The sequence below is a fragment of the Anopheles marshallii genome, chromosome 2, assembly GCF_943734725.1.
Source record: "Anopheles marshallii chromosome 2, idAnoMarsDA_429_01, whole genome shotgun sequence".
NCBI classification, from domain to species: domain Eukaryota; kingdom Metazoa; phylum Arthropoda; class Insecta; order Diptera; family Culicidae; genus Anopheles; species Anopheles marshallii.
Genome location: NC_071326.1, coordinates 46,519,084 through 46,591,172, shown reverse-complemented (window position 1 = coordinate 46,591,172; position 72,089 = coordinate 46,519,084). Strand labels below are relative to the sequence as shown.

At 42.0% G+C, this 72,089-nt stretch overlaps 2 protein-coding genes across 2 annotated transcripts; one reads left to right on the top strand and one right to left on the bottom strand.

The window, feature by feature from the left end:
- Positions 1 to 42,640: 42,640 nt before the first annotated feature.
- On the top strand, positions 42,641 to 53,609 carry LOC128709876 (D(2) dopamine receptor). Its single transcript, XM_053804912.1, has 7 exons — positions 42,641 to 43,742; positions 48,050 to 48,274; positions 48,394 to 48,592; positions 48,692 to 48,925; positions 50,512 to 50,800; positions 53,129 to 53,352; positions 53,423 to 53,609. The coding sequence occupies exons 1-7, from the start codon at positions 42,641 to 42,643 to the stop codon at positions 53,607 to 53,609; spliced, it is 2,460 nt and encodes an 819-aa protein (XP_053660887.1).
- A 15,184-nt stretch (positions 53,610 to 68,793) lies between these two features.
- Positions 68,794 to 71,589, bottom strand: LOC128706950 (histone acetyltransferase KAT6B-like). Its single transcript, XM_053801894.1, has one exon. The coding sequence runs from the start codon at positions 71,587 to 71,589 to the stop codon at positions 68,794 to 68,796; it is 2,796 nt and encodes a 931-aa protein (XP_053657869.1).
- Between the last annotated feature and the right edge of the window lie 500 nt (positions 71,590 to 72,089).

The following is a 72,089-nucleotide window of genomic DNA, read 5'->3' as shown; positions in this document are numbered from 1 at the left end:
TGGACAACAGCACCATCGGAACTAACAATTACATAAACTTTGGCAGTACCCATTGCCCCATTCCAAGACCATCTAATTTAATGGCTCGTTGCACGCTTCGCTTTCCAATTGGTCGCTGCTAATGTTCTCGCGTTCATGGTTTTGCCAAACGGATGGATTTAAAGATCAACCGTTGAAAGCCGTCCCGTGGCGCCTCGGACATGCGGCGGTTAGGGTCAACGGGCGCGCGGCAGGTGGAAACAACATCTCAACATTTATGAGTCCATAAAATTTATCAATGCTGACTGGAAAAGTTCAAACATTGACCGGCAGCAGCACACGATCGTGACCTGGGCACATCGCACCACTCGCCACGCCGTACCGTAGCATCAGTTCACTCGGTTTTGACCTATCGGATGCTGGGTGGGGAAGAAAAAACAACAAAAAATACTCCCACACACATACACACATCTGACCTCGGAGGTGGGTTGCTTAAAAATAGCGCCAGACATGTTTTCCTAACCGAGATTGCTCGCTACACATACGGGGTGGTTGTTTCTGTTTATGTAGCCCTCGCATCACGCTTCTTCCGTTTTGGTAGTTTGAATTTTTAGAGCTTAGCTCTACAATAAATAGGCAAAAAGGCACCACATAATCCACAAAAAAGCAAGATACTGTGGAATCGAAACGACTGCAACGAATAAGAACACCGAGCAAGGGGTTACTTGTGATGGGTCTTGTGATGTAAACAATAAACCGCTCTACCATCCAGCGATACCGGTGTGCCCCAAAGCGCGAAGCCCTTGCACTTTTGCGGACGCAAACGGTAGCTAGAATTTGTGTATATCTGACCGGGGCGCTCCAGAGGGGTTGCATGCTCCGTTGTAGTACATTATTTTCCTTTGTTTTGACAGCTTGAAAATTTATAATGCTTTCGCTCCGGGGGCAGTAGACTGAAGGTCTGTGCAAATGCTCGAACGCAACAGGTGAGAAAATGGATGCCCTGACCCCATGACGGATTGTGGGTTCGGGCGAGAACCTTTGCATTTCGCTCTGATCAGTTTTATTTCAATGATAAAGCTGATCAGGCAAGAAAAGCAAAACAGCAAAAATTAGATAAGAAAGAAAACCATCAAACACCGCATAAGCAAACACACACGCAAGAGAAAAAAAAAATGTGATGATGTGAACTCAATATGCAGGTCCAGTTGAAAATGAAAATGTACGGCCGAAAGTGATGCTCTTCCGACGGTGTGCTGATTGACAGGCGGCGATAGGTTGTGCTGAAATGTGAGACAGTTTAATGTTCCGCTTAAATTTGTTATACAAACACTGACCCATGATTTATCAACCAGGGAGGATAGAAAGAGCGAATATTTTTTAGCTTGTGTTCGCATGTGAAGAGATCGTTTCGAAGTGATTTGAAAAAAAAAATGGCATGTTGGAGCATAGTTTTATTGAAAGGTTATGAGTGATATATTTCATCTTGTCAAGAGCAGACATGTTAAAACAAAACAACAAACAAAATTCTCACCTATAGGCTAGTACCGTTGTCAAGAGAATGTATGAACAAATCATTTACTAACATTCCATTACAAGCCATTCAGTTCCAGTGCTAACCATTCTCTACTATTGAACTGGTTCTACACGTGTGTGGGATTTGTGGAGTGATTTTGATCAAATGAAATCACCCTTAAGCCCCTTAAAACAGCCCTCTACATCACCGCAACTCACTGAAGTGCGTGTGGTTAAACACTGTGTGAAGTTGATTTCGCCTGCAACAGCTATCCACAGACCACAAAACCAATTTCCTCTATCGATAACAGTATAATGTGTGGCACTTGTCACCTTGCTTGGGCCATAAGCGCCCGCTGATATCCTGCAATGCTTTGCAATTGTCAGGGTATTTCAAATTGTCAATAATGTCACTAACCAAACTGGTTAACTTGAAAATCAATTGATTCAAATAACGCCATGCTGTGTCATTAGAGAAAAAATCCATTTCAAGTAGTTATAAATACAACACATTAGGAATTCTTTACAATAATGAAAATTTATTCATTTTATATAAAATGCTAACCATTCCCTGGATAAAACAAAAGGCTAGGAAGAAATACCTCGACAAATTAGTGTTCTCAGCCATTAAACGGCTGAAAATACCGCTAGGAGCAGTTGAAATTGTAATAAAATGAAAAAAATAAATAAACAATACATATTGGTTATAAAGTGTTTGTTGAAACATTCCTTCAAAACAAATTCATATTTAAATAAATCTTTGAGCAGTAAATTTTTGGCAGCAGTGTTTGCTGTGATGCCAGATAAAAATATAACATTCGCATCACAAAGTAATAAATGAAAAGAAACAAACAAACTATACTTCAACTACACTATAAATTTCAGAATGAAAAAAATTGAAAGCTTCTATAACTGAGCCCAACATATTGTAAAAACAAGTTAATATTCGATTTATGTTTCTTTAATTTTTAAATTTGATATGAAACTTATGATTCTTTAATCATTTGATGTTTCAAATGATTAAAGAATCATAACAAACCATACTTTAACTACACTATAAATTTCAGAATGAAAAAAAAAGCTTCTATAACTGAGGTCAACAATTTGTCAAAACAAGATATTATTCGATTTATATTTCTTTAATTTTTAAATTTGATATGAAACTTATGATTCTTTAATCATACGATGTTTCAATACAATGGGACACATGCTACACAAAACGAATAATAAAAATCGTCAACAATACCATTTGCGAGAAAAGAAAACACCAGGCGGCTCCATCAATCACGCCTACGGTCCTTTCTATGGTCGCTTTATTGCGCTTGGAACAAATTCATCCAGCAGTCAAAATGTCAACCAGCACGTGTCATATCGGTTATTACCGTCACCATGTTCTATGGCATGCTTTCACTTCCCTCTTCTTTCCACACTCGAGTGCGAAGTATCACATCTTATATCAACCTCTAATGAATATCATCATTTGCCAGTTAATTACCGTCTAGTTAAGTCATCCCGATCGTTTCAGCAGGCCACCGGGTGCCGTGACACATGTGAGCGATGCCCTGACCGGCACCAACGTCACTGACCTACCCACACGCCAGAAAATCATCGATGAAAATCATGACCATAAATCATGGCCGCGAAAATCGAAAGCCAAAGCACCCGGCCCGGTTGGCTAGTTTGAGCTGAAAAATAAGCACGATCGGATAGAAAAAAAGCGAAAAGAAATAACCTAAAACACCACAGTTGTCGACTAGATAAATTGCTCCCATTTCATCGGACCTGCGCCATCGATCATCTTTCCGTTTCCTCGTAGCGTCGGTAAACGGATCGGTGGGGAAATATCGCTTGCGGGTGGCCTCGGGTCGCGCAATGCGAGACAAGGCCACACGCGAACGTCCCATACACGGCCGATGGGCTAGAGAAGCTGACAGAGATGGTTGTGTCAATGATGACATCGCGCCGGCAATGGTCGGAATGCAAACGAACGTGAAGGCCGTGGGTAGGGTAGTACAGCGGCCCCTACAGTCCGCGTACAATGGCGAAGGAAATCCGCGAAACGATTACCCACGAAATCTCAATTTCGCTTTGGCATCGGGCCGTGGCGTAGCTTGACAGCGTATAAAATTCCCTGCCTCTCCGGCCAACACCCCGTTTAGCAAACAGCCCCCGGATCTGGCTGAGTTTTCCGAAGACAGGGACGGAGTCACTATGGGAAAAGGCTTGGCTAGTGGTAGAGCCGGAATAACACCATCCTTTCGAAACGGCAGCAGTTAGACAGCTTCACAGTTCGCCGTGCTGTGAGGAGTGGTTGCGAGCAGGCCGCATTTAATTATTTCTCATAACAACGGCTCGGGGCGTGCTCGCTTCGTATCGTCGTCAGCCGGATGTCTTGCGGTGTGTGTCGCTTTTATTATGCTGTCATGTATTCGGCGGCCGACAAACACTCACTCACGTACACAAACACACAAAAGCACTGAGCAGTTTGGAAGGGGGGGGAAGCAGGTGGGGTTTATGATGAGCGATCGGTTTGTTTAAATTGCGAGAATCAATTCAAAAATAAATACCATTTCCGATTTCAGTTTCATTCGGTAGACGATTGATGAAGAAGACGACCAAAAGAGTATCAGTGAATGGAAAAAAGTGTTAGTTAAATGGATGTCCATTAAAATTAGAACGCTTGGTAAAATGAAATGGGCAGCATGTTGTGAGCATGTGATAGTTAGATCCTCCAAAAAAAAGTATTAATACAATACGAAAACTCATTGAAATGTTATTTACAATAATAAATCTCTTTAATAATTTAAAATTTCCATACAGTATTTAGTAATATCTTAACCGAGCATACCCGGTATAAGGCAATAGACAAGGAGGAAATGCGTTGAGAAATTTGTACTCTATGCAGCCATATAATACAAATATAGTATAGTCGGTATAATTATATTAAATAAATAAATAAATTTAAAAAAATTGTAAAATCTTCCGTACAAAAGGTGTATAAATTTTCGTTATTAAGGTTCTAATTATTCGGCAGTATATTGGCCGCGTATATCCTGTATAAGCTGTCCTTTCACAGCTTGGGAGAAGGAAATATTTCCAAAATAACGTTAATTGTACCTTACATTTAGAATTCAATGGCTATAGGTAGTACGATCTGGCTGTGCTTCGTTAATAAAATAAAATCTGCATTTAATGGAGTGAACTTGTTCCTCCTTTTAAATCTGTTTGGAGTTCTTTTAAGTCATACATTGTAGGCGTGATAGGCCAAATTGAGATTGAGTGATGGCGTTGAAGCGATCACCAAAAAAGCGTGGGTACTGGCAGGAGACGGTACTCGACCGTGAGCGGTTTAGAGGACTAGTGCAGCACGCCTAGAAGTGAAGTGACTTGTGTTGTAACGCCGGATAAGTCCAATTTCTACAACCGAGCAGTCACTAGTCTTGCGTATAACACCCGAATGGAATTTAATACCAGTCCGATTGTTTTAAAATCATCGCAACTATCAACATGCCATTAGTATACACCATTGGGTTCTGCTTAGATAACAGCAAATTGTTATAGGATCTTCGTCTAAATTACAGGCTGGTTGCAATAGGAACAGATTTGAAATAGTTGCATTGCAAACAATTTATATTTTAATCGATTCAAGTATCGTCATTAAACTGCGCGACGTAGAATTGTAAATAATGTAACAATTCTTAATGTCTTGTCGGAATCATGCTCAGTTTATAATTGTTAGCCTCATCCTACCATGATGAAACTCTATCACAGTTCTGGTAAGGTGACGGGAAGAAGTTTAGGATTACATTTTCGCCCTTCGCCAACCATAAAAGCCATTTCGTGTACCCTTTTTGAAAACTCCTCCGACTGAAAATGTGTCATCCGATCGAAGCGGAGAGCATATCATGGATGGTCGACAACACGAAATTAACGATATTCCTTTCTTGGAAGTTTGAAACGTATTCTCGCTTCATAATGTCCCAGCACGCTTACCGAAAGGTTAGTTACCTTCCCCACGGCTCAACTTGCTGTCCTTTACCTAACGCTGGTGGGGATCCAAAATCTTGAGATCTCGCAAACTGTTGCTTATGCTGTGAGGTTTCCTGGAAGGGTTTTTCTCGCCCAGCTGCGCCGACTCGCTCGAAAACGGGTGAGCGCGTTTTCGAGGTGATCCGATTTGTCACCAGCGCCCAAAGGCAGATGAGATCCCGGAATCTCGGACGCTTTACACGGTTCGTACGTTTCCACTTCATTGGACGACTGTATGCGAAACGAGGAGACGACGGAAGCTGGTCGGACATATCCGGTTGATACCACCTCTTTCACCCACAACCGGGGAGATCCATTTTGTTTTGGTTCGTTTCGTGTGAGCTTATTTGCCGCTGTTTCTTGTGTCACCCCTAGACGAGCACGAATATAACGGTCGTGCGGTCCAGCTTTTTCTCTGCTCACATACTAGGCTCCAGTCGACAGCAGGCAGCAGCTGTTCAGCAAAGTCCAACCCGACGTCGTCGATATTTTCCATTCCATCAAACACGAGACGATCAACAACCGGTCCTGTAGTTGGCCGTAGCATCACTACCGGGTGAGTCGGTCCCACCTCTTCCTTATTGACCGACCGTTTGCCGACACTTGGAACGAAATACAAAGTTTTCCTACCCCAAAGTCTGCAATCCATTCCGCTCCTTCCACGCTCGGTTTCCGATTGAAGGGATACGTGTTGGCGTTGGCGGGATTGCTCCATGGAAATTGTGTCACTTTAAGTGTTTTTGCTTTCCTGCTTGCTTTACACTTACACCACTAAACAACGACCCAGCTTCACCACAAACACAAACACACACACACGCACATTTACACAGCTTTCTTATCTATCGTTACAACGCTTTTTCATCGCAGTAGTCGCACACTATGTGGAATAGTGTTTCTAGCCGAGGGAACCATCGCTGCTGAATGTGTGGGAGAGCGATGGAGCGAAGAATTCTTCACAGACACGGATGAAACGTTGTTGCTCCAGAAGGATGCTGATATTGTTGCTGTGTCTGAGCGATGAAACGAATTGGAAGCAGACGGAGGACCGTTTTTCTGCGCTGGAACAACCACTTAAGAGGCACCCAGGGCCACGATTGCCATTGGGACACGGTGCACAGGGCAGGTCGGTAACACACCGAACACAGCAGCACTAGCATTTTCCTATTCGGAAATGGACTATGTTTATTCGGTGCTGGTGATTCTCGAACGGGGTACATCGGTAGGCGAATCAGCATCGGAGGAGGAAGGGGGGGGGGGGGGGGGGGGGGGAAGGGTTGAAGGCATGGGAACAGAGCCACACGGTTAGAAGAGCCACTGTCAAGCGATGGCGATGGGGTGTAGCCTTTCGACCGCTTTACCCGATTGACCCTTTTAACTTTAGTTGCCATCGGTGTAGGACGCAAGACGCACATCGATCGCCATTGGAATGAAACATACGAAACGGTGTGTTTGTGTGAAACCTTTCCCTTTCTGACCTCCCGCGACTCGGTGCCCCAGCTTCCCGGGGGCAATATACGCTCGTACGTCGTTCGTTAAGCTAAGTGAACATAATAAACGGAACGTAACATAAACATACACCACCCGGGCGTGCTGTACGTGCGGACACAAGGCAAAGGGTTTTGCATCATTGCGGGTGAAACTGGTAAGCATGTAAGCCAACACCCTCGCGCTAAACGCCCGGCACGCTCGCATAATGGCGCACTGGGAGGCGTGAAACAATAACGCACTGGTAAATAATACAAGACTTCGTGCGGCTTCGGAAGCAAAGAAATGAATCAAGTCGATTACCACCGCCAATCTACGGACGTTTCCCGATGCCTGTGTGCATGTGTCGGTGTGTGTGGGTGTCACCCCGTAGCAACATGTGCTGCAGAGTTCTGTGGCCCCGGTAGCAAACGACCTACCTGGAGGATGTTACAATCTCTGGCCGAATCCTGCGCTGTGCCGATAAAGCTCCGGTGAATGATTTGGTATGGCTGGCGTTGACACTAATGGTTCACCTTTCCCGCTGTGATGGCACGTGTGACACTCGGTAATATTTTTTTCCTTCTGCTTGTTAAAACCTCACCTCGGTACACTGGCACACGTGAATGGCGCACGGTAAATTGAACTAATAGAATTAAATTGAAAAACGCTTTTGTACACACGTTTCAAATTTGCTGAAACTAGCACAACACATCGCACTAACAAACCCCGTACACATACATCCAATCTCGTGCCGTGCTGGGAGTAGCCGCCAAGCTTTCCGCGGTCCATGCACTGGAACCAACTGTTGGTAACTGGGAAGCGACTAAACCCCAAGCGACTGGGTACCTTCTGATAGGGAAATTCAATTAAACATCACTCTGCTCAAAATCCACACCTCATCTGGCCTCGCAAGTGTGTGGCCTGTGCAAGTGAGTTTGGACGTAATCCCGACGCTCCGGAAACGACCCGCCAGATGAATATCTCTTTCCACCACTCGCGTATGCAAACGCAGTTTATACTAAAAACACACTACTCCAGCCACCAGCGGTAATGGTGATGCTGAGCTGAGGTACTTACAGCACTAGCAGCAGCAACAGCAATCAGGACACTCGCAGGACGCGCACGACGTTGGACGAAATTCCGGTCTGTCCGTATCGCACGAGCTGCTCACCGAAACTGAAGCTGAATCGCGGATGCTCCGGCCTGTTGAAAGATCGAACCGTACAGCCACCGCTTTGATGGGTCAGGATAACGAAGCACAGCACTGCCACGTTCTCGGATGTTCTCCCGTGTGCGGAGATACTCTCGCATTCGCTCTCTCGCAGGACATCCGCTTATCTGGAGCCTTTTAAACAGTTAAATTACTCGCGAACTAACTGTTCAATTGGCAATGCGTCTAGCTCCTGCTCGCAAGCATGTTGTTTTGTGTTTCACTTCGTATGAAGCGCTCACTCCTTCGGTCGAGAATTCTATTATCCTTCCGGAACTCTCTGTTTGGGGGGGTTTTTTGTACCGTTACTCTCGCCATGCGTTCGGCAGAAGGCTCGTCAAATCTGCTTTTCTCCGAACCGGGCACGGAGTCGTTTAAGTGCCGTTGCATCCGCTCATGTTTATCCTGATAAGATGTTTCTTTGATCATAGAGCGATAAGGAAGTTTCCTAGGAGCTGGACAGTGTGGTGTTAAAGTTTACTCAATGTTGAATTTGTGTCGTAACATAACTATGAAATCGGACTTTTACATTATGATTTTTTAAATCTGAATTCATAATAGCCTCTAGTCTATCGTCAACAGGCTTTATTATTGATAATTTAGCTGTATGCTAAAGCTGTAAGAAATATAGGGCAGTTTGAAAATTATATGATTGTTGAAATTGAAGTGAAAGTTTCGACTATACAAATAAACTAAATTTCGATACTGACTCAAGAAATTAAACCACGTAAGTTCGAACCACGGAGAAGGAAATGTCATCAACCTAATGCGGATTGTGCCTCATATTAAGTTTCCAATAGATTTAAGCAATACGACCTGGCCGGTGGTACAAGAATAAACAAATTGAAAGTTTTATTTATAATAAAAAAAGCTAGTCAAAACCCTGACTATACGGTAATGCAAAACTGAGCTACGGAAAAATATCCCTTGTTTGGTCCATAATTGGTAATGCTTTATCGCACCGCAAAGGAAAGAAAGTTTACAAATTTATAGCAATGTCCTTAGCTTTTCAACGCAATAAGCTTCCTTGAGCTTTCATTGGTTGACCGCGGAGCTTTTAGGCAAAAGCTTGAAAGTTTTTCCAACAAATTTTCTCACAAACCGTATGTTTTCAAAATTGGATACATACATTTAGCAAAACTTTTCCCACTCAACGTTGTGAGTGTTCTGGAATTATGCTGCAACAGTTTGCAGTTTGCTTTGCTTGAAATGTATATAATGTTATTATTCTTTTTACTATTTTGGCATCAGATTTCGCGCAATATCCTTACTAGACTAAGTAACGTAATTGGATAAACAAAAGGGGAAAAAACACCACTAAATAACCTTTTGTGTAAAATGTTAGCAAGATGCAAGGCTTTTTTTTTCTGGACAGTTTCGTTTTTCCTGCACAACAGCGTTTTTTGTTCATTTTCGGCACCATCTAGAAGGAGAACGTTTACGACACAATGCGGCATGGGTACATGTAATGCGTTGGATTTTTTTCACTTGTTTTTCTTGCAGTAGAAAAACTCATTGATCCCGATGTGGCAGATGGTACACTACGTGAACACACGAGTAAACGATTTGTTTAAGAGATGCCGTAGTTAGCAAACCTGACTTACATCGCTCGGTAGCGATGTTGTAACACCTTCCGGTCAAGGTGCCACAATACTGGAAAAAAGAAGACGATTGGAAAAACACCAAGTGAAAGTTGTTGAACAATGTTTTACCTTGAGTTGTTTCCTTTTTTTTTGTTATGCTTGATTCGAATGCTCTAACGGATGCTCACACAACACCCTGTACGGGTTCCAAACCAAACAAGCGTGTGACTTTCGCCCCAAAAACATATGCTTCTCGGGTGGGGGAGTGAAAAACAACGAGGCTGAAAAGCAGACGACTCCACTAAAAGTCTTGCTCTTGAGGGGATATTTTAGGGCCTCCGATTTCTAACCGCTCTCCCCGAAAGGGGGATTGGTGAGGGAAAACTTTACTTGTTCAATGGGCCAATTTACCAAACGATGAATGGTCAGCGAAGGCGGTTACCATTAGTCCCTTTCCTTGCTTTTGCCATTGCTCTTATCGAGACCGTGAAAAGAAAACATGTGACAGTATATGGTAGGGGAAGAAGAATGCTTGCGTTCGACCCATTTTCCCGGTGCGGCTTCATTGTTTGGTAGCAACGCACAGAGGATAGACGTCAGTTGGTGGGAAAATCCAATAGTACGGTTGTTTATTTACTTGTTTACTGATCAAAGAAAAACGAAATCTTATCGCCTCCGAACGACTGGCACCTAAAGCCATACAGAACAGCAACAAAAACCAAATCTTTGAACCTACGGCTGTTACGTTCCGGTACGCTCCATTTCATTTTTGTTTTTTTTTTTGGTTTAAACTTCAGCTCGAAATAAATTCTTTTCGCAATATGTTTGCTCATGCGATACATGCTCCATCGCCTGTGAGCTGCAGCAACAGCGTCAGCTGCCAAGCGGAAAGACACAGAAGAAATATTTCCATCCATCAACAGAAAACAATAACTTAAGTACTATTATAAAACGGTGATTTGTAAGGGCGGCTGTGATATCCATGTGGTGATTTATTATTTATTATGAACTTATTTTTGCCACATACACCAACAGGCAATTATTTCATTGCCACCACCCTAAATACAAAAAATAGTTAACCAATAATGTGGGAATATGTTGCGAAAGAAAAAAATTCCATGTAATAGTATTATTTCCAGGCTTCTAAAGTTAAAGTCTATTGATCATGCAATTGTTTAACTACCTTTTGAAAACACACCTCTTATGAGAAAAATATGTGTTGCTAGTTTGGCTAATTTAGCTGGTACTGTGGTATACTAGCAACAGAAATGTTTTTTTAATGTACTAAAGTATTTAAACAATAAATCATTGAACATGTGACGAATGTGATGAGATGTAATAATTCTAATGACTTTAATGAAAACATTAACAGTGTTAAGTAGCAATGAAAATTCGATTTTGAAAATCAAATCATTTTAATTAATTTGGGCAAATTTGATTTTAGAATAAATAGATGACATTGAGGAAAACGTACTTCGTACAGGAATAAACTCTGGTTCCTTTTCACATTATAGCAAAAAAAAAAGCAGTAAGTCTTCCGTACCACTGCAATTGCCAGTGAGAAGTTGAAATCCTTTCCCCTGGTGTCGTTATTGTAATGCACCGGAGTGCGTTTGTTTTTTTTTTATTTGCTGAGGGTACAGAAATAAAATCTTTTAAAACCACTCGTTCTCTCAAAACTAGAGACCGCTCAGAACAAATTGAAGTAAAGGTAATGCTTTTACGGTGCAATCAAATGAAATCAAGACAAAAACGCGCATCAAGCAAAAAGGGTAGATGGTGTATTTACTTTTTTATTGGTCTTCAAACAACGTCGTGAAGTTACATCCCCGGAACAGAGATATGCAATCATTTTACGAGGAAAATCTTACAGCATCGGTAGGGAAGGTTGTGCCATGGCCGCAAGCGATCTTTGAAGAAAGTGAATTTAACTATACTTTTGATTACATTCACCATATCATAAGATTCATTGTTTCGTAACTCGGATATCGGGCAAGTGAAGCGAGTGGAGCACAAAATGCATAAACATCACGAGAAGTAGATAAATAAAGTGACGGTAACGCTAACAGCAGCCGGACAAGGAGGAAAGGGACGACGCAGCTTACTGCGAACGGAGTAGCAGTCTGGCGAAACGGATGGTGTCAAGTACCGTACAGGTACGAGAAAGTTGATAAATTATTCATCATGTACTCGCACGAGCTGCTCCAGTTCTGATCGTGTACGCCTTGGGTGCTTTGCAAGTGCGTTATTGACAAGGTGTGTGCCGATTTAATGCCTTCCCTCACCCTTCGGTCTGCTTCCAGAGCGTGGAAGATTATTCAAACTTTCACGAACCATGCAGCATCCAGCCGTCCACATTATCGACAAACGGTCGGAACTATATGTCAAACGCATGTTAGTCAAATAGCTAACGACAGACCGGGGTCGATGGTGTTTGCAAGTTTGTCATGGCGCAGAATAGTACTACCATATTTTTGCCTGGTAAATATTTCTCATTTTCAACGCGCACTCGGCTAAAGTTCAGGTCGACAAAAGGTTATCGTAGGGAACTGTAACACTTGTTTACCTTGGGTTGATTCGTCTTGCCGATATGAGGGAGCCTTGGGTGTAATTTGAAAAAAAAAAAGTTCACTTTCAACTAAAACGTAATAGTTAAAGCATCAAAATGTGTCAACCCAAAATGACGGCACGATCAAAACCATTCCACCGATTTGCTTTCGTTTGCGATCGAATAACTAAACGACCATGCTCATGCTTAGTAAGTACGGGCGTTTGGGTGCATGCTATAGCACCAGTGACCTTCACTAAAGTGCATGCTCATTTGCACCATACACAACATCAGCTAACGATGAAGGCAGCTTCCAAGGGACAGATCAACGAAGGCAGCAAGCAGCATCACGTACCACCGTACGGTACCCGTAATGATTCGTGCGAAAGCGGCCTGAGTTTGGTTAATGCCGAAGAATTCCTATTTTTTCCGCAAAACCATCGGCTGAGAACGTGGTGTACGAGAACGGATAAATGGTTATGCAGCTACAGCATCCCACATCCCACGGTTCATCACCCACAGTGCACTGCCCAGTGTGGTTTTTGTGATTTGTGTAAGTATGTGTGTGTGTAGGTGTGTGTGTATACTGGATGGTGGGTGGGCTTGTCCCGTTTGCAACTACTGTAAAAATGGGAATTTAATGAGTTTCATGAATTTATTATCTGCTCCACTTTCGATTTAGTGACAAACCATCGATGCTGAACCACGAGCGTTTCTGTCACCTTTCTTGTGGTGCTTATGTACCGTAAGGGTTCGGGGGGGTGTTTGGCGAGAGTCGTGCATGCATAAAAATTGGAAGCGGCGAATGTGCAACAGTACGTGGGTTTTGTGGGAAAACACGAAACTGCGGGTATTTTGCTTGCTATTCAGTTGCCCAGCAACCTTTACTGCCTTTGGATTGCCATTTTGTGTGTGTGTGTAAGTTTCGTTAAACATTTCATTGATATTTAAGTCTTTTGAAATGTCCGAACTCACTGAAAGAATAAAATAAAAAACGAACTTTAACTGATCTTATTTGACGTAAGTTACAGTTCTTTTGCATACAAACACTCTTTCCACCGAACGATACTCACAACAAGCTGGGTGCTCTGTACACTCCGAGACTGGTAACTCACAATCACTCAGCCAATCCCGAACGGTCGCAATTCGTTTTTATTTTGCAAAAGTAGCTAAAGAGCCATTTTTCTAGATATTAATTATTTTCTAACTTGGTTACGTATATATATACGTAGCTTCATAAAAAATATTAATTAAAGATCTACTTGTTGGTTTGCTAGCGCATTAAATTAATTTATTAAAAAAACCTTGTTTTCCTCTTAGAAAAAATAAAGCACACTGTTGATTTATTATTCTAAAAAACTTTTGTATCTTTCTTGCTACTTTTATCTACAACTTTTATAAGTGGTCTATCTTGTATTTTCTGTAACTAGAATTTATCTCCTCCAATTATGCAGTTCTAAGTATGAGAGTTATGCGTTATTTGAATTTCTGAGACATGTTATCGAGTCGTCTTTAGCTAACTTGAAACTTGAAAGACATATGATTAGCAGAAATACATATAGGTACAATCTTTAGTGGCCAGCATTTCGTAATTTCAACCAAATGCAAATAATGTAATAACTTAAAGAAGGTATAACCACCCTAGCCACTTTACTACGCCGTCCCAAGAGCATACTGCAAAAAGATGTATCATATTCAAAACATTTATATGCTCCCGGTTTTATGTGTTCCATGAACCGCCCTGTGTACGAAACGTTACAATCATGTCTAGATAGTCCTCCAGTTCTCGCTGAATGTCCTTCCATATGTAACGGGGTTTTGTTTTTATTTGCATAGCAATCATAGCGTCAGCAAAAGATCAATTTCGCACCAATGCCTAACAACTGCTGACGGTTATAATTATTTATGGCCCACTCCGATCGTAACGGCTACGTAACGGTACGGTACCAGTGGGTATTTAAGGGTGCCATGTTCGGCACTTCATTAAAAGCAAACTCGTCTCATCCATTCCTGCACGTCCTGTGGGACGGAGGAAAACGCATCCGACCCGAATATGGACTACATCAAACATTACGACAGACAATTTATACGCAGAGTGTGTTTTGTTGCGTTTATTTTTCTTCCACCAAAAAGCATCGAAATGGTTCAGAAATTGATGAGCGTTCATCAGCTCGATTTTCGCAGCATTGCACGGTGTTTATGTGTGTGTGTAGCGACAGTGCAAATGGAAGTTTTATGCTCTTATGGGCACAGCCTCTGCATGTGTGAACGAAGCAAAACTATCGCTTCGACGGAAGATTCGCAATCGGTCACCTAATAGGTGGTCGTTTCCGGGCTAAAGCTATTTAGATTACCATCATTACGAATTACGATCCAAAGTTCGATCGGATTCACTGTCCAGCGGGAGTTCGAACGTCGAAATCGTTCTGGCAATCAACACTTGCTAAGGGCTGGTAGCTTAAGTGCATATGGTAAAAACAGTTTAACGTTCGTTAAAATGCTCCATGGACAGAACGTTCGCTAGTCAATTTTCAGGTCTGAATTACAACACGTTTCTAACGTATTTTGTTGATCGCGGAAACCTGTACCATACCATTCGCAGCGGTACCGCACAGGATAACCGTTTGCATAACGCAAACGATGGTATCCCAACACCAGTGGTAGCAAAAAGCAAAACTCATTAAAAGTCATATCGAGTTCAGATTCCTTGTTACATGTTCAAATATCTGTATATTGCAAAGGTTCGGATCGTAAACATGTGTAACACATGCAAAGCAGGATGTGAAGCACAGTGACTCTAATAAATCGGTACAGTGTGTAGTGGAAAATATTGATTCACGATACATGTCAATATTTTAATGATTAATGTTCAAAAGTATATTAAATCAACTCACTCAAATCCACAGTCATTTTTATGTTTTTTCATACATGTTGTGTAATCTGATTTGACACCATGCATTTAGTATTTGATTTTAAATATAAAATTTGGTACAGTTTTATAGAATGTCCGAACTATTTGATGAAAGATTGCTATTTGCTGAAAGATCACATGTCTGAGAGAGTTAGTTAAACACTCCGTCCAGATGGTGGTGGTAACATGATGACATGTGTAACAAGTCATATCTTCATCAACAAGTTAACAAAATCGCTGGAAGTAATAATATGATAAACTGCAATGACTGAAGATACATCTATTTAATTGACACTGAACATTAACTGAATATTAAACTGAACATGACAAGTTGTTACTTGTGTAACTAAATATTTAGCAAAGTGGACATGTTAGTGCCCTAAATCACAAATTCAAAACCAAATAATACAAACTAAATCATTCGACGATAATAAAAAATCAGCGGAAAACAATACGAAAGCTATTCTTCATGAATGAAGGCGTTCTTCAGGAATAAAAATAAATAACACAGTAATAATTATTTCGTAAGCTCCCCAATTTTAATTTCTCTTCAAATACGATACAGTATTCGTGTCTTGTGTTACGATTCTACGTGAGCTCTCTTTTGTCGCGTAATAACGCAACCAATGCAATCTTGAATTTTGTGGCTTGTTTTAAGATGTTAGTAATTGAATGCATTGTTTAACAAGTAGTATTAGTAGCATAATATGTAGTACTGCAAGTAGTAGTAGCAGTAAAAATAACAGCAATGATAGAAGTACTTTTGGAAATGAATTATTATGTTGTCTGCAAGAGCATATCAGTGCTGAAGTGAAGCTGAAATGTATCAAAACAAGCATTGAACCCTTTTGGGATTTATTTATTTATTACATACATAACGGCTCTTAGCCGTATTATCAGCCATACATTGACAGAGGAAAGTACACATTCCTCAAGGTATTTTATTCTTGTCTTTTGCCTTATCCCGGGTCTTTTGGGATTTGTTTTGATTGAATTACATTAGACCTGTAGTTATCTATTTATTATTGATATTAAACTGATCTATAACTTTTAAGTTAAATTAAAGAAAATTCCAATATCTTCCGAGTACCTTTTATTTTGATACTATCATTCAAAAGTGGCTAGCATCCGATAAAGATAAATTATTCGTGCCAAAAGATTGATCTGACAGCGAAATTAAAATATATGAGCATTAAAACATTAAAAAGTCTACCCAATTTACCAGACTGCCCAAAAAATATATTGTGTAAAAAAAGATAAAATGTAAGTTTTGCAGAGATTATTGTAAATTGATAAATCCGCCACGTCCGTGCACGAATCCATAGTTCTACGTCATACTCATCACGCACATTCACGGTCACGGACACTGTTAAATGCTTAATCCTGAGAGGACAAACCTTGCCCTCTAGAGAAATGTACAGAAAAAATACCGACCGTACCCATCACGAATGGATGCTTACTAATGGACTAGTCGGAGGGTTACTCGTAACTCGATAATACCCTGCTTGCCCTGTCCCAGTCCCTGTTGCCCTTTTGCACAGATATCGATAGTGATAAGCGCCGGGTAGTACCGAGCGAGACCGATCATTTCACCACCGAAATGCTTCCGACGGACACAGGGTCCGATTTCCGGACCCGCACGTGATGCAAGATATAACAAAGTTACATCGACGCCATCTGGTTAAAGTACGTTAACTAAAACTTTTAGTCTCCATTTAGTAGTGCGTAATGGATCACATAAAGACGTCAGTCTAGCCTTGTCGGTCACTACAACGGAATTTATTCGTTGCAAGTTGGCGAGGCTTAATAGACTGCTGCAGCAATGGTAACATAATTGGTAACATCGTCCGCAAACGAATACCGCTCGGCGTATCCCAAGCTGAGTCAGGGTTGAATGTGAAAAGGGGAGACCCCGATACAACCGGCGCCCAACCCAAGCCATTACTTATATTTGTCTCCTTTCCGCTAACCTTGCTGCTTCAGGCCACAAACAACGATTTGCTTCAACACGATTGCAATCGATTTATCTGATTGAATCGACCGTTGCGAATAGTGGTGAAATGTGCTGAAGCAGCAGCTTTTTCGGCTCACCGAATGGAACCACCATTTCAGTTTTACCCAGCAACGATTCGTTCGTTGCCACATCGTTCTGGTTTCAGCGTTATCGCAGTTGAAGTTATTAAAAATCCGTTAAATCGCCTCAGAGCAAGTCGGGGCATTCATACAGTGTCCGAAGCAGTACGGTAGAATACCCGTAGAGAGACAGGCCAGAAACTGTCCACTTCTATTTATGCCCCCCGGGAAAGATGGTCCGACCCGATGTACTTCGCTGATGATCGTCCTATCAAATTAAACTGTCCGCAAACGGGCACAGCATAATTTTCTATTTTTCGAATCATTTTATTGTTTCACGGCACCCACGTTGCGTCCGGTGTGCGGATATTTTGGGTCACGCTTGTAGAATTTCTACATTTTCACTGCCCCATGGACGGGCACGTTCCATCAAAGCAGACAGGACGTTGTCCGGCGATACACTAAGGCGACAGTCTAAACGTGACACAAAACACAATCACACATACCCGAAACACTCCCTCGCGTTGCGTCTGTGTTGGTAAGAACAGCAAAGCACCATGAAAAGGTTGCTACAAGGAGTGCTTCAGTGGCAAATGAAGTTAGGAAACGAACGAAACACAAATGCGAAAGGTAAACAAGTGGCTAAAAGAAGCAGCGACACTTTCGGTGTCCAAACCACATCGATTATTACCGTTCGAGGGAGGCAGAAAACTGGGTGCCTGTAAAACACCAGGGAAGGTGTGAAGGCGAAAAAAAAAAACCGGAAGGAAAAGCTGTGCGAGGACCATTTTGTATCCGTTTTTAATGCTTCCCCATTTGCCGGGTCCCTGTTACAGAAATATTTCTTTTTTTGGTTTCCCACCAGCATTTCCATTCATATACCTCAGCAAGAGCAAACACACGCTTAAGGAGGCTTTTTTGCTCGCCCCCCCCCCAAAAAAAAAAAAAGTGTTTTTGGCTCAAGCGTTGATATCCGTTGCGGATGACGAAAATTGAGTTATATCTTCATTTTCTATCTATTAGAAAACGGTGGCTACTGTGGGTTGTTTCAACTTCCATGGCATAGCGCTGGTATCGTTTCAAACCAACGAGAACGATCACATAGAGAACGACCATCATGCTGATGATGATGATGGCGATAATGATGATGATGGTATTCGTAGTAAAAGCTGTTAGTTTAGCGTTTGGGAAATTGTGTATGGCTCGTGAAGGTTAGTCCCTTCTGGGCTGACTGAATTATTCGAAGATGGCTATTTTTTCACCACTGGTATCGGCATTCCATTCGTAGAGATGGGCCATAAAAGAAGAAACATGTGGCAAGAATGTTACCGCTTAAAAAAAGTTGATAATGAAATAAACCATACAAAGCAAATCAGTATGCTTCGTTGTTCAACCTTTCAACCAGTCAGGACGTCCTTTATGAAATAAAAAAAAAAAGTTAACCAATCTTTCCGCAACTCACGTTTTGCTGGCTTCTCATATTGAAGCAATACACCGAATTCCCTGCTACGGAATGTACACTAACACAATATGAAAGGCTATGGTTAGCTGTTGTTCAAAAAGTAGAAGAACCCGTTCTGTAACATTTTTCGGACATAGCTCTAATAACTGTATTCCATGATCCTTCAAGAAGCACACATTCCTGCTTTGTGATCAACATCATGATCAAACAACCCTGCTGCGGTATGGTAAACTGTGCCTTGTTCATACGATATCATACCCTGGTATTTTTTGACCAGGTATCATGGTTATCAGATGACAGCCAAGCATAATGAAAGTTAAATTACTTTTTTCTTCTCAATTACGGCAGTCGTTCTGTAGCCAGCGAAACAAAAAATATATATACCGGGCGATCGGACCCAGCCAAAATGCTGGGATAGGTTTTGCACTTCTTAAAAGCACAACTAACACAGCTTGCCTTCAAAACTTCCTTGTATTTTGGCTTTTCGTCGCTGAGCGCCTTTTCGGGCACCTGTAAAAATGAGAGTATATGTCTCGTTTATAAAAATACTTCAACATACTGATGTAGAGCATGAACGTGAATTGAATTTACTGGGACTGGCTATAAGGCTCGATCCAGTTATTTGCCAGCTCCACTTCAAATCCTTTCGATTCAAAATGGGCCTTCCCTAAAAATCATACACGCTTACAATGCAATCTTATCACACTTGAATGACCATACCTAAATTAATCACCTTGTGGTACGGCTGGAGGGTGGGCGATTAGGTGCCCTTTGAACATAAACTTTAATGGATTGAAATTCTCTTCCGCTTCCCCTTAAGGTTGGCAGCCCATGAGCATACGAGTCGTCCAGGTCAATAATATCAATCTCAGGCTGCCCCATGCAGCCATCCAGCTCGGAGGCTTTTCAATATCCATTTCACCGAAGCAACCACTACGCCTCTAGCCCCCAGTGGGCTATTTAACCATCGCTCAGCATGAACGAGGGTTGAGTGAAAACTGATGCATATGATTTATAGGATTATGTGTCAAGCAGACTGTTGACTCCCATCACGCATATATTTGCTAACAAAACATCCAGCCAGGATGACCGGCCCGGGGAACCGACATCCCGGCCGATAGTTGCAGGTCTAGCAGACCTTTGTACGCTTACTGCCACCGACACTTCGGTGAAGTGGAATGGTATAATAAAAATAAATAAACAAAATGCAGGAAGCTCACCGACCGATTTTCCAACTCGTGTAAGAATAGCTGGACAGGACATGTCTATGATGGTTGCCCAAAGGTTCCTCGGCCCAGCACAGCAGGCCCGTACCATCGCTAGCAAGCTGTAGGCGTATCAACAGCAATACTGCGCCGTCCCGGAAAGCTTATTACCACCGCTCGTCCTAGTACACTCAGCTGGCCATGTTTCTGTTTCCTTCATCAATCATCGTCTAGTAAAGTCGGACCAAAAGCGCACCGAATCCATCTTGTCCCGGTGGGTGAGAACATCTCGAAGCGTTCACGAACGACAGTCTCTTGTAAAACTCCAACAACCACTAGCGGTGAATCGATCTTTCGGCCCGGTTATGGTTATGACAGGCTCGACAGGTTCCATTCTTGCTCGGGACATCATCGTTCCAGCTCGAAGCGACTGGTGGACGAACATGTCGGCCAGAAGGCTTAGAGTGTGGGCCGTGTGTTGGGAGACACGATCTGAGCCAGGAAAAAAACGGGAGCTGGCTTTTCATCAACACAATCCGCAAAGATTATGGCAATCGTTTAATGGAACGTTATTACGACACCTTGCCGAGTGGATCGTGCCGGTGAAAGGTTATCCCGACGGTACAACGGTGGCCACACACCCAGCGATAAGATTTTGCCGAGGCAGCCTTGTGGTAGAATGACTTATTTACAGAAACGAAGAAAAATATTGCAGAATATAATCGTTTTCAATACTGAGAATGATGTTGAAATTGATTGTGTTTGTTCAAATGATGTGACAAAATTATTCACTGTCCTACAGCGATTTAGACCAGCCAGCCTCTGGTCATGTAATGAGAATGATACCGCATGAGCAACTCCGTAGAGTCCTTCTAGGTTGACCTCATGGACTGAGGTAGGCCCATTTAAAAATGGAGTGATAGCATTGAAGCGCCCGCCATAAACGTAGGGATAATGGATTAGCAAATGACAGCTCTCGCCCGTGGATGGCTTAAAGGAGCTTTGCAGCAGGTCAGGTCCGTGATAAGCAAGACCGCGTCAGATAAGAAAATAAGTAGGTATGTGACCATAATAAAAAACTGAAATAACTTGATTAAAATAACTGTTAAGAAAAAATATGTTAATTTAAAATTGGATTTTTGATAAAATAAGAAAATAATAGTTAAAAGTACAGATATATAAAACAAAGCATACAGACATACATAAATAACTACCTAACCAAATAAATTAATTTACACGTGCATACAATGTATACCAAACTTAAACCTTATATTGGGGGTAGAGCGATGAAGTTATATTTATTAAACTAACAAAAATGCTTTTTCTCCTTTCCTGCCGCTGTGCATATAAATCATCGCAATGAACCACTATGAGAACGGAAATCACATTTCCGTAGCTTTTGTCCCCAACGGCAGCACTTGCAACCTATCGTGCGAAAATGTTGCGAAATAGATTTCACACTGCTGAAACCCCTTGAAATGTGTTTCTCGCCCTTTCCACCCGGAAGGTTGCATGATTGGACGTGGTTCTTTACATCGTCGACAGCATCAAGAGCTTTCTCGTGTAAAACATCTCGAAATGTTTCGTTTGCACCTGGTTTCACCAGGGCGCACTATAAATGCTGTAGGTAACGTATCGCCTATCGTTAGTGGCACGAGCATTGCAAGCAGGACGAAATCCAATTAAAGCCGTTTCTCATGCAACGGCTAACCACATGGAGCGGTTTTCAGCCGGACCGGAACCTCACCCATCCGGGGTGGAAACCAAATAAAGCAGCTATTTATAAGTTCACTGGCTGCTTTGATCCTGACGTTAGTTATACATATATAAATGAACGCAGGTTAGAAAGCTCTCCACACCTGCGGTTTATGGCAGCAAATGGTTAAAAAATATCTGTAGGTTAAATGTAAACCGAGTACTTTAATGTGCGGTTTGTGGAAACTGATTCTACAAATTATGTTTAAAATCCTTACTTGTAGATTGACTTGTGTGATTGCAGGTACCTCTATCGTACCCAGCCGTTTTTTTTTTGTAATGCAGAAGTTTCCTGTTGAACACTTCTTTCTTCTTTATTGGCACAACAACCTCAAGAGATCTTGGCCTGTCATTTCTGGCTTTCTGAGATTTTATTTACCCATAGCTGGATGGGCAGTCCTGCCTACGGGGGATTGGTCCGGATGGGATTTTGGTCCGGTCCGTTCGCGTGAACACCGGCGCCACTACCATCATGCCACCGGGTCACCCTTCCTGCTGAACACAGCTACAGCAAAAAATCGATTAAGTTACAATATTTAATCAACGAAATTAATTCACTATTTCTCCGCATCAAAATTAAAAGCTGCCATGCGGCAGTACCACAAAACGCCCCGCCACCGAGTTCAATGAGTTTTGTTTGCCAAATCATTTTGGTTGGTTTACAGCGAACAGCACTGCAAATTCGATTCAAATCTAATGAGCTGTAATTACCAACCGCAAATTACCATTTGCACGACAGCCTATTGACAGACTGGATAATTGTTTGGACACAAAATTAATGAGGAGGGAATGATTAACCCTTTTGTCGGCCGGTTTGATATCGGTTTGAGTTAGATGAAAATACGTAAAATATGTTTCTTTTTATGCCACACGAACACAACCACCTGGCCGAGTACGAGAAGGGAGAAAAAAAAAGCTTGTTCCAACTGATTCGTAGCCTGCTCGACGGGTTTCATTTCAGTTTTTTTTGTATAAGACAAAAAAGCACCTCTTTTCTGATGAACATCTCACACACACACAAAAGCATATGGCTTCTGTATAGTACAAAAAAAAATCTTCCATCTGGGTTGTTCAAGCACTGGGCAAAAAAGGGATATTACCATTACATTATACGGTTACTGCTCGCGCGTAACCATAGAGATGACCACCGTGCATTACAATCGCGCACATGCGTTAACAGATGATGGCTAGCCATTGCACAGTGTCGGTGTTGATTTCATTTGTTGAAACAAACGACACCAAACTGATGATTCAAATTTAGATTTGTTTACTGGATGAGTGCAGAATTCGTCGACGAAACAATCCGCAGTACACCTGTCGCTGAAATAGCTGATTGCGGATCCATTTGTTTTTGTTTCTATCTCAATGCGTGCAACGCAACATTATAAGGCGGAAGATGATAGTCATCATCCGGGGGCTACACTTGTCGAACGAACGATCGCTTGAAGCACGTTAAATGGTCTCCGGAACGAATCACATAATTTGCTCCAATCGTTTGCTTGCGCTCGTGTTGGTGCGTATGATGTCTACAAAACTTCAAACCTCTACTCCTCTACTTCGGCTCATAGGAAACAAGTGGCTGGTAATTTCATGCATGCGTACCATTTGTTATGGTGTCTAGCGTATGTGTGCTATTTTTTTTAATCCAACTGAAAAGCAGCCGCTTGTACTGGTTTGCGTAAACAGACACACACGCAGCATCTTTCGAGAGTGAGATTTTTTTTTATATTACTTACTGGTGTTGGGTTTTCACCCCTTCCTACAGTGATGACTTCCAACTATAAAAAACGTTGCAGAATTCTTAGGACTGGGGCCCTTTGCAGAAAAACGTTTTTGTAAAACGCTCCACTCATCTTCCACCGCTCAACACCAACCGTCGGATTTGCTGAACAGATTGATTGGTTCAGCAGTTATTTTGAGTGGCTTTTTTTCTCTACGTTTCGCTCCACTCTCGATCATTTTTTTTTTGCGTTCGTCCAAGTGCTCTTCACCTTCACCTTCATCAGCTTCACCGCGAGCTGTGGGGGGGGGGGGGTGCGTTTTTGTTGCGAAAGAAGTGTGCTTGAAACAAAACAAGAAACATAGGAAATTGATCGTCTCGCCGTCGCGCGATTGCCCTTCGATTTTGATTCGGATGTTGCTCTTCCCGTGAAAGGTTTGTGCACACCTAAAGCAACATTGCTCACCGCACGGCACGCATACGGGGTTTTGCATAGTGGTAACGAACGGATAAAATCTTCCTTCTCGTAGTAATCAGACGGGGGAATAGCATTTTTGCAACAAGCTTACACTTTGTTGTCACAACGCACGCTTTCCATGTGGTGAATAGAAAATCAAAGAAACATAAAAAGTGTTTTCATTGCTTCCGTGCTGGCACTGGTACCGTACCGAATGTAGCGTCTCGTTGCGTCTCGAGTCACTACAGCTTGGAAGCTGCCATCCGCAAGCGTACTTTCCGCATGGTTGCCAACGCGAGGAAGACGATCGCCTAGACGTTAGCTAGAAGACGCTTTAGGCGACGGATGCTTAGGTCATGCTTGTGCCATTCAGCAGCGTAGGAAACTCTTTTGAACGCAACATCACAGAACAACGATAAGCCCGAGGGCCTACACTGGTAGCACTCGTTAACTAACGAAGTTCATATAGGTGCTTATCAACCGACTCCTTAAGGATGTGTGAATTTCTTTCCCACTGGTGGCTGAGGCAATCCCATTAGTAGAGTGGCGGTGGAACCGCAGTACGTAAAGACACCTGCAGCAAGGCGTACAAAAATTAATCACAAGACGACGGCGACGCCGCTCACTGCCACCACAATCCAGGTGACATTTAATTCGACACTCGATTTGGAAGATAGAAAAAAAGACAAAAACATTTTTTTTTTCTTGGTAAACGATTTAATGCGGGCTGTGGTTCCGTTTCATTTGATGGCTCTTGATTGCGGGGCGAGAGTGCTTATAATGTTATAGATTCTTTCTGTTTACGACAACACACTCATTCATAGTTCTTGTTTTAATTCCACGTAGAAATCTTATGTGGTTATCGCTTATTTGATTTACTGAAACATGAAAAGTAGGATTAAGAGTTTAACAAAGAGAACTTTGAATAGTTTTGAGTAGGAGCTGATTTTTATCACTTTTTTATCAGCTGACCATAGATTTATTGAAACAATTCTTCTCAAAAGACTTGAAAACAATTCTTCTAAAAAAACAAACAATTATTCTAAAATATCAACAATTTTTCTTGAAAACAATTGTTCTATAAAAAGACAACACATTTAACAGATTTTTAAACTGTTTGTTAAAACTAAGGGAAGGAGTTGAAAATGAAACATTTACTAACAGGTCGCAACGGATTTAACGTAGAAAGGAGATGATGTGGTGTGAAGCAACATATTTCGGTTGTACTGACAATTAGTGAATTGGAAATTAATTAAACTATTGTATCTTTTAACAAAAACTAGTAATCACTAGTGAATTTTAATTGGGAATATATTCAATACCTAATTAAATATGAAAATTTCTGTAAGACTAGAGAGGTCAATGCAGAAAATCCTACTAATGAAATAACAAACAACAACATTTAACAGAATACTATTGATTCGCATATTCTCCCAATCCGAACTTTACATAATAGCTTCTTACTATTGGGCCCAAGCTAGCATGTCACAGCTTCCACTTTAACTTTTATCAACCACCTGCTGCATTCTGCGCGAAATTATTTAGATATTTACAAGTGGCACTTACATTTTCCGCAGAGGTATTTTCCAGTCTAACTACAGTTATTTAGGACCTCTCTTATTATTGATGTGCACTAATGTTGTGCCGTCTGCTGATTTTATTTAATGCATACTATAAAAAAGGATTTTCCACATTTCTCGAGCAGCATTTGAATGCTGCATGGACAATTGTTAACTGATCCCTGTGTTTAGTTTTTTTTATTACAAACTCTTAATGTGTAACTCTAATAATTGATGATTGACTGACTCCTCCTCACTTGGTGTTGAATGTTGAAAATACGAATCTATAAATTTAGATGCATGATTGATCAAGATACCTTGACTATACTGTAGTCGAAGATTCTTTCCCGGCTATGATTAACAATGGCCTTGAACTGCATTGAAAGACGAATAGTTTGGAGAGAAGTTCAAATTTAACTATTTATTTCACATTCTACATTTCAGTCGAAATGTCTTCCTTAATCCGCACTGACGCTTATTCGTAAGCATTTTTTTCGAATAGATGCGATTTGTTTCCTTTCAAACCAAACCCATGAGCCTTATCACTTTTACACCCAAAGTTGAGTTGTGCAGGTGGATTTGCGTTCCGATATTGTTGACGAACCATGAGATGCTCCTATTCCATGCCATGCAAAAGAAAACCTCTTCACCTTTAGCTTCGGCTTACACTCAATCATACGCGTGTGATTTGTAACGATTTCCAGCGGAAGTTGCTAGCACACGGTGAGGGCGGTCCCGGGGTGGTGGTAAATTCTATCACAGCGGAATCGGCCTTCGAACTTTAAGCCAACTTCCATTATCCTTATTCTTGTCCGCGCGCTGTTCCTGCTTTTAGAATGTATTCTTCTTCCTTTGCGCTTTGGTGCCCCGTTTCCTGCCAATAAGCTGCGTGCTAAGAGTAATGCGATTTTCTCACAGTCCCAGGGAAAACTTGCTCCGCAATGTCTGCGCCGTATGCACAGAAACGGAGGGTGGCACTGCGCTGTGCTACAGCAAAAGCACGTTTGAGAGATTTGCGCCCGGGGGTGAACACATAAATCAAATGCCAACAATGGCCAGTCAGCCAGTGCCGCGGTACAGCGACCATTTTGTGGATTTGGATAAACGGTTCCAGTTCCACTGTCGTGCTCGAGTTGATGCGATTTTAGCCAACACAGTCGTTCGGGTTAGGCCGGCAAACGCATTAAGCATTGGTTTAATTGAATTTCCGGCACGGATCAGACCCAAAACTGGGGAAGCTGTGCTAGGGAAGCGTGGATTCCGGTCGCCACCCAACTTTGGCATGTTAGAACAAAACAATCGGCAAACTGCCAAAACCATCGATCGCTTCCAAATTTCTCATCAACTTTAGCTCGCTCGCTACAGTGTGGAATTTGTTATGGTAGCCATTTACGGTACATAATGCTGTCTCTCTTCCCCCGTCCGCCACCACCCCCGCGGCATCCAGTCAGCAGCATAATGGTAGTATTTGCCAGTTTGCGACGTTGCAAACGTGGCCCCCTGGTTATAACTGGGCGGATTGTGGGGAAAACAGCAAGACTTTGTAAAACTGTAATGATTTGCTCGTTTGCTCTTACATTTCGCTACAGCAGCTCCGGTACTTTCATTATGCGGCGTTGCGACCATTTGCAATAAGATATGGACGGATGGACAAATAGCAGGCTCGGTTTGCAAAACTTAACGAGCCATTATCGATTGATAATCTCGATAACGGTTGAACGCGGATGGACAGACGGTAGGAAAATGAGCTCTGCCTAAACTAGAGCCGAAGTGAAGCGTAGAAAATTCCTCATTAACTCCACTGACGGCAAAATACTCGTGTGAGCCCAGGTGGGCCGTTAGTCCTTAACACTAGCGTTTACATTTACAACTACCACTGGCATAATGGTTGTGTTACACTACCTTTCCCAAAACCCAAATTGCAGATATAGTTGAAACTGATATCAACGGCCGTTTAATTAAATAGCCATAAAGATGTATCATGGGTGGAAAATTGAATTGGTGATAAAACAGCTGATTCATCAACCGATTACCACTTCATATATTATGCCTGGGAAGTCAGCAGGACATGCAAATTGAATGCAAATAATCATATCGCTGTTGCGGTTTTAGATCGAAGCGATACAATTTTCCACGAGGATTCAGATCAAATGGTCAAATACGCGAGTGAAAAGCTTTTAAAAAGCTACCCCATTGTGATAGACACTCATCAATCATGCACGAGAGCACAATAAAACGTTTCATATCGATTCCAAAAATGTACTACCGAACATGGGACGAAACTAGCGCACGGAGTATGCAGCGCAATGTGCACGGATCTTCATTAAGCTGGTATGAAATAATGGGTATTTGAATCGGTGTAATGAATTATTTCGTTTTGCGCCAAACCATTCCGTCCCATTCGCGACCCCATGCCGAAGCAGGCTGATCGATAGTGCAAAACCCCTCCATACCGAAGGGTTTCGGTGTCGGCGAGGGGAATACTTTGTACTAAATGATCCGACACCAGCGAAGCGGCAGCGTAAGCTGGATACATTTTAAAGCAATTAATCAACTCCGCGCAAACCTTCGGTGTAGCGTGAATGTCGGGAACGGCATCCAGTACGGTGCCAAACTATCGACCTAGCGTTAAGGGAAGTGTAATTTTCTTTCTCTCCGATATGCGCCGATAATGTCCACCCTGTATCCCGGTTTCCGACCATTCCTTCCTGCACGGAATATGCAGCAGCGATCGGAATGAATAATCACATATGTCATTGCAAATTACAACGAACGTCCTCCAATCGGAGGAATCTCCTACTGCCCTGGGGTTATGAAAGCGGGCGAATAAATAAAAAGACAACACACTCACACATGCATATAAACACACACGTTTGGAAGCATCTTCCCATTTGCAATGGTTGCACTCGGTGGATTTTTCTTTGAATTCCAGAGCCGGTAGAAGTTGCGTGGAATTTGATCATCTTTTTACCGAAGTGCTTTCCGTGCATACATACAACGCGTGAGCACGTTCGCTCTTCTCGGCGATGTGGTCTTAATCGATCGTTCTACCGCACGATCAGTAGAAGGCAAGACAACGAACGTATTTCCTGCACAGTAAATGCATTGGTGCACAGTGGAAAAGGTAAGCTTGCGTGTCGTGTCGAACGGGAAACGAACAACCGACCAGCATCGATGGAACTAACTAAACGAGGAAATGAAGACCACTGGCAAGATCGATAAGAATGTATTATATTCATTTTACCCAAAAAGCCTCCTTCGGCACATTTATCTTTGTCAAACGGCGAAACGCGCGCGTTTTTCGCCCGTTCTCTTACCGTTGCCGTTTCACAGTGTTCTGGTCAAATGGATCAGTACCATCATCGTTGGGAAACTTACGGCCGGTTAGAAAATGTTATCCCATGCTCCATTGACCGGTCGCTTCGAGAAAAGCTACAAATCAAACGGTTAAGGCTTTACCGGCACATAGCTCTCGCAGCGATGAAGAAATGGCACAATGAGAATGAGGACAGACGAGCAAACGCAAACTCACATATGTTCCTCCACACGGCAGCGTGGGGAGGGGGTTATAAGCAGCCAAAATTGATCTTGATTTAGGCACTGACCTAGACACAGCCTCCAACATATTGTAAGAGTTTCTCTTGAACTCGCATGCAGGATACACGGATACGCTCGGTAGGTTTCATATTGGCAATACGAGGCATCGCCACAAAAACTTGGTAAATCCACAAGGAAAAAACAAAACAAACGACAAGATACCTACGAAACTATAAATCGCAGTTTAAACTTTTATTGCTGTATACTGTTGCTTCCAGCAGACATCCGCTGTTCCGGTAGACCTTCGTTCCGGCTTCCCGAGCAAAACTGCCCACCTCAATCGTGTTGGAGGTACTAAATCGAACAACCGAACCAAACGAATTAGTATCGTTCTTCGATGCGCTGTGGGGCTGATTGGATGCTGTCTCTTTTCGTCCCGACAACCGTTACGATGCTAGACACTCGGAAGGATAATTAACTTCCAATGAGACTGCAAACACCACTCTTCTTGATTCAATTTGCCACCTGTATGTTGATTCGCTCGCTGGATTGGTAGTCCAATCCGATTGATTACTGCCGGACCACTGGCACAGTCGAAAGGAAGCTAGATGACACTTCGGAACAACCGTCGTTTTCTTCGTACATGTGCACCACGGGACAAAGAAGAAATAGAAAAGTAGCATGTTCGGGGTGGTCTAGGGTCGGATGAACGGATACGTAAACCAGCAATCAGTTCGAGTATGTTTACGATGCTGTTGACATCGCGCGCCGTGCTCCTAGCCTGCATCTCGTGGTGCGTGCGTGTCCGAGTGTGTTGAGTGATACAACAAAGTCCAACACCCCAGGTTTTCGGGCGGATGTGTCGTTACCCTTCGCCACGTGAGAAGTCATTAGAAGTCATTACTGCACGAAGAGGCACAATCAAGGTTTGATCGACGAGGTAGCTTATTTGGTCGTGTGGTGGTTTGGGTTTTTTTTTTTGTTCACCCTTAAGATGCGTTCAGGTGTGTAAGTGTGTTTGTTTCTTTGCGTAGCACATTTTCTGGTTTTCTTTTGGTTTTTTTTTTATATCTTCGTCATGATGGTCTTGTCGATGATTTAGAAGAGCTGTGTTTTTTATAATGTTTTGGTTTGCTGCCAACCAGTACACATATGTTTTATTTATTTTTTTTGCAACTACTTATATCTATGCTCATTACTCGAACACGGACCTAGAGATTTTTTTCTCTTTTGCGTCGGAAACAATCATCTTGCTGTGTTCTCCGGACCTATTGGACGATATGAAATGCGCTTTACCGCACGTATTACCATTAGAATAGAATATTATTTTTTGCTAATTTCGCACAACAATTGTTGACGAGGATCAACAGCGCACTCACTACTAACGGACATGATAGGACATAATTTGTTGGACACTTAGGAGACCGGCTAAAAATTTGTCCAAACTTCGATGTACGCGATTGCCATGTTACAAAACCATTTTTTGTGCACCTTTTTGGGTAATCGATAGGGAATTACATTTGGGTAAACTTTTTCCTCTTAGTAGGAAATAACCCACCGTTAGAATTCCTTACAACGCCTCAAGCATGAGTTATTGTTTAAAGATGAATAAAAAACTAGGAAGTATAAGAAATGTGACAAAACCGTTTGATATATAAAAGTCTTTTTGAACAAAATAAAGCATCTGATAGATAGATGAAAGTGATACATGTCGTTGTTGTGCTAGTATTACAAAAGTTTTTAGTCAAAGCCAAATTTGATTTTATTTACTGTGGTCGTAATAGTTTGTTTCACAACAAAAAAATAATTAAAAAAGATGTGTTTAGTCTATCTAAAATATTTAAAAAATGTATTACTTTATGTTATGCCCAAAACATCTGTTGATAAAACTAAAATTTGTATATAGAGAAGTAAGTAAGGTCGAGCAACATACGTTTTGCGGAAATAAACCTACATTTGCCGTCAGTTTCTAAATGGACGAGAGTGTTTCGCACACACCGATCGCTCAAATAGCCGCCCGAACCGATTCTACCCACTCGTGTGAGTTACGATGAGTGGCTGCTGACTGCTAGAGATGGGTAATACGATGTAGAAATATTTTGCAACGTTTTGAGCGAATTAAAGATGTCAATTATTTCATGTTTTTCTACGAGTGGTTGTAAATATGTTGCATTGCGTTGCAGTTGTTTTTGGTAATTTTATCTGTTTTGCAAACTTTAATGTTCGTGATACCTTAATGGTGTAGGTAGATTAACTATTAAAATTAGTTTTGCGCGCTCATCATGAAAAGGCTGCAATATTTGCTACTCACGCAACATGATTTCCTTTGATTTTTTTGGCACATTAAATCATCCCTCGTATGCGCACCTATTTTGACCATCTCTAGTGAAACGCAACCGCTCGGAAAGCGCCCCGAGCGAGCGATGTGAGTGCGCAACACTCATTCCGACCGTGAACGCCGAACGGTTCGGTCGCGGCGTGTAGAGTTCAAGCGTGGATCGAATAGCGTAAAGACCCAAAACCGCAAAACGTGCCGTGTCAGCTTCCCGTTTCACCGCGTGGTAACGCCGTGGTGTTCCAATCTCGTCCAAATTTTGTGAAACACACCGGAAAGAAGGCCAACGCAAAAGGGCACAAATCGTCGGAGGACGCACAGAAGGTGTTAGTCGAGGTAACCCCGCACCACGTGGTTTCACTGCCGAATGTTTCTCCTTTGACTGCATACCAGTCGGCTTCCGCATAGTTCCGCCGTTAACCGATGCAACTAATGCGACGGTTCGTTAATGCAGATCTCGTCCCAACTAGTGGCAGTTGCTGTAGTAGCATCAGCAGTGCATGTTTACCCGTTTTATCCGAAACATCCGGCCTGCCTATACCTATCGGTCGTGGATTTATCACACGTGTACCTGTGTGCGTGTGTGTGTATGTGCATGTTCGTGTGCATGTTTGTATGTGATCGCGAATCGTAAGGGAGTCGGTTTCAATTTTGTTTTTTTTTCTACTCGGTGCTACCTTTCAATTTCGCAACATTCTCAAAAGTGCAGCTCTAGCATGATTCGTCGCAACCGCCGGGAAATCAGTGAATCGGAAACAGTGCTGCACTAGTGAGAGCATCTTTTGCTTTGAAAACCACCCGGCGGGTATGGTTAGGTGGGCAAAATCAAAAGGTGTCCCAAAAAAAAAAGCATGTCAGCACCGCTCTCAATCCTCCGGTGGTTAATCCATTGAAGATGGTGATGTATGCTTGGGAGTGCATGTGAGTGTACGTACATATGATGCCAGTGCATAGCAATAAGGTTGCACCGTGCCGGAAGAAGCTGAAATGCAGAATCACTCAATGTCATTATTTGCACGGTGGCCCCGTTTGCTACTGCGTACCGGCGTGTGAGTAATCTTGTGCTATCCGTGTGCTTCGCTACAGATTGAACCACCGCGCACGAGATGTATCCTGCACGTAGTGATCATCGTTACCGGGCGATGTAGTTCGCCACGTGGCGAGTGTAAATTGGTTTCACAAATTCTCTGTTCAACGTAATCCGTTGGATAAGGGTCCACTCTATCGAGGCAAGAGGCATTACTAATAACACCCAACTGTGCATTGCAGTGCCGTACCTTCGCTTTGCTTTACCTGCAACTACGCCGAAGAAGTGCAACCGACGAAAAGGTGCTTCCAATGTCGGCGAACATGTGGTTGTTAGCTCCGAGCAGTGCGATTATTTCCTCTTGTTGAAGTGATTAATGGTAAAAGAGACGCAGCACATTACGCTCCAGCTGCAGAACGTCGTGCTTTGTTGTTCCGTCAAACGTATGCGAAAGTTCACCCTGACGGATACCAGAATGTGACAGTGTCTACATAACCTAACACCGGTAATAAATCGCGTTAGACGCAAGTGAATGAATCCTAAAGAACGCCCCAGAAGTGTTTGTTTTCGGGTTGTCAGTTATTGGTGCCGGTGCTTGTGTAAGTCGATTTTACAGCAAATGTGCCCAGTGCCTTTAGCTGAAACCGGTGTTCGTTTCTTCCGCTGTACAATTCACTCATCAAAAACGCAAGATGACACAAGTGCATCGACGTGCAGTAGCACCCACAACAGCCAACCTGTCTCGCTCGTACCGTTTGTAGCTTATCGTCGATCGTATCAATACTGACACCGATGGGGTTATTGTTTGTTGCATCCGACCGATTGTGGATTCAGCTTGTTTGTACGGGCAGTTGCCCAACCTAACGCTCAAGTGAGTCGATTAGCACCAGCTGTCGTGGAAAGTGTTGATTAATGCATCTGGAACACAGCGAGCGCCGGATATCTGTACACAGCTCCCACCGCCGGGTTAAATGTGTAGTAGAGTTTTCGTATTGTACGCACCGAAGGGCACTTCATTTTCAAGTGCTTTAACATGTGGCGTACATGTTTTGGGTAGCGATGTAGATAAACTTTGCTTCCATGATGCTTACCTATCCATTTTCGTTAGTTAATATTTTCCAGTAAATCTTGTAATGAAGTATGAAACGTGCAAAGCCTATTTCTGCAAAAATTAAAAGTTAATTAACATGTTTTTATATATCATTTATTTACGAAGAAGGAAACCAAACTTTAAGCCTAGTTAGGAATAACAAAGCCGAAGAGAAAACAAAAAAAATAGGGAGAAAACAAAAAACACAGTTCACAATGAACATTCAAGAACTTCATTGTGAACAATGAACGCATTGTTTTTATGTAACCAATATCGTGAATGATTTAGTTAGCAAACAAGTGGAGGGATTGGAAGGAAGAAGCCAGGTTGTAGTCGATGTTTTGGAGCGGAAGACTCCAGGCCAAAGATACGTTGAGCTACAAAGCATATTTTCTATCCATCCGAGAGAATTTTGTTCAAGTTGATAATTCCCGATTCATCATGGAAAATAGTTCTCGATGAGCTATTTTTCGAGTACCAGTAGGTATCGAATGGATTTCTGTGATGATAAATGCTTTTCCTGTTCCAGGTTTGCGTTAGGGAACCTCTCAACTAGTTGTTAATATTTGCCGTAATGTATGCTAACTGCATAACAACCTTTCTGAGGCCTGTGTTGCGATAGCAGGGATGTGCGGATTAAGTCCTTCCGTGACTGCAGAGCAAGGCTAGATGACAGAAAAGATGCCTTCAGATCCTTGCCACAGGAATGACCCAATCGTCAGTGAGACCTTTCCTGCATGTTCAGTTCTGTTGCCACATGCAGAAGCTACGTAGAAAATCATTCAAAGGACATTCTTTTGCAAGAGGCTGAGATCTGTCATTTGTTGAAGACAGACCAGACGCCGGAATTGGTTGATAACGATATGCCATTTGTGGCCCATCGCTTCACAAATATGGTTAGTAAAGAGATTGCCGAAAATTCGCCACCTTCCTATAATCCTAAACCAAGGAATAGTTATGACATCGATTAGCGTATCTTACATGTCTTACAACTTCTGTTTCTTTTAATGATAAGTTTGGAAGCAGAACACAATATGATCGCTCTAATCCGCAAGATTTTTTTTGGAGAGGTATCAAAATTTTCTAGTTGTTTCCAATTTGTTGCTTTTTTAAAATCAGTTCCAAATAAAATGTTATGGAAATCGGATATAGTAGAAATATTGACTAGGCAATAAAAATGAAAAATCTCACTGCTAATTGAAATTCCGATTGATAGCAATCAATTTGATTTATGCATGTTAACTATGGATGAACAAACTAGATCAGTAATAACACACGACTTCACTAATAAACTTTACCTCACGCTTACCTTAACCCCTAGCGGGTGTATGCTCTGCGTTTATCATCGTGTGGATCACCCAGTGGATACTATTACACACGTTTGCCAACGTTCGCTCTTATCCTTTTACATTCGCATTCACTTTTTGGCAGATGGGAAACCCTATTTTCTACGCAATTAACTCTGATTATTGCTCCCGATAATAGCCGACAATGATTTTTCTGTCTGCCGCCCCAGAGTGGGGGCACTCTGCTTTCGGATTGTTTCCTATCGATCTCCACCCATGCCTTAAGCCGTATGGTGTGTTTTTGGTAATACCCGTATAAGCTTAAATCACGGTGAATCCCTCTGATCTTATCTTTGGTTGAGTGTACCTTTTTGTAGGGCTGCCAGATACAGATATGAGCCAGATAGGAGCGTGTTTGTGTGCCAGTGAGTGAGCTGTTGTGGCTGTTTGTGCAGAAATGAGCAGAACCAATATCCTGTGAACCTAGCCGAACACGTAAATAACATCTGGTCAAGGATCAGTGGCCGAAAAGCAGGGAAAAGGGATCCTTTGCCATCGCAAATGAACCCCTAAAACACTCTGCCAAGCCCCCTTGGCCCTTTTGCAAAGCAATCTTGGCGAATTAATAAGATGTACTTGTTTCATCGCCTTCCAAACAAGCGCACAACCCCGATCGACCAGTTGGTGGCTAACGAGTGCTGGCAGATTTTTAACGAAAAAGCCATCACAACCCCATCCATGTCGGGATATTTTGTTGCTGTTTGGTTTTGGAAAATGCTCACCCCACGTCCAACAGGGCTGCCCGTGGATCCAGCGTTAAGAAGATGCTGTACTTTGATCCTTGCACCCGACCCATTTCTGGGCAATTCTTCGCAAAACTAATCGCCCCTTTGCACGGTGCGAAGCTGTCTAACGGTTGACTTTGATCGGTGAAAACGGTGGCTGCTGTACCAGGCATGTTCTCGGAACACTCCTACCGAAGCGAAGGGTTTGATGAGATTTTAATCAAGAGACAAGGGTTCTGCTAACACCGGATACTGTCGGATGAAAAGTGTTGCTCCCCATCGAACATCGTAGGGTGGATACATTCCCGAGGAACTGATTCCTACTGCCAAACGATTCTAGTTCGAGCTGCGTGAAAGGAGAGTGAGTGAAAAGGAAAAGAAAATGTAATCCATTCAATCGATAGTAAGTTTCTCATATTGCATTGGATTTTCTACAGAGTACGCTTAAAAATGGACAATTAAGCTTAGCAGTTTGATCTATTGGCAGGATAAAAACATACGATACAAATTGTTTAGAAAAAAATCTGTATCTTCATACAACGATGAAATAGAGATGATTGATTTAATTTCAGTTTTTTCCTTGTTAATGTTTAATGTTTATTTCTACGTCCACGAAGAACAGGTTAACAGTGGATAAGGTCAGGGGAATTCAGAGCTTCAGGGAGTTTCTACAATGCCAATGACACTTGAAGTTACATAAAACGAAGCAAATGTTTAAATAGAAACACAAATATTTTGAAATCTAACTGAAATAATCATTGATTGATTGATTGGATCATCGAATCATTACTGGTAGTGAGTCTGCTAAAAAGATATTCTTTACCTTGATTGTTTAAGTTATTTTTTTTTGATTTTTTTTTGGCCCAGAAGTAGACAATGTTGGCAATAAGTTGGCAGGTTAATTAAGGTTTTTTTAAACTTAGTGTGCTGCCGACTCGTGTTTTCAGTAGTTTGGCTCCATACAAATGCACGAAATGTAAAGCAGATAAAACTTTGCCGATGCGTGTGTGTTATAGGAAAGAGAATGTATTAAACTCGAAAATTTAGAAATAACATCCAGACAAATGAAAAATTATCTCAGCACGATAAAACGGCAAAAGTTGCAACAGAAAAAATTGGAATCACCCACTTGGGAATACTCATAAAAACAAGGTGGAACTCCATTGCCCACTGCTTCAAACCATTATTGCATCGAATAGCTTCACATTTGTTGCTGTGTTTGAACCAATGAATTAGCAAGGGGGAAAATATTTCCCCCATTTTCTTTCTCGAATCACCTCATTGAAAATTTGCAATAACTCAAAGCATTCACCATTGCTATTGGCTGAACACTTTGTGGTCTGTATTTTTTGCTTCCTTTTTTACCAAAAAATACTCCCCGATCCTTTTTGGCAAAAACCACATCCTATTCTAAACAATCGCTCTGACAACAATGCGCTCGGGAAGAATCTTCTCGAGCACTTCTGCGAAGAGCGTTTTTTCTTTCATTTCCATTCCACGAACCATGTTAAGAGCTTTCCAGAGAACCGATTCTGAGTGAATGAACCATGTTATTTACAAAAATAGTTTTCTATCGCATTCCTTCGTTCAAGTGTTTGGAGTAGTTTTTTTCCATTGAGTTTTGACAATGACAACAAGAACTACAAAAGAAGCAATTTATTCGTTTCTCAAGGTCACAAACCTAGGAAAGTCCACAACCATTAGCCGTAGCTTATCGGGACGACAATATGAAACAACCCCTCACAGCTTCGTTCGTTAGCATTCCTACACGTTTGGCGAATCAAACTACCCCAAACGATATTGCCAATCAATATGCAACAAAGTGTTGTATTCGCCTTGAAGAGTTCTCCAGACATTTATGCGAGGGCTGCTTGCTTCATTCCGCAGTAGATATATAGTAGAAGAAATTTAAATATTATGAAAGGCAATACTCCAATTTGATGGCTGAAGTGCTTCCAGTGAATAGACACTGCTTGATCAAACTGTTGACCGTTCGGAACTGTCGGCAGTGGCCCGAAAGTACGAACCATTACACCATTTTACTAGATCCCAGATTTATTTTACCTCTGGCCGATGGTTTGCAAACATGTTAACATTATTTTACTACTTTCCAACATCGTTCGCTTTGGGTCACTCTGCTGTTCAATGGGTTTAAAGTTTGTACACATATTTGTATTTGTACAAACAGTTCCCTTACCCTATGTTGTCGAACGGCTCATATTTCCTATCGTTCGTTAATGTTTGGCATCGTTTGGATATTGCTGCGTAGTACCTATTTATAGACTTCTCTCTCTTTAGCGCTGAATCACGAGCAAAAATTATCGTTTCCTTTCTTTCCTTTATTTTCGATTTGCCCACCATGATCACATCGACCGTTTGGACCAACACCGGTGGCACGACACCTTTGGAAAATGGCAACATTGCCGGAACGTAGCTTTTTGAATTTATTACACTTCCAAAGCCTTCCATTTGTAGTTATGTCGTCTTCAGTGGTAAGAGCTTACGATTACACCGATACAGAGTACATACAACAAATATTGGCTCTCGTCAAGGGTACATTTCATTAAAACGAATCGTTGAATTTTATATCAAGAAACTCCCAAAGATGGGGTTGTAATTCAAACGTATAACTTTTCGCAGACAATTTCTAACTATTCGCTTGAAATCCAATAACATCAAGCTTCCGGCATAACGAAGTATCTAAACGTAGACTGGGTTTCACGAAATGATTGCATTTAATTTTTGCATATTTTGGCTTCAAATAATTAGCTATATTTTGCATAATTTTAAGCTGAACTCGGGTTTAAAATGTATAAATGTATTGAAATGGTCAGACTTTTTTTAAAGTAGTCATACCTTTGCACGGGTCTTCAAATATGTTAACATTATTTTACTACTATCCACCACCGTCCGCTTTGGATCACACCACTGTTCAATCCCAGTATTTAAATAAAAACTTATCCCAGTATTGCACGGGTCTTTACACGAACAAACCTGACCAAAATCTCGTCCGGATTTCCGGATCTCGTCCAATCCCTCCCACGTAGGACAGACTATCAAGCTATGGGTAAACAAAGTCACAGAAAGCCAGAAATGGCAGGCCTAAATCAGTTTCGGTTGTTGTGCTAGTTTAAGCTTCAATAGATAGTTTAATAGTTTAGATAAGTTTAAGCAACACAGTATTGCAAATTTATATAATATTTTTGCAACATCAATATGTACGATGTGAAAAAAGCTGTTTGTATAATTATGCTTCGGGATGTTTAGAGCACTAATTGAATTATGATTGGTATTTGTACTTGGAATTCGCTTTACAATATTTAGATTTTTGTTCACTTAACACACCTAAATTATGAGGTTTGATTGCGTAAAAGTGAATCTAATGAACGATCGCCACAAATTCGTGCAGTAAATAGTTTCAATTCAATTAAATATTTTAAAAATTATAACGTTTAATTCGAAAAACAAACATCACTATAATCAGAGGCAGATTTACGCTTTTGGAGCCCCAGGTGGTGATACCTAATGGGGTTCCTAACCGCCTCCTATAATATATGCAATCTAATATTAGTAATACTTCAGTTCAGTTTTATTATTTATTATTTATCTATTTTGTCAATAAGCATTTAATTATGTATGCAAATGAGGATTTCCAAAAGGAAATTTAGTCAATTTTTTTTTAATGTTCCGATTTTTTCTGATTTCTTTTAATTGCAAACAATGACTTTGTTTATGCCATATTAAAAATGGACATTCTTCTTTCTTCTATATCGGTACAACAAACTCAAGAGGTATAGGCCTACTCATTCTGGGTTTCTTTGACTTAACCAGTTTGATTTACTTTGATTTACCAGTAGTTGGATAGTCAGTCCAGCATAAGGAGGATCGTTCCGGATGGGATTTTGAACCGGTACTTTCGTGTGAAGACCGGCGTCGCTACCAATGCACCACTGGGCCACTCCAAGAAGGGCATTATCAAATATATTTCATCCAACATTATAGTCTTGTTTTTATACTAAGACTGGTTTGTAATAGTACCCATGCTATTCTATATGCATCTTTGTTGATTTCAACGCCTCTAGAAAATTCGTCTTACGCTTTGGAGTATTAAAGGGACCAACTATGTGTATACCCAAGTTTTTGATTAAGAATACTACAGCAATCATTACCAATTAAAACTTATCCCTACTGCTAGTTGTGGTATCTAATGCTTAGATGTAGAAGACTTAACAATTTAATTGTATTAACCAACACCAACCAATTTTTCGCGAACAGGTTAAATAGAAAATGATTCCGCAGCTAGCGAGGGTATGAGTTATTAGACAAACCAATTCGGTTATATATCAATGTATTATTCGTGTTGCAAATTTTCATGAAGATTAAACGGTAAAAACATGAATAAAAAGTAGGTGAAAAAAACTTTATAAAAACCATAATTATAAATTACTACTGTATCAATATAAGTTACTGTCACGGTATATGTTTTACTATATCTGGGTTGCTGGTGCACGAACTAATAAATCTTGATAAAATTAGGATATTAATTCACAAGAAACACATATGAAAAGATCTTGTGGTAATATAAAACCCGCCAAATTTCTTGGCCCGTATATAACGGGTAGGCTGGGCTTTGTCGACTCTTTGTCTCTCGCTTTCATTTCTCTCAATTCAAAAATTTCTCTCAAATATGTAGATAATTTTTTGCACTGTAAATATGAACAGTAACTTTACAAAACATAAAATTGAACTGTAATGCTTACCGGATACAAATTTTCCAACTCCAACTCGGAGCCCCTTAAGATTTATTTATGAAGTGTAAGAGTTTGATTATCAAACAATAATTATAATGTAGGGATGTTAACAACCGTTTGTAAATCTTTTTGGAAAAGTTTAACTTTTCCAGATATTATCTCTCACATACAGGAATGCAACACGAAATGCTTCCCAAACATGTGTGTTACAATCGCCGTACGAACGTTGCCGAAAAATATTACACAATTATCCAATGTATCTATCTTCGAACACCTCGATTAATCGATACATCACTTCAGCATGAGACGTAGGCTATGTACAAGCATATAACCTACGAAAAGCAACGCCAAACACTGCGCAACGCATGCAGCCGTCGACAGCGCTAGATTTGTCGCGATGATGTACTGCATCGACCGTGAAGCTTTAGACCACAGCTTGAAATCTAAACGCCGCATTACACAACCCACAACGATAAACCTCACCGTTCGGGTCTATGGTCGCACAAACCTCTACAACAAAACTGCAACTGGTTGAAAGCCACCCATCGGTGTAATTGTCGATGCAGCCCGCCTGTCATCACCAACACTGGTGCCGCTCGTCACCACGGCTAGCCCGCCGTTTCCGGAGCCTCACGCTAATGTCAGTGTCGGAGATAATCTGCGGTTATGTTACCACTTTGTACTCGTTGAAAGTATAGATTTTAGGGCGAGCGCACACATGATCCTCGTACAATGCCGTTTGCCGTTTCGGTTTACATACCGTGCAAGCACCTGGTATCAGGCGGTATGGCAGCCTCGGTGGTAATGTTAACCAGCGGTTTTATTCCAATCCATATAGAATGCACACCACAATCGACGCAGGGTGGGAGGCCGAAAGCTCGGGTGGTCGCTGTACACCAAAGGATGCTCAAATCGGTACGGAACTGAGCGTTAATCATGGTGATTATGATCGGCACCACTAACATTTGCTACTGGTCGTTCGAAATTCGAGCGGGAATCGAGTGACTGGGCCTATTTGTGCGAATACACAGGAAAAGGTGTACGGTTCGTGAAATTTGCGTGTTACACAAACATTTGCACTTCTAAAGCTGTAAAGCTCTGCTTGAAATGTCATCATTTGATTGGAATCAAATCGTACAGAAGCAGTTAGAAATCGAGGTTAAATGTGAACATCGGGTAGTTTGTCCAATTAGAAATACACACGAAGCTTTACTCCACTTTCACAAGGTTAGAAATCTTAAACCGTCAAGCGTAAACTGTAAACTTATGTTTAAACTACAGACACATAAACGAAAGCTTGTATCATTGAAGATGTGTAAGCTTCGAAGGGATAGATTAAAAAATCACCTGCAATCACAGTAAACAGTGCAGACTAAGCTTCATAGGCTGTTGCACAGCGAACGAAAGTAACTTTCATCACATTATTTGCAATTTTCAAGTGAACATAAACATACAAACTGTAAACATAGTTTATACTGATGTGATATTGGATTTTTCCCCTGGCTGAAGATGTCAAACCATAACAGAGTTCTAAGGTTATATAATTTTATGTAAGTTTTTATGCTATTTTTATGAAAATTTACATCGTTTAAGACTCTCCATTAGTTTCACTACACTTTCAATAACACGAGCGCGTGCATTTTTGCGGAATGTTACAACATTCTAGCAAGGCTACTCATGTATAATTCGAAAAATCAACTGAACGTTTCTTCACTACGAGGCTACCGAACCGGGCACTTTTGAATATTTAACGCGTGCTGAAAGGCCTACTTCTAAAAAATAAAAAAGATATATCTACAAAGCTCTCGTCAAACGGAATCCATCCAAAATCTTGTGTCATCAACATAGACGACCGACAGGACAGGGCTAAAATGGTGTACGATAGCGAACAGTGGTTCATCCGTGGCTCCGCATAATGCTCGTATATGTTGTGTAATTTCTTACCCAAACGCGCTGCACAAAACGGGTAGTCAGAAATCGGGTGGGCGCGGATCCGTAACTCCAAAACCATCTACATGTGCAATTTCAATTTAAATATTTATTAGGCTTGTGCAGAACTGGCGTGCTAATATGTATTACTTTCATCATCCCCTGCTCTCCCTCTTGGCACAGGCATTTGACTTCATTGCATCGGCAGCTACTCCCCGGACACTTTCATTACTATTTGACGAATGAGTTAGGATGGATCGTCGGCAGCATTGCAGCCGGGTTTTGGCAGTGATCAGTCGCCGCACCGGTACGCGCACCCCGCTGAGCTGAGTGCAAGCGAGCGAAAATTTGTCTCGCGCGCGCCGAGAGTGTTTCTCCGTCTGTGTGCGCATTTAATCGAAGACGACAGTGTAGTGAAAATTCCACCATGGACGATGGAGACATATTTGGTTGGTGGTGTGACAATTGGAAAGCGTGGCGCTACATGGTGTCCTGTGCCAGCTACAGCAATAGTTCGTCTTCGCTCCTTTGGGGCCCCGATGTGCTGTGCCGGTTTGATGACGAAAGTGTACGAACAAGCACAACCACCGCCACGGGTGATGGTGCGGTTGAGCTACGGACAGGAAATAGTACGGCGCCGATCAGCCTTTACAAGGCAGCAACACAGTGCTATCAATCGTTTAAGTGTGCCCTGCATTCCTTGCTTTCCGGTAGTGAACGACAAACCGAGGAAGTGCGGTGGAACGATGCGTTGTACGAGTGTGCCCCCGAACCGGTATCGCCGGGCAGTTGGCAGCTACCGGCCACAGGCTGCAGTGTGACCGCCTCCCACAACATAACGCTGATCGTGCGCCAAGTATTCCAACCAGTGTCGGAACTGATCCTGAAGCTACCGAAGCTCTTACTTCAGCTGACCGAAGTCAGCTACGGTAGTTTAGAACCGATCGATTCCGATCGTATGATAGCTGGAGGTTGCTGGAACGCTTCGCAAGCTCTCTTTTACGGTGACACTGGCCGGTTGTTACAGCAACCTGACCCTGTTCCACAATCATCCCACTTATCGCGCCCCCCTACCCCTACTGTGCAGTCCCATCGGCTTGTCTGCGGCAATGCAACCGGTGCCCAGAGTTCGTTCTTCGAAAGTGACGCGTTTGAATTGGTGAGTGTGTCACTGCTCGAGCCGATCCAGTGCTGGATGAATATTGAACTGCAGAATGCACTGGTGAGCCATTCGTGGCTAAACGGTGTGGAGCATTCGGTAGCTGCTTTGGCGAGCTGGAACCAGACGCAGTTCATCGATGAGATGCCAGTCGGTGGTGATGCGGCCCAGGACCGTTACGAGTGGAGTTTCCTATTTGTTATTTTATTCATATTTGCCGGTGGGCTAGGGAACATTCTCGTCTGCCTAGCAGTGGCGCTCGATCGCAAACTGCAGAATGTCACCAACTACTTTCTGCTGTCGCTTGCCATTGCGGATCTGCTCGTCAGCTTGTTTGTGATGCCACTAGGTGCCATTCCTGGATTTTTAGGTAAGTTATGCAAGGCAACGAAGCTGTAATATGAAGAATTAATTGCTAATTTATGCATGTGTGTTGCAGATATCCAAACCTCATGTTAAATGTACAGTTGGGGTATTTTTCTTGTTTGTTTATAATTGTACCGTATTAATTGATCATTAGAACAGATCGTGTTACAAAACAACGTTGTAATAATCGGGATGTAAACAAATCCTTTTATTGCTTTTATCCTTCGCATTTCGGTGAAAAACGGGGTTCGGGTTCACGCATTCTAGATTAGGGACCACCACGCGGCAAAGAACTGCCGACGATAAAGCACTAAAACGCCAATATTATTACCGTCCGATAGATACAAATCATCATTAGTGACGGTGCGTTGCTGTACGCCGAGCAATTCGTACTCCATGTGGAGTTGGAGCGCCGGTAAATCATTGCCTGCTGCGGGTGCCTTAGACCCATTTGTCGGCATCATTTTGTCGGTCCGGCTAACCGTATCAATACGGCGCTGCCGAATTTCTATTCATGGACCATTTAGAGCGAATATCAATCAATCGTACCGTTCGCTATTCTCCCGAGATTTCGCTCCGGGACCGCCTTTACGAGGGTGTCGAACGTTCGTTATTCAAAAGGGTGACAGTTTACTTATAGCGTGTGTATAGCGGTTCAATTTCGCTTCTCCCACCATAGCGTGGCGTCGCTTTTTGTAGCAAAACCGCACTGGGAGCGAACGGTTATCGCCAAAACAAGCTATCGCCACAGTTCCCACGGTTTGTTTTGCCAGTTGCCGGCGCTCATTCATTTTTGCATTTATTGGATGAAAGGAATTGTTGGCTTTTTGTTACTCCGTATGCGGTTTGGCAAGAAATGCTACCGAATTATTTTTTGTTTGTCATTTTCGTGGTCGGCAAAACTGGCTGGATGGGCTTTGTACCGAAACTGACTGTTTTCAGCTCGGGCCACTGTTTTTGTGCAGGGTGCGCGCTATTTTCGGGCACTGGGCCACTGGTGGGTTTACATTCGTTACAAAAAACTATATCCTACATTGCACGGTGAAATGCGCATCAGAAACGTGAAAACAAACCACTGAATCTGGACACAGAGCGGAGTAACAGCAAGATGGCAAAACATTGACACAATAACCGGGGTTGTATGTGTGCGTGTGCGTTTTTCCGCATGTGACTGTATAATGAGGAAAAAATGTGAATTGAATTGTAAATCCAACCATTCGGAAAGAGGGTTCATGGCCGCCACGTCCACGGTTGCAAGCAAAGAAGCTACTTGGTGGAGGCGCCTGGTCCCGCACGTATAAGACGAAAGCGAAAACTTCCGTTTGTAGCCACAGCCAAAATGACGTTAACCGGTACGCTACACGAGATCGTTTCCCAACATAGGCTTACGACTGTGGACATCCAGATGACGGAGGTTGCGTGAGGCGTGAGTGGCAATGCTGGTCGCTACATCTGCGCACGAAAGATTTATGGCGACCAGTGGCATTTTCTCCTATGCGCCATTATTTATATCACGTTTGTTGGGATTGTGGAATCCACTCGCTTTCACTCGTACTCGAGGCTACACTGTTGCAACCGTAGCTGCACCTCCGTCCTAACTCCAGTCTAGCTTGGCGCGATTCGTTTGTGGGAAGCATATTTTGTTTTGCGCTTCGGATGGCACGCACCATAGCCCAACGGTGGCTTTACAAAGAATTCATTCCGAACCCGGCCACACTGTTACTACTCACTTTCGGTAGTGTGTCGAATAAATCTGGCACTGGTTGTAACCGGTGATGTATGTGCTAGGTTGTGGGCAAATCATCTGCTGTTGAAAAGAGCAAACATGAACCGAAACAGCCATTCGGTGCCATTAAAGATGTTTTTTCAGTTGTTCCTCTTACGTCCAGCACCGCTTGATGGTTGCGTTAGGGCAACAGGACTGCTAACAGTGAGCATGAGCATATCACATATACCAACCTACAGGAGGGTGGGGTGTGCCACAAGCTCATCTCCCGATGGTACAATTTACTATTTCAAAATTTAAACCCTGTGCGTGTGACGAATCCAGTAGGTAATACGGTTTTGACAAACTAGTGAGAACCAAAGAAAAAACCTTCAGAAAATGGCATGTATCATAAGGCACCAAACTCCCGGCTACGAGTGTACTGTTCTCATGCAGCAGAAGTATGAGCAGGAAGTTGATATAAAGTTATGTCGTTGAAACGGATTATGGGCTACATTAATCAACTCTTGCACGTTGCTTGATATGTGTGGGTTCGTCCCATTGTTACGAGTTGCCTTACATACTTGGGGCGCTGGATATGGGCGTTTGGTACACCTGGGGACAATACACAAAGAAGCACACCTGGTGTGCTTGTAGATGCAGGAAGGAGTGTGGGATAAATTTGTGAATGTGCTCCAATCTGGCCCTTTCACAGATTCGGCGATATTTATGTGGGTCAGTGCATATAAATGATTCCGATATGTTACACACAACAGTGATTTCATAGCTAGAACTATGAACTGGCCAACGGTCAATTAAAAAACTAAAAGCAACGTTATTTGTTTTGTGTGGAAATATCATACATTGACTCATAAGTGGATGAATGCGAAGAAAATTAGTCTAGAATTGTTACATTGCTGCCAACAGTAGTAATATTTTTGTGGATTACTTTTTTATACCCAAAGAATATTTTATTTGTTTCTTTTTAAGAATAGTTTTATGTGCCATACCCATGGACTGATTGTTTTCACTGTACCTTTGCTACTATCATCAAGATCAGTTACACGCCGATAACGCAATTGAATAGGCTTCATCTATCGTCAAACTCGCAAATACAAAGATCCTCTCTGTCTCTTATGACTGTTTACATGTCTGATAGGTTAATGTATTGATAATGTACATGCATTGAGCATTTAAACATTAATTTAAGACAATTTAAAGCGAATTTAATTGCCGAGCCTTAAATTGTGCAACATGACGAGGGGTAATATGAGAAGATTGCTTCGAATGCTCTGGTTGGGGATGGTTGAACGCTGGTTCATCGTTTAATAATTATTAAATGATCAATTTCAATTTCAAAATTTTTAAAGTAATTAATACACAATATTTATTAGATAAACTTCATAAATATATGTGAGAGACATCGTAATGTGCACGTACGAGAATGTCAAATGCGCGTGGTATAAATGTTTTACAGCAAAACTATTATAAAAACCGGTTGCATGAAGAGTCAAAATAAAACAGCGAAAGAGTTAACATAACCTTTCCTACATATATTCTCCTTTGCTATCAGTTCCGCATGATTCTGTCTGGTCAGGCTATTTACTAACAACTGAGGAGAGAAGCGGTCGTGATTCTTAGTAACATTTCAAAGCAATGGTTTATGGGCAATCAACGGTGAATTAGTGAGTGTATGACGCATTTAACTGATGTATTGATATTTGTTAACAAACAAATCCATAATGGTTGGAATAATGGAATAGAAAGGCTTCAATACCAGTTGCATTACGATTGTTTTTAGTTCTAACCACGAAAATGCCAGTATTTTCCACCAGACAATACAAGCAATGGTGATATCAATAGAAATTGCAAAGGTGTTAGGAAACTCATTGCAAAAATGAACATGTGGCAGTAAGAAAGCATTTCTTCATTTCTATCAACAATCTATGTATGGTAATACGTTTTAGGGTAGCAATGTCATTTAATCAATTTTTTTTAAAAGAGCACTCACTGTGTTCACTGTGTAACACTCAAACTGCTCTTACCTTGCTATCTGAACCTATCTTTCCCGAACCTATTATTAATTATTCGGCAATCCTGCAGTGGCGTGATCACGGAAGAACTCCAAAGAACCTGTTGACTCCAGCAGAGTACTTGCCAAATTATTGGTGAATGATATCGCGATGGGTTGATAATTTTTGAAGTTATGAGTAACTATATAACATCGCTTAATTATGCAGATGTATGGAGTAAAATTTATTGGTGAAAAGGCTAGTGCTATGAGTAGCTTCAACGATAAAATATAGTGATTTTGAAGTTGAGAAGCAACCATACGCCAAATAATTGTTGTGTTTTCAAACCATGCAATTATATTTCGAAAAAAGCGCAGTACATCTTCTTCAAGACCATAGCTTATAAATAAGTTCAAAAAAAACCTATGAAAGGTGAAAACTGTAATAGCTTCATATTTGCCGAAATATTGAGTATGTTTTAAATAGAATAGCACTTTTCTAGGAATTGTTAACAAACTCTGACGTATTTAAGTGTCTGAATCATGGTTTTCTTATAAGTTTTTTTTTTAATAAATCGACACTTATGTTTTCCAGGTTATTGGCCTTTTGGAGTCACGTGGTGCAACATCTACGTTACCTGTGATGTGCTGGCCTGTTCGGCGAGCATCCTGCACATGTGCTTCATTAGTCTCGGCCGTTACCTGGGGATTCGGAATCCGCTTGGCAGTCGCCATCATTCGACAAAGCGCTTGACGGGAATAAAGATTGCATTAGTATGGCTGTTGGCGATGCTAGTCTCGAGCTCGATAACCGTTCTAGGTGAGTCGTCTCCCAACGAAAATGGACGTTCATAATTGTTCTTACCCACGCAACAATCGTTCCTGCGACATTAGCACCAATCAACTACTAACGTTAGCATCCGTTCTCTTTACACGCAGGCATGATCAACCAAAACAACATCATGCCCGGCCCAAACGAATGTGTCATCAATAATCGAGCATTCTTCGTGTTCGGCTCGCTGGTAGCATTTTACATCCCCATGGTGATGATGGTCGTAACGTACGCTCTGACCGTGCAGCTCCTTCGCAAAAAGGCGCGGTTTCTCGAACAGCATCCGGAGGGCGAACTATTCCGAAGGTAAACACACAAGAGGCCAACCATCTTCAAACCCGTTGTCCCCACACCGATAACCCATTCGTGCACTTCGTTGAACCGATTACTTTTCCATCGTTACAGACTGGGAGGACGCTTGGCATCTTCCAAACACTCCAATAACTCTCAAAGTGATGGCTCCTCCACTTCTAATAAAGCGGTCGAGATGAAGAAATTCACCGTCAATAACAATAAGCAGCCGGCATTTTCGCAGCACGACTCTTCGCCACCATCTTCACTGCCGTCGGTGGCAGCGGCGCATAGTGCGCTTCCTTGGCGGTGGCATGGCGCCACTACCGGCACCAGTAAATTAGACAGGTACGTGTAGTGAGTTGCTTGATTTGTTCCTTATTTTTTTTCAATGCAATAATTACAAAATATGGTTATGAAATTGTCTTAGCAGAAACAAACATTAATTTCGTCCACGAAAACATCAAATCCTTCACTCGCTGCACTTTTCCCTACTCTACATCCAAATGATATGAAACTATCTAGTCCTAGTCTAGCTTAGTCTTAAAAAGACTCTATTTTGTAAGATATTTATAAAACAAAAATAATCAAAGTTGAATACTCGCACGAAAGGTACTCTCACATAGCCAGCTGGTATCACTTAAAAATACAATAAACAAATTTGGTGCCGTATGGCTAGTCCTTAATGGTATAAAAAATTGTAAAAACGTGTACGAATAATGTTACTATACTTATTTTCGCTATACATGTTAACATGCTCAACCATCGATGACCACACACATAGTTTAACTCAATACTGTCGAAAGAGTTGCAAACAAATCGATGATCCAATTTTGTAGCATTGGAAAGGTTGCACCAGTTCATTATCATAAGATAGTTTTCCTTTAAGTCGCATGATATGAAGTTGTGCAAGCTAACCAGTACATGAATACTCAATTTATCAAACCAAACAATACCATGCTGGCAGCGCCAAGATACCACAGATGCAATTCGCCTGCACCAAACAGTTGTGTCCCATCCGTTTTATGAGACTTTTACAAAGTACGCACAGACGGCTGAGCGGTTGGGTGGTTCAATAATTTCACCGTATCCACCGGGCTAGTGTGAAAGGTCGCAGATGGCAGACCGCGTCCACCACGTGGCGCCAACTCAAGGAGAACCATCATCCATCCGTTTGACACTCACATCATCCCTGCTACATTCAAGTGTAGTGGACATTCGGTTTTGTATTTTTTCCTTGCATTGTCCACCGTCAGAATAGTGGTGGCATTTCGTGCCGAGACTGTGCGGGTAGATCGTTCTATCGTCTGTCGCTCAACTATTTGGTTTAACATTCTATCGGTTGGATGGATTTCTGTTTCGTTCTTCTCATCCTGCCGTGTCACTACTGTTGGTTCTTGATTTTTCACATAAAAATACATACCTAAAAATACAGACAATGTAAAAATCTAGGATTTTCCTTTATCTGGGTCATTTGTATAAGAGTTTTATTTTTTTTTGTCATAGGATGGATTCAAAATGAAATCTCGCAAAATTCCCTTTCAATAGCATAATCGCCCTTTTGGAAGAGGTGTGTTACATGATCATCTGCTTTGCAAAGTTGCAAATCGTTTAAATCCGTTCAGTTATGGAAAAAGTTTTCGATTATGAAAACATCCAATTCATTCCGCTCCCTTCGTTCTATTGTTTTATCATAACCCGTAAAAAGTAAAAAAAAACTTGTACCTCAAACACAAAATCTCATTTCTAGCTCATAAGCTTACCATAGCTGTCAGCGAGGACTTTACTGGCCCTTGAAAATTTACGACCTTTTTCTTCCCATTTACTACCTTTTGTAGTCCGTTAATTACGTCAACTCTCACTCAATTATGCATTTTTCTTGCTCATTTTTTCCATTCTTGCTGTTTTCATACTGGCTTCCGGCCTGCTGATAGAATGAGCTCAATCAAAGGCAGCATCTCGCATCCGCACCTTGGTTACAGTAACGGCGGAAACCGCACGATCACTGGCGGTGGCAAACGCTCCCGGACCGTCTGTGACCAGGGCACCCAAACGCCGGACAGCATCGAGCGTGAAACGAGGCGCCAAAAATTCTGCTCCTTCCGGATACACCTCAACAGCGTCCCGACGCCAGCGATAAATTTCAATTTGAAGTTTCTTGGCAGCAAAAAGCGCACCAACTTATCGGCGAACGCGGTCGCTACGGAGCAGAAGGCCACCAAGGTACGGTACGGTATGCGGTATCCTGTGGGTGGGTGAGCGATGGAGTGGGCACGAAAGGACGGCGAGGTGGTGGGAGTGATGGAGTAGACCGTGAGAATCAAAACACCTTTACATTGGCGCGGCCCTAGAGAAGGACGGGCGATGTTCTAGGTGCTAAATGAATTTAACACTACTGTGCATAATTGGTTGATTGTAACTCGCTCGGGACGAACAGATTTTTGTAAAGTAAAAAAGCGCGCTGGCATCATTTTGGCCCTCCATCTTGCCAATTTGCAGTTGGGAAAATTTCATTACAACAGTACTTTATGCACAACTGCTAAGTGATCATCATAGATTCGTCATTCTGCATTTTCCAACACGATCGTAGTGTGATGCTATAAAAGTTGCACGCTGCACTGGAAAAACTCCTACGATAAAAATTAAATTAGTTGTGGCCAAAGTAGGTAAGCGAGAAAGGTCCTCTGTCAAAGCAACCAATCCACAAAATGGCTTGTTTATCTAGTGCTAGCGTGATTCGTTTTTCTGACATTTGAAACTGGAAACTGTGCCACTCGTGGGATTGAATATTTAAACATGCGACATCAACTCTGTGGCAAGTGTTCACCAACGTATTATCTTACCAAGCATCGCCACAAGTTGTGAAGCAGTACGATCTTTGCCAGACATTTTCATTTGCTTATCCCGTGACTTGACAACAAGTCCTCGGGGCCAGTTGATACAAGGTGTGAAATGAAAATTCCGAAGGAGAAAAATAAGGAATCTTTCCCGCCGGACATTGGGAACTAAATTGGATGGGCAAAGAAACACGTAATGAAAGTGGACAGTTGCGCGTCGACATTTAGGCTTACTCGTAGAAAAGTCGGAATGGAAGAAGAAAATCACATCCCCTAATGCGCTGTGCGCCTTCATTTCCGTTTCGGAGCAGTCAAATCAAGTTTTGTTCCATAAATTTGCGCGCTGGTACATTTGTTATTTTTATTTTATTTAGACGACAAATCTTCAATTGCAGAGAAATCAAAAGGCTTTGAAGCGATGGTTGAAAAAAAAAGTTAGTTTGTCAAATCCATGGTCTTGAAAATAAATGTTTTTCAACATTTTTTATTTAGCTATATTTAGTAATATAGTTGTGCAGGGTGAATAGATGTTGGTTGGGTTATTATTTTTTTTTTTTTAATACTTAAACTATTTAATTTTGGGCCAGCAAGCGTGAAGAACCACTCGAACAGTCATTCATTCACGATGGCACTGTTCCAAATATTTCCTGCCGGGCTAGAGAAAAATAATATGATTTGCGATATTTGATATTCTGAACAGTATTTAGCGCTATGCACCAGTCCAGAGGAAACTTTTCCCTGTGCCGAAGGTACGGTGAGCGCATAAAATTAGTCAAGTGGATTGCTTTTTTATGTCTTTTATGCACCATCCACCATTTGTAAGTAGCGTGTAGAGTATGCTACGATGCAAACAAATGCGATACAGAAACTGTTTTTGTGTACCATTTGCTCACTCTAGCTTAGATAAGTCAAGTTTCTTGATTGTCAATATTATGCTCTGTTGATACTGCATGCCCAAGTTTTGGGGCGCAAGCATGGCTTTGATCTTTACACTGTGACCCTGGTTACTCTGAGATTCGTACAACGATCCAAGTGTGTGCCCTGTACTTAAACACTGTTCAAACAATTAGTCCAACAGTGTAAGAATACTACATATACGCCCAAACGCGTTAAAAAGGAAGGTTTCTTTGCCTTTCGTTGAAATTTTCCTTCTCTGACAACACACGATTTGACAGGGTGGAAAGCACCGGGAGCTTGTGTGAAAATTAGGAAGTAATTTAAAAGTTTTGCATTACATACAAAGCGAAATCATATCATGGACTATGATTCGGTCGAGCTAAGTGCGGAAGTGAGAGGCAAGGAAGTTTTCTAAAGAGCAATAAAAGCGTGTTACAAACTTCACGCTGCTAAAGTTGGCGGAAAACAAAGTCCTGCGGCGGATATATTATGCCGACCTTACCATGTCGTTGCTTATCTAGCACGATAAATTGCACACAATGGTTTGTTGGGTGACATCATGGGGGCTGTACCGTTCAGTTTGATACGACACCGATTTTAATGCAATACGTTCTAATCGACGTAATAAGTGTCTAATTAACGACGTTTATTGCTCCGTTCCTTTTCTAAGCGTGGTAAAGTGTGGTAAAGGTATTTGAAATGAAATGGTTTAAATTTACATTAATAACAAATCACTGCGTTATTGTTCGCACTTGGGTTGCGTTCAGACATGCACGCATAAATCGGATCACTAATGAATTTTCCTTTTCTATTTCAGGTTTTAGGTTTAGTATTTTTCACATTCGTATTTTGCTGGGCCCCGTTCTTTATTCTAAACATTATATTCGCCGCGTGCCCAGGGGCAAAGGTTCCGGAGAGGATTGTCAGCATATGTCTCTGGTTAGGTTATGTTTCGTCGACGATAAATCCTATTATTTACACGATCTTCAACAAAACGTTCCGGGCGGCGTTTATTCGTCTGCTGCGCTGCAGATGCGAACGGTGCGTATGGACGTCCACGACTGCGTGAATGTTGTTTAATTAACTGATGCATTTTTTCTTTGCATTGTAGCTCTGGACGACCACCAAGATATCGATCGGTTACGGATAGCCGCGGTGCGATTAGTCTCTGCACACCGTCAGCCTTACCGTTAGCCATATCACTGCAAGGATCATCACTACTCACTCCTTCTACTACGCAGGCCACTCCGCTAAGCGACTTTCGCGGAAGTTACGAAATCACGGACGACGATTGTTGAACAAGATGGGGTAGATCCGTATGGTCCTTTTTAAATTTGTTCCAAATGTTTGGAATCACCGGCTTGCTGCTCGAACACATGTAGCCTGTAGTTCAGTATGTAGTCAAATGTACAAACAACCACATCTGGCAGTCGGCAGTTTCACTCTTCCCTATCACCCCCTTCCATAAACACCCGTCCTAGAACGTACAAATAAGTTCACTGATCCTACCGATGGCAGTTGAATAGCAATCATTTTAAATACTTAAAAATGTACTAGCACCTAACTGTTACGGAACTCCACCAAATAAGGCTTATCGGCAAGAGAAATAAGAAAATGACAGTATTTTGTAAGGCAATTAGCGTTGTTTCAACTGTGCACAACCCTAAATGTGATTTTATATATAAACAACGTAAACATTAGTTTAGCCGTTGGGTTCCTACCTTTAATACAATGCATCCGAACATAAAATAAATAGACAATAGAAAAATTTATCAGTACATTATGGTCAAAGGTTTAACGAGACTGCAACGAGGACTTGAGCGTGAATGTTCCAACAGGGCCCGGTTCTGGCTCAAAAAGCTTAAAGAGAAAATCCACCAAAGATAGCAAACTGATCGGACGATTACAGGGATCGTAACCGCGTTTGGAAAGATCCTGGCGCATTTTTATGTGCTAGGGAAGTAACCTAGCGCAAAGCTGCTGCAGAATAGATGGATGATCACGCGATGCTTGTTGCTGATACTATTCCATTCCATGATATTCGATTGATATTTCATTAAACCACAAGCTTTTAAAATTGTTGTCCGTTCGCAGCCAAGCTGCAGGTTTACTGGTGGTGAATAGCAGAATTGTCTGAACGATGAACAATAAAATGTGTTTCCTTCAAACGTGATAAGCCAGCACTCAGTGTAGCTTAGTTAGCTAAGTTTCTCTGATATATCTACCAAAACGGTCACCAGCAGTGATCAATATTTGCCCAATCGTGATTAAGGGAGGCCAATTTACAGCAACTTTTGGAGAATCTTTATGATTTCTCGAAAGAATATAACTTTTCATGCGTTGGCTAAGGCTATAGAACAAAGATCTTTTATTCAAATTGATTCTATCCGGACAGATATCTGGCCATCCATTGTTCAAATTACTACTTCGAACAATACCATTATTGTGGTATTATTGATTTTATTTCGATATGTGGATGCCATTCACGTTGTCAACGCCGTCTGTAATGAATTTTGTATAATTGTTACAAGGCATTTTCTTTTTATTCATTGTGTGAACAAAGTTATGCACATGTGTGAGTGTTGAGTTGCATACATCGAAGCAAGTTGTAATACATTTACTTGTACAATCACCTTTATCTATTCCATTTTAACCTGCGAAAAATCCTAAAGTGGTTCTAACTTTCGTATTTCTTGTGAAAACCCCTGTACATTCCTAGCGTCTTTGCCATTGCAGGTTTCACAGCAAAGCACAAGCTTTTGTGCTTTTCAATGAAATATTTCACACGGCAGCGTGGAAACTTTCACTTACCGCTCACCAGGCTGCTCCATTGTACTTGTTTGTTTAAAATTCAAATGAACTGTGTTGCATCGCTAAGTGAATTTCCCCTCTCTAAATGAACACAACGGTCGCGACTTCGTCCGATGAATTGACGAACATTACCGAAGCAAGAGCGTGCGAACTTTTGCAGCACCCTGAGTTGAAACTTGTGTACGAATTTTAAACCAGGAAACCATCAGCATTGCAAGGATTCAACCAATTTCCGCATATTTCTTCGTTTACTTTGCAGATGGTGATTTTTTTTTGTTTTCTGATGAAATACATAGCAAAAACTGTGTTTAATGAGCGATTTATTGATTTTCTTTTTATTGCAACCAAACGTTTCACGCAGTTTATTTTTTATTAATCAATATTTAACGTACAAAATCAATATTCTTCATTTTTCCATCACAATACGGCTTCTTGCAAAACTATGTTTTGTGAAAAGAACCAATTTCATCCATTTCCGAATGTTAATCTAATGAGTTGGAATGATTTGAATCGTTTAGTGTGAAACGTACCTGGCTATGTAATGTGTGAGGACATGTCATTAATAAATGTGAAATGATAACCTTTACAACTATCTGTATAAATGCCGATAGAAATACGGATAAAACGAGCAAAACATAATGTATTCGATCTATTAACTTGTTACTATTTGAAATACTGTTGGAATCAAATCTTCACAATGGGGTCGATCTCTCAACCAATATTATTACTTTTGGAGAGTGGATTTCATTCCATACCTCCTCTATCAAATATTCACTTCTTTTCGAAGATCGTATCACAGGCCACACATGTATTGAGGCTGTTTAGCCTTAAAGTGCTACACACTGTTCACTACCGCTCGCAACCTGTCAGCCAGCAAGGGCACTACATCAGCCAGCACTTAACCATCCATCACGTCCATGCAATAACCGTCTCACGTGAGTATAATGCAACATTACAGTCACTTAATGCTGCGTTAAAAAATAATTTTCTCGAAAACAAAAACGCAAAATTTTCTTCGCAATGTGCGGTACACTATGGGGCAAGGTGCGGTGTGGTTTTATTTCCATTTCCAGAAATGGATCCATCCCATAGCCTGCTCGAACCGGTTAAAGTAGATTTGGAAGCGCACCTGTAAAAAATATCACCACCCTTTTCCCGATACATTTCGTAATGGTTCGTTAATGCTGTGCGCTTCTCTGCACCACGATCAAATGCTTCGTGAATGTCCAATGTGTTTGAGTAACGAGAATTTGGTATCCCTTTCGAGAAACAGATTCGAACGATACCTGATAAGAATATTAATTAAGACAGGTTCGTCCCTGTGCGTTTGGACGCGAACCACACTCGGTTAGGATGGGGTTTCCATACGTAACCGACCCGTTAGATGTTAGCATTAACGACCGGAGACCTGTTGGATCGTTTTCGAAGGAAACACGGTATCCAACTGCTCTTTTTTGTTACCATCCCGCACACTATCCACGGTCTGTTATCGCCGTGCACCTCACCAACTTGGCAAACAACAGCCGTTTCGCTATTTTCTCCGGCAGTCCCGAACCGCATCTTCCGCGCTGCTCGCAAATTATCTCATACGCATTCACCACACAAACGGATGGCCCGCTCGGGTTTCCGGAAAATCCCGCGCAGGCCGTACGGTTTCGAGAGCGTCCCAAACTGGGCCATACGGACGTGTTCGGTAGTCCCGGCGGACAACCATCGGAGGTGGGAGCATCGAGACCCGTTCGGGTTTCGGCTTCGGCGAGCCGTTCGGGTGGTGTGGCCATTTCGGAAAGGGTACGGCAACCATAGCAGCACGATGCCAGCCCTGTGTACGTCACGGATGAACACTTTCACTGCTACAGCCCGAAACTGGGCCCGAGTAGCGAGTTGTTGCCCGCAGGTACGCGCTACTTTGACACTGACAGGATCCGACAGTGGGGAACGGCGCACGAAAGTTACGCTCAACGAAAGTTTATGGTACGGAGATCGTAAAGTTTTCCACCAACACAAACACACATACATACACACACACGCACAACTACTAACAGGGCAGCTGCCCACGGGACAGCTTCCGACACGTTATCACACGATAACGCGCCTCTATCAAGGACCCTGGTGCCAACCGGCAAACTTCTCATCATTTTGTTGTATTCTCTTTTCGTTCATTCGTTGCCCACTTTGCCCACTCGGTGCTCGAGTCCTTCGAAACCTTTGCCCCACAGCTGCAATCAGTCTCGAAGGGAGCAACCGTGCCACCACCGCTTCCCCATGCCTTCCACTCGCGGGGGACTCTCCCAAAGCGAAGCCACGCAACAGCTATCCGTTGGGGAAAAGTTTTTCCTTAAATGTATTTCCCTATATGACACGCTTCCTCTCCCCGGACCACGGCACGAAGGAGACCGCCAACACAGCGCAGATCAGTCATCAATTTTCCATTTCAAGTGGGACCGCATCGCCGTCAGGCAGCGGAAGATAGATATTGAATATCGAATGCGTCAAAATGACGTACTTGATAGTACCGCGAGGACGTGTCCCTCGACCACCCGGTCCTATCACCGCCGGGAAATGGTACGAAACAGCGGAAGCATAAGGGTTAGAACACCGCCTTCGACACCACCTCCGCGCTGTCGGTCCCTTGCGTTTTTGTATGTTTTAGCCAAACGAGCGGAAAGCGATTGGCATGCTTGTTTGAAGTGTCCTCTCCATTGCTACCCAACCCGGCATCTGTTTGCGCAGCGAACGTGTGTTTGTGCTTCGTTTGTTTAAGGCAACACACATTGATCCGAGAACATCATAAATCTGAGCATTGGCAAATTGTTCGCTAAAGAGTACGGGCGTCCAGGGCTGCACGGGAAACTGCGGTTTCGGCTGTTCACGAGCCATCTACCCATTTGGGCGGAATAGTGTATCGCTGATACCTGATACACAAAATCATCCCACCTCGGACCATCACGGGACTCGCTTCACCAGTGAGGCTAAACCTGGGCAGACTTCCTGGTCTCATTAATTATTGCACATATCGTCCGTTTTCGATGAATCAAGCAAATTTCAGTCGGCAAACCTTATTCAATCTATGCCTCATGCGTAACCTCGTTTTCTGGCAAAGGATTCGGTAGGCGTTTACTGCCGCGTCAGTTGACGCGAGCCGCTTAAATATTTGAATCAATTATTATCAATTATGACACTGCATTTGCACAACTTTCTAACCGTCTCGGTCGCTCAGCTGGTTGTTAGATACCGCTGGGTGAAGCGAAAGTAATATTATCTGCCATAGCTACAACAAGCAAAAGAGCTTCCTATTATCCTCAATTCGATGTCCGCAGTTATATAGTATACCAGATACCTCAAGGGAACATATTTTACAATAACGATGCAACCGGGATAGATTATGTTCATTCGCGTTTGAGTTATGGAATTTAAATTTGATAAAATCGTATCGCTAACAAAATTTCGTGCATGCGAACAAGTACTAAATATCACACACACTGGCCAAGAAAAGTGACAAAATAATTATAAAAATAATGATAATACTCACGACAATATGTATGTATAAAATACATACATATTACTTATACAATATGTATAAAATAAATATTCGCTTCCGTGGATAGTTTAAAATACAGTTCAGTATAGATTTTCTGTTTAGTTTGGCATACTAGATCATATATTTTTCGACCTTAAACCAAACTGACTTGGAAACAATGTTGTAACATGCCAAACAGTTTAAAACGGATGTGAACAAAAATTTCATCCCAACAACCGCTTTTCAATTCGTTATAACTGCGTTATTTTTTTGAGTAAGTTATTACAGTGACAATTAAAAACAAAAACAACACACTCGTTATACCAGCTCGTAATATTTTTAAATTCTTCATAATTTGATTCTTCTGAGCATACCAAATTACAACACACAAAAATGTAATAATCTGAACTATAATAAAAATAAACGAAATGGAGACGCCCAGTAGTTGAGAAAGCGTATTAACTTAAGCATGAAGGATCCCTAGCATAAATGTATCATCAGTGGTGCTAGTACCAATAGTGTTAGTGGTGACCATACTTACGACGAACTAAAGGCAATAAAGACATTTATAGTAATAGAAAATGTTCTATGGTCTACGTATCGTTTAAAACATAGATGGCCTAATTCTGTGTTATAATGGCTAAAATATTCAACTTATTCAATCAGACTGCAACTTCATTCAGGATTTCTTAAGATTTTCATTTTTCAATTGATACAAAAAATAGCACCGCTAGTGGTACACGTCACCACCACAATAGGAACCATGCAGTGCAGTTGATTCGCAGTATACCGCGTTACGTGCCTCTGTTGTTTGTGGTTGCCTTTTGATCAGGAGCAATTAATTACTTGCTTGTTAAAAAATCCCGAAACAGCAATTAAATATAATTGTAACTTGTACTGCTAGTCGAAGCATACATTTAATTACTACGCGAAGAAGAGGCGTGAACAGAACCTACCAAACGTATTAAATCGTTTTGTTTTGTTTTGTGTGAATATTACTCAATCTTATGCGCATTCTGTGGCTGCAGCTTATCAATTATTGCTGCACGTCATAATTATAAAACAACAGCAAACCGTTCTGAAAACGGGGGTTTTGTCAAACCATTCAAGAACAATCTACCGGAAAAACTCTATATATCTCTCGGGGGTCTCTGGATATTGTGTGTATATCATTGTACGTATACATACATTTTGCGCTGAAAATAATCAACCATACACCAGCTAAATAACCTAGCGCACAAACTATTAAGACAAAGTTTCTAAATAAAAAACAGCACACAGGTTGTGTGCAACATTTTGGCATTATGTAGAAGTTATTCTAACATGCAAACAGTGCGGGAAAACCGGCAGTAAACTTTCACCCATTGCCGTGTGCGGTGCTATGCTGTCCAGTTTTCCCACAGCATAAATCAACAACGCCAGCTGTTCCACACCAACAATTTTCAATTTCATTCACCAATTATGGTTGTTTTTAAAACCCATTATTACCGGTGATCCATCAGAATTTTTCTTCCCGGCCGCCATGGCCAGTACGGTACAGCATAAAGCAAAATAGCTGCTGTTTCACGATACAGCCCAAAAAAAAAAGCATGCTTCATTCCCAGCGCGCCCGCTATGCCGAACGTTGGGTTTTGTAAAAAAGAAGGTCCAAAAGAAGATAAATAACACTGCCAGCTTACGGTGGGCCAGCGCAAAACAGCAGCAAAAAATACAAACAAACGCCCTGCATGAAACGAAACAGTTGAGCTCGCTCAACACACCACCTTGGCCGGGCCACTCGTCCCATTCAATCGAAACGATGCTTTCAATCCGGCACAAATACACACAAATGCGCACACATTTTGTTTCCCTGTGCCCAGCATGTATCGTGATACCCGTGCCTGATGATAGAAGACTCCCTTCGCTGTACGTCCGGTGTACGTCGATCAAGATAGTAAGTAATGGCTCTAGAAAACGGAGTCGTCAATCACAATATCTTTTCCAAGCTTAATTGAATCAAACTGCTGGAAAGGTTTCGCTCCTTTGCTTTCCACAATTTTTGAAACGCTCGAAAGCAACGGTGGCTACGATGCCGCGCAGCAAACGCAAAGCAAACAAAACAAAACACGAGCAATCACGACTGTTCGTGTCTCTCATTATCGGAAAGTGAAAATCAAATTTCAACGCACATAATAAAACGCATCAGGACACATAATGTAATGCCGCCTTGATTCTACCGATCATCGTAAGGAATGCTGAGCCTGTCGTACCGTGGGTCCATTGTTTGGCAAGCACCACGAACCTTGGCAACACTCATCTTATGATTGACCGAGTTTTCCAATTCATTTCAGTGGACTTTCACAATGAGCCACAAGTTATGCTCGTTAGCTCATGTAGGTTCGTTTGGTTGAAACGAGCTTCTTCAGGGTATCGCAACCGTTCATCAACAATTTTTTGTTCTCAATCCACCGCATGCCTGAGGCATCTGGGAACACACGGGCATACAACTTGCTGCTTTGGAATCATAAGCAACCGCATGCGAAGCAATTTGGAATAAAAATAATCACATGAGAACGCCTGAGGCACTGAAGGGAGTAATACACTCTGCATGTATGAAAAACCGTTTCGATTTGGCTGTTTACGAACTGTTTAATTCTATGGAGTATCCATTGTATCGTTAACTCATCTGTTCATGGATCTTTTTGACAAAATGTTACAGGCTGAAAAGCAAAGCTTTGTGTTCACTTCACTGTTAGCGGCCGGTAGTGTTGTCCAACGTAAGCCTCAACATATTTCTTTTGTAGTTACATACTGTTGTCATACATTTAAAATTATTTTTATAACAAATTTCAAAAATCGTATTTTTTTTTGTATTTAAACTGGCAGAGTATACTACCTCCTTAAACCAGGTAAGCGAATAATGAATCATAGCACCGTACATGATCGCTTCCGGTATGAAATGCAACAGCATACAGCTAACAAAATACAAATTACCCGTGCCGTTCGGATTGCCGTCTACCTTCTGCTAAGGATTAACGACGAACGGGCAGAAAACCACAAAGCCGAGAAAACTTAAGTTCGAAGACCACATCGTACCACATGACGCTTACGTCCACTATCCGACCGTCGCTTGCCTCATTTCCTCGAGCATCCTCAGAACGTAGTAAATAGTCACATCTATGATCCATTAACCATAGCACATGCTAGTACGCTCACAGGAAACATGTGCGCTATTAATGAAAACCTTGCACCTATACGAATTGTTTGAACAAGCTGGACAAGCTTCGGAAACGAAGTGAAGAAGCGAAAGCCGAATTTTAATCCAAGTGCTGTACGTGCTAGACTACCAAAGACACACATCTGGCGATCAAATTTCAGTCCGGCAAGATCCAAATCGCCATGTAATCCTTGGTGTTGCTATGGTTCTACAGTATGCAGCCCCTAATGCTGTGTACGGGGAATGATTGAATGATGCGGATAGAAATCTTGGAAAGCACACAGTACAAAGTGGTCCTAGCCGGTATCCGGCTAGGAAAGGCAGGCGCACACGTAAGAGTGTTGTTCTGAATTAGCAGAATGTAATAAAGAGGAAAGGAACGTTTAGCTGTTGTTGGAATGTTGAATCAAATAAACTAAACGAACGCTAACACGAGCACACACACACTCAACTCGCACAGCCTTGTGCAGCATGTTTTGGTCTACCCAAAGCTCCACGATGTTCCAAACACCGTTGCTACTAACGAAAACTGGTGTTATTGCATTCCTTGGCTTATTGTGCGGCATTCTTCATTCAGTGGGTGGGAAAATAGACCACTGAACAATTCTTCGAGGAAGCACGAAGGAGCAGTGGAAATTTTGTTGTCTACTTCGTTCTGCAGTATATCTACTCCTCCAGTCGCCGTAGTAGAGATGATCAGCATGAAGTTAAAATGCAGTAGGTGTTACTTTGTATGTGTTTTGGATCATGTGATGCTTTTGCGGCAATGCTATTTTCTGCCAAACGTTTACCATTAGTTATATGCTTTAATCCACGTGTTGGTTGAGTAAAGAGGTTAATCTATTTACAATCACGCTTACTTACATGTGATCTTTTCAATGTACTAGATCCGTTTTTCCATGTTGTCTCCTTCTAAGTAACTACTTTATGAACATAACTCTTAAGAAATTCCAACAAAATTTGTTCCTTGCCGAAAAGTTCTCACTAAGCACGTTCTACTGTTTTCAACGTAAGCTGTGATATGATTTGAGAAAATTTAATTTAGTAACACCTTGACTTCCTTCCCTTAACTTAATTTAATCTTTAAATATGGCGTATTTTTGAAACAATACAATACAATAAATTATCACCTATTTAAAATATGTGTTTGCATACAAATGTCCTTTGAGAGTTGAAACAGATGAATAAGATTTTAGCTTGAATTCGTCAGAAGGATTTTTTTTTAAATTCGAGTAATTTAACATACGAGTAGGGTAATATACATCGTATGTCGAGGTACCTCGACCACTGTATGTATAAACTGGTTTTATCAATGGGACACCCTCAATGGCTAGCGAAAATGTAAAAAGTAACTGTTGGAAGATGGATGAATTGTAAAAAATACATTTTATATGTTTTTGTTTTGTTTTTTGGCAGTTAAAAAGAATTGTTTAATTCAATTTGTCCTGAATAATTAAACATTTAGTTTATTATTATTTGTAAAATTTTGACAAAACTGGTTGTGATATGTTTATTCCCTAGAAGTAAACGTCTAGTCCCAGCAAAGTCGAATTCGAAGCATCGCAAACAAAAGAGACTCAGTTCGCCATAACACGTGCTGATTCGAACGGACCGGAACGATCGTTCTTTTAACAGTTATAATTTTTCTTTTCCTTCTATTACATAACCACTAAAATTATGTCCAACAATTAACAACACCCAATGTGCCTGGCCAACATTACGCGTACTTTGCGATAGCTCGAAACGGCGTTTTTTTGCTTCCACTGGATGCAAATAACGGTGGAATCTACTCTCAAACGTGTACCGTTGAATTATGTCAACATCGTACTGATATAAATTATTAAAACTGACATTTCACGTAAACCAGGCCCCAGCTTGCACACGGACGTTAATGCGTCTGCTGTGTTCGTCCTTCAACTGTGTGTTGCTCCAGCGCACCGAAGTTCCATCTTCAGCAGGAGATTTGTAAATGCCAACACATACGCGTCCCGGAATACGTGATGCTCGGCAGAACGTGTACAAATCAACAACCACAAGGAAAAGCAACATTAGTTTACTTGCATCTAGTATTGGTGTGTAATGTTGGCCAACGCTTTCTTTCTTGTTTGTGTTCCGTTTTTGTATTGCAACCAGAACAAATATGCTGTGAAAACGATACTAAAATTAATCATAAAGCATCATCAGGTGAAAGGTTTGCTTGCTGGTATGCCTGTGGGCGTTGATAAGCACCTTGTTGGGCTTTTTCCAAACAAGACACTAATAAATTGTAGCAAAGATGAGAAATATGCTGATGTCCGCTTGCATTCTCTTGCCCAGCCTACCACTCTACCACCGAACGACGCGGCGTAACTTTAAGAAAAAGCATCCGATAGCGCGTGAGAACATAAAGAGCATGTCGCTTAGAGCGAATGATAAATCAATTAAACCGTTTTTGATTACCTTTGTTCTGACTTTTTCAAGACAATTAGCCTTGCCCCGGTAGTCTACCGGTCGAGCAGGAAACCCATTTCGTGCCCTTCTTGATTCCACGTGCCGGTACACCTCCGAAAAGCCAAGAGCTACGAGCAAAAAAGGACACGACCTCACTCGGAGGCATACAACGTTGTATGCTGCGCGTCTCCCAGCCTAGTCCCATCTGACATCGTTACGCAATTAGTCGCAAAAGCGTAAACGCTGCCGGTGGGAAATTGTGATTTCATGAGTTTCCAAATGGAACACTCCTCCGCGTACAGTAAGTGGAGAGCGATGGTGCCTTATCACTTCGTCGCCCGGGTATGCGTATGGGTGGTGCGTAATGGTGGTCGGGTTCAATCGGAAATTTTAAGTCATTTTCTTCCGTCGTTTAGTTACCGCACCGCGCTTCAAGCGGCAATCACGTAATGCCGCGCGGCCAACGCAACGTCTGTTTCAATTATTCCCTAAACGAGCGGGCAAAAGTTAGTGGCGACCATTTGCCGGATTTGGGATTTACAATTCGATCAGTCAGAAGGGTTGTCACTTTTTTTATTCTTCGTTCTGTTACATTGTGTGGGCAATTTAAATGTTTCAAATTTGGATCGCTTTTCTTTAAGCATTGGTTCATCATCAGGATTAGATATCGCATTTGTTGTCTTTGGTATAGAACGTGCAACATTATAATTTGTTTTTGTATAATTTGGTACGGCAAGTTGAAATTCAGCCACAGATCATGTCGAGAATGAAGATGAGGTGATATTTATAAAGTAGATATTTAATTGGTAACTAAACCGATTTTATCCTGCAAGACTTTAAGCTGAACTTTAAGTTAATTTATATTCCTTATAATAATATGTATATTCCTTATCAGCCAAGTATGGAATTAAATATATTAATATACAAACTACATAAGTTATAGATTCGTCAAACAACTTTGAAAGTAATTGATTTGAATGTTATCTTTAATTAATATTATTCCCCAATTAGTTGTACATACTTATTATTCTGATCCAGTTCTGATCTACTGATTCACACAATTATTGATGGCAGTGATCGCATTCAGAAGTGCACGTTGTTTAAAACTTTACGGATTTTAGAATGAACCAGAAGTCAATAAAACCGAAAAGACGCGTAAAAAGATGTAGCAATGGACACTTTCAACAATGACATTGGTCATTGATAATGACCGACATCACATGATGATGGATGCAAAACTCTTAGGGCCCTTTGCAACCACCAAGGGTTTGCGCCAAGGAGATGAACAAGCTTGTGTATTCTCCAATCAAGCGCTAGAGATTGGTATGCACGATTTGGCGGTGGAAACTTCTTCAATGAGTCAATCCACATCCCGGCGTATGCAGATGGCATAAACATCATTGGTTTACGGTTCTTGTACATAGTGGATGCATGAGGAAAAGCTCAAGTTGGAGACTAACGAGACAAAACCAAATTGATGGTGGCACCACAATCTGAGTTGGAACTGTATGGATCTATTATAGTTCCAGTATTCATATACCCTGCTGAGACATCTGAGTCTTCCAAAACTAATGATATCATCTTAAACGTGTTCATTAGGAAGATTCTCAGAAGGAATGCTCAGAAGACGTATGTGTATGTGGACAATAAAGAAGCCGCTACAATGATGAACTCTATGAGCTGGTGGACTAACACACTGTCGTACAGCGGATTAGACTCACCAGGCTACGGTGGGGAGATCAAGCGTAGTAGGCCCCAATTCAGATTGAGTGGTGGCGTTGATGCGTCCGAAAGGCCGGAATTGGTTGTTGACGGCGCTCAACTGTGAGGGATTTAGAGGACCCCTGCAGAAATACAAGACCGCGAAGCGAGTGCTGTTGCGTTGCAAAAGTGCCAGTTCAAAAAATTACAAACCAAAACTCGTGTTACTTACATTTAATGTCCATTTAATTTATTAATTTTAATAATGTGTTACATTTAATAGAACTCAACATTATCAACTCATTATGATCTTAGGTATCTGGAAGGACGTAGCAGACTTCAAGGTAACTTCAAGGATCCTGGAATTGCTTGAACAAAATGTTTGCGCAGTTTCAACTCCCTTATTCATGATAGGACTTCTGATAGGACAGACCGATTTTGGAGTAATGTTTACTTCGATGGTTATCCACTGTGAGTTATGCACATTGGACGTATTGAGCAGGCCATCAGCAGTCGTTCGCCATGTTGGTAGTACACTAACCCCGCGCTCTTCCGTCGTTGTCTCCATCTGAGTCCAGGTGTTAGTTGCTTGATCGGATTCTCTGAAAGTCCAATTCCAGACCAGACTCAGTACTGCTGTTACCGCTCGGCAAGTCGAAAAGACTCTCTTGTATGAGCAATGAATCATTTTAATTTATTGTCCTATACATTTGATTTTAACCTATGATTGCGAAGTCAATCGGGCGATTATCTTGACTACCCTAATTTACAGCACTCGCACCACATCAAATCCCCAATCACAGAACCCAACATTTTCTTTTTAATGAATGTAAACATTTTCTTTATTCTTTCGTTGCAGATGAATGAGCATACCTACTTTTAGTTGCTGCGTTAAGATTTCGAATCCAATAATAACTGTATAGTCTTCCCGATAGTATACTTAATCCCGAGACAGTTGGTTATTGATACGAACGCAAAGCGACACATCGGACGATGCCCATTTCATTGTCGTTAGCGGTAATCGATATGGTATGACCTGATGTGGAGATATCATTTATCACCATTGCACTAATTACATTACCACACCACCACAACGGACTGCTAGGCCATAGAATCGAGAGAAAAAAAACCCCTTTTCACCCTGTATATAATTAATTGAAAGAATTTCACCATATTAGGAACCATGTTAGCAACAAGGCGGCACACTTGCAAACGCTCCCAGCGCAGTGAAAGATACCCAAAAATTTACCCAACTTCTAGTTACTCAGGAAAAAAATGAAGTGTACGACGAAGAAAAAAAAATACAAATTCAAACAACGGCAAAATATTTTCATCCCTTGCAATTCCATCCTTTGCGTTACCCTACGTTGTCCCTTCGCGCGATAAAAAGAAGTTAAAATCGATATCCGCTATCCACGGTCCTTGAATTACACTGGTGTGCTCTTTTATAATAGCTGTTGGCGTTTCCGTTTTCTACACTTTTTCACACACACACACACTATGCCCTGAAACCGCCTGGTGAATTCCTTACTTCGTGTCCCGTGCAAACGTTATGAGCGGTGTTTCCCTTACTTAAGCTATTCCATCCTCTCCAAGCTGATGGTTTCATTTCGAGTCAAAAGCGGTCCTTATCTTTGGTCTTGCTCCGATCCAATTTTTCCCACCAAGTGGTTCGTCGCAAGCAACAAGAAGAAGACGAAAAAAAACAATATAGCCAAGCGGGATGGCATCTTAATGCAATTAGACGGTCATTCCATTCCGACCCTGCGGAAGATTGAAACCACTTTGCTGGCCCGCGACGTTACTGCTCCTGGATGCCGTCCGTAGTCGTTCTTTTTTTTTGCAATGGAGTTTTATTTTTTTCAACACTAGCGTTTGTTAAAAGACAACTCGAAATAGCGTCGCTCCTTTCACTGTTAGGATATGATTTTTGTTTAATGGTCTATTTTTCGATTATATAGCGAAATTTAAACGTTGACATTGAACGTGAACATCGGATGATCGCACATGTTACGCCGAGTGGCATTGAGCGATTGCGGTGCATGAGGGAGAAAGCAAAAAAAAAACAGAGTTAAGAGCATTGCTATCAGCGAACAAATTCTCAATAAGGCACACGGCTCTCTAGATTGCAAATCTAGATAGAAAAAGAAAAACACGGGTAGAGGAGAGAAATTTTCGATTTTTCACCACCGCAGAGTCCATAAACTACTGCTGACACTTGCTGGCACACTGACAAACCAGAACAAATAGAGAATGTGCACGTGTACGTGTGCATGGGCACACATTATCGTGTCCTGAAAGTATGTCCGTCCATTTATCTACCCTTGAAAAGGGCGCCATCACGACGGTTGCAATGTCTGCAGGAAATGAATGGTGTGTGTGTGTGTGTGTGTGTGTGTGTGTGTGTGTGTGTGTGCGTGTGTTTGTGCCTGCAGGTTGCCAACAACCGTTTTCAATGCAGCGCGAAACATGGATAACCTCACCGTACCCACCGGGCACTATATTCACGCACGGCAACATTCTAAAGCGAATCATGCGTTGCCAAGAAGCCCGATACGAACAAGTCCGTGCCAATGAAAAATTGATCTCGGAAATGGCAACCCCCGTTGGAAACTGGAAGATGGTGGAAACAGTCGTTTGGTGAAGGGCATAAATTTATTTGTAATGCTCATGAGTGCGTTGTTTTCCACTTTTGACCAGGTATATATTTTTCACATCACAATTTGTACATGGCTGGAACTTCTACTAGCATATTCCACATCAAGTCCTGGCTGTATACAGGTACGGCAAAATGCAAACACTAGGTAACGCTTGTATGCCACCACTAAATGGTTCTGGGTAATGATTTACCAAACAAGGCTAACATTTTATTTGGCTCTGCACAGACCACGTCTACACTTGCCGTGTTGCTACGCGTACACCGCATCGACTCGTGACAGTTCACTCTTTCTTCATCCAACCGACGAACGGGGATACCGTCATGGGCAGCATCCTTCCGGCACAGGTCATCATCTGCTGATCTTCGCAGGTCAGGCCCTGCCGTGACGTCCAACCGCAACCTTTTAGGATTCGTTTCCTCCGACAGCAACTCAAAGCCGATGATTCTCTTTCGACGTCTCGCGAAGCTGCCCGTCACATCGCGCCCGCGTGTTGTTTTAGGAGTGCAAAACCGACCGCAAGCATCATCACTCGTATCCACCAGCGCCATTATTCGACTGTCACCATCCTCCTGATGGCGGAATGGGGCGATCGGTGTAAAGCCAGGCCCAGCGTGCTTTTCGGGCGATGACTTATGCAGTTCACTTTTTGGCGTGCCCATGAACGCTTCCACACTGTCTAGCGAAATGTCCTCACCATCGAACGAAGGTGTTCCGCTCGACAGCAACAATGATCGCTCGCTGGGTTCAATCTTCAAAGGGACCAGCACAATGAACGGTAACTTATGCCCGGCAGCAGTAGATGAATGCGTCAACAGATTACTGGTTTTAACGGCTGGCACTGTGTTGGGCTGTGGTTGGGATCTTCCGTGTGTTTTCGGAGTTCCAGTAGTAAGAGACAGAGATAAATCATACACCGTGTCGCTATATTTTCTCGACCGAAACCTTGTTCTGCCCGTGCTTGTTATCGTGTTATGGTGCTCTGCGCTGGATTGCTCTGTTTTTGTATCCAATTGCGATAATGTTCGAACATTTGCATCATCTTTACAGTTTTGTACGACCCTTACTTCATCCTCGTTCGAGTGGTGTGATCCACTTGATCGGTTTGTCTTGCTCGGTTCCTGGTCCATCGTTACCGGAGAGATGACCTCTTTTCGTTTATTGGACATCTCATGCATAAATTGCTTCATTACAATGCTGAGACGCAGGTTGGGTATCCAGCGTAGACAAATTTCGCGCAACTCAATCCCTTTCTTTGCAGTCATGGCACGTTGATGATGTTGTTCCACCCGACGCCAATCGATGCAGATGAAGGGGCGGTTGGTACGTATGCAACCCGTACGCTCAACCCGGTACCTGATGAAACCAAGCTTTCGCAATGCCGTTAAAATGTCGCTAACGATCATACCCGTTTCCTGTGATGCTTTACCCAACGTGAACGATTCGCTACGGTTGATGTAAAAGTACTCAAGTAACACCGAACACCAGTACTGCTGGTACGAGACTCGACCCAAGTCGGACAGAGGCCGTTCCGGTGTACCGGGCTTGCGTTCCACACGGCTCAACATGTAGCTAAAATCGATCAAAAGCCGCCCATAGCCCTGCCGTTGATACTGAGGCATCGTGAGAATGCAGGACACATTGTAGTTCAGCTGGTTGTACCTTTCCTTCGAGAAATATCCCACCAGGTGGTGTCCGAGCTGGTCGCGTATCGTAAGGATGTAGAACAGAAACGGTTCGACGTCAAAATAGAGCGTTTTGTGATCCAGGAACAGTTTCGCCAGCAGGCACAAACTTTGACAGTACAACCTCTGATCGTTTCCATCCACCTCAAACACGGAAATATCACCATCGCGATAGATCTCCCATCCCGGCGGATGTCGCAGCGAGCATGTACGCTGATGATGATCGAGCTCATCGTTTGTCTTCATGTACTTCAGGCAAAATTCACACATGTACAGCACCTTCAATTTAGCGTACTCTTGCGGAAATGGACTCGAGTACCACGTTTCGATTACGTACCGTCCTAGTCGTATGGCTTCCGGTGTGCGTTTAAGATTTTCCTCCTCCAGATTGGATCGCATGCGAAGCACCTCGCGGAAAACATCCAAATCATCTTCCGTCACTCGGTCACCCAACTTCAGCCTCATTGCTTCGATACGTCCATCTATCAGCTCGATTTCGGTCGGTTGTGCGCGGATGAAACGTGTGCCTGTTTTCGGACGATCCTCGCCATGTTTTTGATGGAAAGCGGTTGGATGGCACTGTTTGATTTTCTCAGCAGAGTCGTTGAATCGTTTGTACTGGATACACTTCACACAGCACCAGCTTTGCTCAAACTTCCGTTCGCCACTGTGCACGGGAGGGTTCATGCATTGGAAGTGAAACTTGCGACTACAGCTGGCACATACGACCAGGCACTGTGCTGTACGACTGATACTCTCATCCATGGTGTTGCAGCCGTCACACGATTTACATTCTTCACAGAACCACCGATTTCCTGACGATACTAGTTGGGAGAGCGACAGCGCAGTTCCAGTCCCGCTCAGTTTGTTCGCACAACTATCATGCAACGATATCCCGCACCGTTCACACGAACTCATCGGTTCCGGCGTATGTCCATCGGGACCTTTCAAAGACGTTTTTAAACACTCGATACAAAGTACGTTCGACAGCGAGATTAGTTTATCTGCTTGCTGCACGTGTTGACTTTGTGCACGTGATGATTTTACTACGCGGTAGATCGTTTTATCGCCCCGCACTATTGTCCTAATTGCACCACTCTCAATCGCCTCCTTCAGCCGGCCGGCAACGGTGTCCTCGTGGAATACATGCCGTTTTCGTATTGCGCCACATATGCGGTTAAATGTTGCCGCCTGCTTCTGCTTACGTATCGAAGAAATCGCTTGTAGAATCCATTCCCGCCACACTTCCGCACTGATATGGTTCATTTTTTCGAGCATGGTTTGTCAACACGCAGCAAGAAAGCTGTAAAGCAGACTAAGAGTGCTAACATCAAGAACTGCTTTATTATATAGTTCAGCACATCTGTACCTGTGATATGCTGTTTGGAGGTTAATCTACCTTTGCAAGGTAATATTTTTTTAGCCACAGACGATACATTTGTTTGGATGTGTCGCTGATGCATATGCATGCAACAAACCCACCCAGTTACCTATTAACAGATGTACATATCTAAAGGATAAGCTAGGAATACCCATTTAGCACTGTGTGCATGCAATGTAACCTAGAAGACAGGCAATTAATGTACTTACAATTACAAACGATACATCAAGGAATGATACTTAAACTGTTACCCGTAATCAAAAATATATACTGGGTATAAAATTGAGTTTCCCTAAACTCTTGTTCCATTACCCGTCCGAATGGCCCAAAAAACCAACTCACAGAAGTGTGTACATACAGACCGATCAGTTTATCAAAGCTACCAGATGAAGTTCAG

Coding starts and splice junctions, on each gene's coding strand:
- LOC128706950 (XM_053801894.1), bottom strand. CDS start 71,589: ATGCTCGAAAAAATGAACCATATCAGTGCGGAAGTGTGGCGGGAATGG.
- LOC128709876 (XM_053804912.1), top strand. CDS start 42,641: ATGGACGATGGAGACATATTTGGTTGGTGGTGTGACAATTGGAAAGCG. Junction 48,593..48,691: donor GAGGGCGAACTATTCCGAAG/GTAAACACACAA, acceptor CCATCGTTACAG/ACTGGGAGGACGCTTGGCAT. Junction 50,801..53,128: donor CGGAGCAGAAGGCCACCAAG/GTACGGTACGGT, acceptor TTTCTATTTCAG/GTTTTAGGTTTAGTATTTTT.